Raw genomic sequence first — 72089 nt, 5'->3', positions numbered from 1 at the left:
AGGTGGTAGCATAAAAAGACATACAGAGTTAAGGGCCATGTGTTGGTGAAAGGAGAAGAAGACACCTTAGGTTGTGCTGATGCAAAGATTGCGTTGATGGTGTAAGGAAGAGACACTTGGTCATGCGGCCAAGTAGGAGGTGTCGGCCATGGAGCAATTTTGGACGCCTATAAATAGGACCAAAGGCTTCATTCTTCATATCACAACTCAAAATACATAAAGAAGAGTGAAAAGTTAAGGAAACCTTGCGTTAGAGCAAAATCCATGCGTTGGAGATAGAAGTTCAAAGAGGACACATTGGACAGTGAAGTCTGTAAAGCAACATCAAATTGGGACGAGAAGTTCTCCCAGAATACTCGTGCGTTTGATGTGATTTTAAAGCCATATGAAAGCTAAAAGAGTCTAGTTTTCATGGTGTGGTGCCAGAGAAGAAGCTCTAAGGAATCGGGCCTGGAGAATAAGGAAAAGATAGAAGGGTCGAGCTATCGAGTAAGCTAGGCCAGTCTTAATATTTTGATGATTCTGGCCAAACCACGAGAAGTTATGAGCTGAGATTTTGAGATAACATTCCGGAGACATTATAGAACATGTTTACAGAAGAAAGTATCTTAAAATAAGGTCTGGAACTATGAGTAATCTAAGCTGATATTTGAATCTGGAATTTAGGATTCAAAAGGGAAACCAAGGAAACCTAAGGAACTTCGGAAAGGAAAGTTCCTAACCAACCAAGGTGAGTGGTTATTGTGTGTTGTATTATTGATATAATTACTATATATAGGTAAATATATAGAGAGGATAATGTTAAATTGGCATGATCAGGGATATATGTTTATATGATTACTATGCTTGTTAAGATATTGTTTGTATGTTTGTGTTGGAAACTGGAATTATACCTAGGATATATAGTTAGCATGCTTGAAAAGGTACTTGGCGGAAAAATATAGTCGGCTTTGGTCGGCGGAAAATTATAGTCGGTGACGACTGGCGGGAAATATAGTCAAGTTACCTAAGCATAGCTAGCGGGAAAAATAGTCGATGTGCACATTGGCGGGATAATAGGGTACAAGGAAAGTTTCCATAGGAATTGTTGATACATTGCTTGAGTATACGTGTGAAAATACTAGAAAAAATGTACGATCATGCCAGGAGTAACCAATGATAAAGCTGAGGATGTTTTATTATGTGATAACCAACGATCAAGCTGGGGTTGTTTAGTTTAACCAGCATTTAAGCTGGGGATAATCCAGCGGTCTGGCTGGAAAATAATAATGAACTTGTGGTAATGTTCTTGTTGACTATGTATTTCTTTCCCAAAAAAATATATTTCTATTGACAAAGTTATTTATTTATCTAAAGGCACCACTCACTGGGCTTTATAGCTCATGTTTTCCATGTTTTATGTTTTACCCCCCCAGGAAGCGGAAAGTGAGGAGTTCCAGGGTGCTGCTAAGGTCAAGGTCTGCCACGTGCCACAGTTACACCCCCAGAAGGTTTTACGAGTGTTGTTGTAAACTTTGTTGTTAAGTCTAACGTTATATCATTCTATAATATAAAATGGGCCTACTTAATCAATCCGCTGTTTATGAATTTGTTCATTGATATCAGAATTATTTCCGCAAGAGTTTTTAGGCAGTAAGTGTCAACGAAATGGTTGATAACTGCTGTCATGCCCTTTCCCAGGCTCGGAGGATGGTCTGGGGTGAGGTTTGACAGATTACACTTACAAGAAATGTTAAGTGAGTTTAACAATTTTTGGACCAAACGATGGTGACCGATAGTTACAGTAATAAAGAGTTGTTCTATCTATTGGTTGAGACTGTCTCATTTCAATGAATAGGCACCTGATCATCCTAAAGTAGCTTTTGTCTTATCTCACTGAAGCATCATTGCAAAATAGATGTCACTTAGGGTACATTACAAAATTGATTGGTTTTTCTAAGTGGTTTAATGCAAATATACTCGCCGCGAACAAACTAACGGGCGATAATTTCACAACTTGGAAAAATACAATCAACACTATCTTAATCATCGATGACTTCCACTTTTTTTTTTTCTAATGGAGGACTATCCTCCTATTCTAGCTCCAAATGCTACTCGAAATGTTCGAGAAGCATACGAGCGATGGACACAGGCAAACGAGAAGGCTCGAGCATACATCTTGGCAAGCCTTTCTGAAGTCTTGGCCAAGAAGCATGAGTCCATGCTCACAGCCTGTGAGATCATGGAGTCTCTGAAGGGAATCTTCGGACAACCGTCCACACAGCTCAAGCACGACACTATCAAATACATCTTTAATGCTCATATGCAACAAAGGGCATCTGTTAGAGAACATATTCTTAACATGATGGTCCACTTCAACATGGTGGAGATGAATGAGTCAGTCATCAATGAAGCCAATCAGGTTAGCTTCATCTTGGGAACTTTACCTGAAAGTTTCCTACTGTTCCGTGGCAATGTTGTTATGAACATAATTGACTACAACCTGACCACCTTGCTCAATGAGCTATAGACCTTACAGTCCTTGATGAAAACCAGGGAACAGAAGGGTGAGGAAAATGTTGCTTCATCCTCTAAGAAGTTTTTCAGAGGTTCGACCTCACAAAGTTTATGCCCTCTTTTTCCAGCACCAAAAAGTGGAAGAAGAAGAAAGGTGGAAACAGGAAAGCTAACCCACTAGCTACTGCCTAGAAGGGCAAGAAGGCAAGGTTGCAAATGGAGTCTATTTTCATTGCAACCAGAAGGGACATTGGAAGAGGAATTGTCCGATATACTTGGCAGAAAAGAAGAAGGTCAAGCAAGATAAATTTGATTTGCTTGTTTTGGAAACCTGTTTAGTGGAGAATGATGATTCAGCCTAGATAATTGATTTGGGCGCCACTAACCATGTTTGTTCTTCATTTCAGAGAATTAGTTTCTGGTGGCAACTAGAATCTGGGGAGATGATGATGCGAGTTAAAACTGGGCATGTCGTCTTAACTGTGGCAATGGGGGTACTCCAACTAACTTTACAGAATAAATATATTTTACTTGAAAATGTATATGTTGTTCCTGGTTTTAAGATGAACTAAATTTCTGTAAAGTGTTTGTTAGAACAATATTATTGTATTCAATTCTCTATAAATAAAGTGTTTATTTTAAAGAATGGTATTAATATTTGTTATGCTAAGTTGGAAAACAATCTTTATATGCTAAGACCGTTAGCAACTAAAGTCCTTCTTAACACTAAAATGTTTAAAATTGTGGTAACTCAAAACAAAAGACTAGAATTTCTCCTAAAAAAAAGGCCCAACTTTGGCATCTGAGATTAGGACACATCAATCTCAATAGGGTTGAGAGATTGGTAAAGAATGGACTTCTAAGCGAGTTAGAAGAAAAATCTTTACCTATGTGTGAGTCATGTCTTGAAGGAAAAATGACTAAAAGATCTTTTACTAGAAAAGGTCATAGGGCCAAAAAACCCTTAGAGCTAGTACATTCATACTTCTATGGTTCGATGAATGTAAAAACAAGAGGAAGGTTTGAATATTTCATCATCTTTACTAATGCTTATTCAAGGTATGGGTATGTTTATTTAATGCAACATAATTCTGAATCATTTGAAAAGTTCAAAGAGTTCAAGGCCGAAGTTGAAAATGCATTAAATAAAACAATCAAGACATTTTGATTTTATCGAGGTGGAGAGTTTTTGGATCTTACATTCATGAACTATTTGATAGAACATGGAATAATATCCCAACTCTCAGCATCTGGTACACCTCAGCAGAATGATGTATCAGAAAGGAGAAATCGAACTTTGTTGGATATGGATCGGTATATGATGAGTTACACTTACTTACCTGATTCGTTTTGGGGTTTTGTAGCACATACTGCAATGTATTTTTTGAACTGTGTTCCATCCAAGAGTGTTAGGAGAACACCTTTGGAGTTATGGAATGGTCATAAAGCTAGTTTATATCATTTCAGAATCTGGGGTTGCCCAACACATATACTTGAAGAAAATCCTAAGAAATTGGAACCTTGTTCAAAATTGGGCCTATTTGTAAGCTACCCCAAAGAAATGAAAGGTGGATACTTCTTTGACCCTAAGGAAAATAAAGTGTTTGTATCGACAAACGCTACTTTTCTAGAAGAAGACCACATAAGGGAGCACAAACCCTGTAGTAAAATAGTGTTGAATGAAATTTCCAAAGAAACTACTAAAACTTAACAAGAGTTATCAAAGAATCCAACACCTCAACAAGAGTTGTTGAAGTTGGATCATCTAGTAGGTCAAATCCACCTCAAGTGTTGGGAGAACCTTGATGTAGTGGGAAAGTTGCAAACCCACCTGTTCGTTATATGGGTTTAACAAAAATCCTGGCTATGGTAGCTGACGGAGATGTTGAAGATCCATTGTCTTACAAGAAGGCAATGGAGGATGTTGACAAAGATGAGTAGATCAAAGCTATGGATCTCGAAATGGAGTCGATGTACTTCAATTCAATTTGGGATCTTGTAGATTAACCTGATAGGGTTAAACCTATAGGTTATAAATGGATCTAAGAGAGAAAACGGGGTGCTGATGGGAAGGTGCAAACCTTCAAGGCTAGACTTGTGTCAAAGGGTTATACCCAAGTTGAGGGAGTCGACTATGAGGAGACTTTCTCATCTATTGTCATGTTAAATTATATTCGGATCCTCCAGTCCATTGTCTCATATTATGACTATGAGATTTGGAAAATGGACATTAAAACTGTTTTTCTGAATGGCAATCTTGAGTAGATCATTTATATGCAGCAACCTGAGGGATTCATAACTCAAGGTCAAGAACAAAATATTTGCAGGCTTAATCAGTCCATTTATGGACTAAAACAAGCTTCTCGATCTTGGAATATAAGATTTGATATTGCGAACAAATCTTATGGCTTTGATCAGAATGTTGATGAGCCTTGTGTATACAAGAAAATCATCAACAGTTCAGTAGCTTTTCTAGTGTTGTATATAGATGATATCCTACTCATTAGGAATGATATAGGTCCACTGACTGAAGTTAAAAACTGACTAGCGACCCAATTCCAAATGAAAGATTTAGGATAGACTCATTTTTTTCTATGAATTCAGATCTTTAGAGATAAAAAGAACAAAACACTAGCTCTGTCTCAAGCATCATACATTGAGAAGATGCTTGTCAAGTATTTGATGCAGAACTTCAAGAGAGGTTTACTACCTTTCAGTCATGGAGTAATATTGTCTAAGGAATAGTGTCCTAAGACACCTCAAGAAGTTCAAGAAATGAGACAGATCCCTTATGTATCGGTTGTTGGCAGCCTAATGTATGTGATGTTATGTACTCGACCTTACATCTGCTATGCGGTGGGGATAGTAGATATCAATCTAATCCAAAATATGATTACTGGACCATCATTAAGAATATCCTCAAGTATCTTCGGAGAATGAGGGACTACATGCTCGTGTATGGTTCTAAGGATTTGATCCTTACAGGATACACAGACTCTGATTTTTCAGATTGATAAGGATTCTAGGAAATCCACATTAGGATCAGTGTTCACTCTTAACAGAGAGGCAATAGTCTAGAGGAGCACTAAGTAGGGGTGCATGGTTGACTGCACCATAGAGGCAAAGTATGTAGTGGCTTGTGAAGCTTCAGGAAGCTGTATGACTCAGGAAATTTCTGACTGATCTAAAAGTGGTTCTAGACATGTCAAAGCCCATCACCCTTTATTGTGATAATGGTGGTGCTGTAGAAAATTCTTGAGAGCCTAGGAGTCAAAAGCGCGAGAAGCACATAGAGCGGAAGTATCATCTCATCCGAGAGATTGTGCATTGAGAGGACATGATCATTATGCAAATAGCTTTAGAGCACAACGTTGCTAATCCGTTTACAAAGGTTCTTACGACTAAGGTGTTTGAGGGTTATCTGCAGAGTATAGGTCTATAGGACAGGCCGCGTTTAGATTAGGGCAAGTGAGAGATTTGTACTAAGGGTCTTTTGGCCTAGTTTATTGTCTGTGTACTTTGTATATTAGTTTGACTTTTATATTGTACACCCTACTAGCTTTAGGTCAAGTGGGAGATTGTTGGGGTTAATGTCCTAAATATCGTAGGGTTCTATAGTTTATAATTTTCATTTAGTTGCATTAATCCACAAACCAATAAACTAACATCTAAGATTATCTTGTAGCTTAAACATGTATGTAGAGACATACGAGTGGATCATGTTTTAAGTGATATCCGAAATGGTCTATAGTAGATGGATAAGGTTGGATACCTTATCCTGGTGACACTACGAGTATGACCCACTTTGTAGATATTACAATTGTTGTAAAGTGCTACAAACGATCTCATCCTGATCATTCATGTGGAGACATGTGAGCGGAGACATTCTATACAAAGGAGTTTGTATAAGACCAAACCACGAAATGTTTAGTCTTATTATATAACACCATTCATAATAGAGACTTACATTTCACCAGGATGACCATAGGTGACATAATCTTAATCTTGAGTAAGTTGTGAACTCCTGCCTATGAAGGCAGTCCTCTGATTTGTATGGGGGTGAGTGGTTAGATCGCCGACTCAACAAGCCTACCATTTTGGGGATTCTCTGATTGGAGAGCTGGGAACACAACTACACAAGAAGAAATTCACTTCTTCGCCAACATCGGGGGTAAGTAGATAGATTACTCCCTTAAGGATTGATTCCGAGGCTTGAACAATGTGAAGTCATACCCTCTCTTGGCCCGATAGAGGTTTGGTCATAGTTGAACTATGATTTATTGTTCATTAGAGGGTTCAGTGGTACTTAGGAGTTAGATGTAACTATAGGGGCAAAACGATAATTTTGGCTTAGTTGTACTTACGAACAATTTGTGAAGGATCAACGTACTGTTGATTGGTTATATCCAATGGACACAGAAATATATCTATAGTACGAAGAGTACAACTGTCAATCTTTAGTAGAATGCTCGACAGTTAACAGATGGTGAATAATTTAATTAAAGAAGTTTAATTAATTATTCACGTACCACTAGAGCTTCAAGCTACAAATCCATGAGGTCCTCTCTGTAGCTCAACAAGAACTAATGGTAATCAATTTTTGGATTAATTTGAATTGTTCAAATTAATTGAGGAAATTAATTATATGTGATATAATTAATTTAATCTAATTATATATGGTACGATTACTATAATATATTTGATACATTATAATATAAAGTTTTTTTTGGAGGAAATAAATATTTGAATATGATTAAAATATTCATTATGTGAATTGGATTCATATAATTAAATTTAATATAAATGAAATTTATACTAAATATCGTTGTTGATAGAATTAAATTATAGGTTATATTGTATTGGATACAATATTAAACTATAGGTTATATGTTATATTTGATATAACATATATTTTAATATATATTATATGATAAATTGGTTATCATATAAATATATATTAAAATTTAATTAACATTAATTTATTATTTAAAAAAAAACAATTTCCTTTTTTCTCTAAAAAACATGATAGTGGAGTGTGGGTTATCTTCATTCTCTCATTCTGTTTTTTTTTACATAGAAATACAACACAGAGAAAATATAGAATTATTCTGAGATCTTTGAACACATCCTCCTCTTCTCTTCTCTCAAATCCCTCTTCCAAACTAGGTAGAGCCCACTTCTCATGGATTCTCATCCAGAGAATACAAAGGAATTCTAATGGTGGTGTCTACCATCGATTCGAGAAATCTTTCAATTGAAGATTGGTCTTCAAAGTAAAGGTTTTCGAAACCCAATTTTTTATTCTGTAAATTTTCTTTTGAGCATGCTAAAATTAATTCTTATAAGCATAATGTTTGTTTGTTATAAAATTTAAACATTCTGTAAATTTTGGGTTTGGGTTCGATCTCGTTTTTTCGCTCAAGGACCTTCAAGGGTTCCTTTAAAAGGTTCAGTAGTTTCACTGAAAAGCTCATTCAATACTATTTTACTGCATGGTTTGTGCTCCCTTATGTGGTCCTCTTCTAAGAATGTAGCATTTGTCGATACAAACACTTTATTATCTTTTTTTATTGTAGAAGTAACTGATGAGTGGAAAATGGAGTAAATAAATATGCGTTCATCGTTCGTTCTCCATGCATCGCTGGTCATGCATTGGACTAAGGGATATGCAATATGTGTTCTCCATTAAGGGCTATGCGCTACTTCTACTCCTAACTAAACAGATTAAGCAGTGGAAGTATGACTATGAGAGTTAGAGACATGGAAACTGTTAACGCGTAATAAGATGAATGGGAAAATAGATAAAATGGCGGGGATGAATTCACCGCATCAATAAGCTTGATCTCAAGGGTAACCCCAGCTAGCGCAAGCTATACGATTATGCTATACACACTTGACAAAGACGCATACGATGCATACGTGATAGTGTCGATAGAACTTATGTCTACGTCTCTATTCTTGCTCACGTGCTCAAGGTGACCGCATACCACCGTATCCTACTTTTGGACTCATGCGATGTGACCGCATACTTTTTTATCCTATCTATAGGGTGCATACGTTGTGTAATAGCAAACAAAGCTTATTCCTAAGCCTCTATTCTTGCTTATGTGAACCAATCTGACTCTCCCAAGCCTAGATTTCGTTTTTAGACTACTTTCACAAGTATGCCTAAATGATGAATGATGCGCTCATAAGACAAGGTAATCACATAAAGCATGGTTGACACAAAATTATTCCTATCCCTAGGAACACTGCTTACTTTTCTTAGTGAGTTCAACTACTTCCCTCTCGGGCAGTTAGTCGCTATTGATTCTGCTCATAGACAAGCATTGTGATCGCTCATGGACAATCATTGCTACAGCCTCATACTAACCAAAGAGGATTTTCTCACAACACTCGCGCAACGCACACCTCTCGTTGGTTTGCTACATGCTTAATATGTCTATGCCACATGATTAAGTATGTAATACTCTAGCAATCTTACTTAGTTGTTGCAATGAAAGTAAAGGGTGATAAGAAGAGGTAAATGAAGATGGAATCAAAGGAAGTAGAGAAACGCATTGATCACAAAATGTATTAATCTCTTAAGCCACAATGTAATAAAATACAGAGATAGAAGAGATATGGAGGGCCAGATGGGCAATGTCTTGCTTCCATCAGATGTGTGTCAAGGCTGTCGGTGTTGCCATGGATGGATAGTGGAGTAGTCTCTCTCGACATCTATCTCCAGTGGAGCTCCGGTCGTCACTCAGAATGGTTGAAGGAATGAAGAACTCTCAAGAATATCTTCTCACGCTTTCGTCTGGATCATAAGGATCTACCCTAAGGAAGAAGCTCGGATCATTTGCAGTTGGCTCTAAGGCTTCTATTTATAGAGCTCGATCACCGACAACATTAATGGTCCTTCTCTGAATTTCTGTTGCTAATGACGTGATGGACCTGCTTTGAATCTCTGCTACTAACGGCGTGGTGGGTGAAATGTCAACATCACCTTTTGATACTTCCAAGGTATGCGTTCATGCTTGGTTCCCGAAGTATCATCGTATTCCACCACCCTTGCGTTCTTCCCTCTATTACGGTTATTACTCTATAGCCACAACCTCTATGCGATGGACACATGCGGTTAATGGCCGCAACATCCATGCGTCGAACGTATGCGATCGCTTGTGCGATGGTGAGATTCACTGTATGTGATCGATTGGATGCAAAATAACGCATAATAGTGGGTTAGCCAAGATTTTCATTGTTGTTCGACGCAAGCTCACTTTCTCATGAATTCTTAGTATAATCACCGCATATTCTTCTTATCAGCCCTCATAATTCTAAATAAAAAGCCTATAATAACATACATTTCTGCCCGTCATCAGATTTCAATGATGGAATGCATGCCTTTATTTCTCATTGCATGTACTAGATCAACTTAATTTCATGACGATCAACTCATGAAACATTTCAAGAAGTTAGTGGTCCACCAGCTTTCTTTCAAAATGATTTTTACGAAACTTTCTAAGAGCGTCGCATGAGTCATTTCAGTCTATCAACAATAAGGACATTGTTGCATATAAATTTGGGGGTGCCAGTATTTATTTTCAACCTTGCTACTTTTAGACATTTGAAAAAAAAATCCTAATGTTGAGATCGGATCCTTCTCATAGTTGGATGTCCACATGACACCCATGGGGGCAAGCCAAAATGAAGGTAGGAATCGTGATCAACACATAAATCAAGTGATCGCAACTCCACCGCAAAATAAAATGGGCATGAGTTTAGACTAAGAAAGAGCACCTTGCTCATAGTTGGATGTCTGCATGACAGCTGTGAGGTTAAGCCAAAATGAAGGCTAGGCACTTGGATCAACGCAAGATCACAAAAAGAATATCTAAACTGCGCTAGGATAAAAATCATTTGGAAACACCCAGGGTGGAAAAAGTTTTGAAATAAATCATGCAATATCCTGGAAACAAGTAAAGAATTTTTTAAGGTTAAGCTTGCGGTCCCTAAATATTAGAAATATTTTAGGAAGAGACCAGGATAGAAATTAAGAAGATTTTGGTTCATAAAATTTGAATGATGCACCTTGAGAAATCTAGGTAGGAAAAAGGCGGTTGATTCTCTAAAGAAAATCTTTAGTTTATGCTTGAGGACAAGCATTATTTTAAATTTGAGGGTGTGATAACGGGTAAAAATGCACGTTATTACAGGGCAAATAAGTAAAACAATGAGGAAATGTAATGACGGGTAGAAATGCACTTTATTACAGCGCAAATAAGTAAAACAATGAGAGAATGCAATGGTAAAAATATATAAAATCATGTTCAAAAGTAGTAAACTGAGAATATTGTGATCGCATGCGCCCATCGCATAAAAGTAGCTAAATTACTTATTTTGTGCAGGAAAAATGCATTGGCACAAGTGAAATTGCGATCCAAGGGATTCGGCGTCCACGCGCATTGCAAGATTGCGACCACAAAGTCATGCGATCGTATGCGCTCGCGAGAAGTTGCTCAAAAAGGTGGTCGTATAAAGACGACACAATAAGGTGAAAGCATAATCATGATGGAACGGAAAGCTGATGATGGTCGAATCCGAATTTAGTTGACAAGCCATTAATGACACACTATAGTAAGTACACTCAACTTTTTGGTGACCATTAGTCGGCGCATCAGACAAGAGATTTAATGACCGCCCATCATTGCAATCATTAGAGAGAAAAGCTTCTTCACCTTGAGCTCTATAAATACCGAAGGCCACCATCGTTAAAGAAGTTCGTCGTTAACAAGTTAGATCATATACAAAATATATAGCCATTAGTCTGTAGTTATTCTTATACTTAAAAGACGGAGACGAGCGAAGAGAAGAAGACACCGAGAGATCATTTCTGGATAGCTCGAAAGACTGCTGGGAAGCGCTATAAAAAGAGAGAGGGCCGACACTTGTGAAAGCAAGGATATTCTTCTAGGCAAAGTTGGAGTGAAAAGATAGTGTAAAAGCCACCGGAAGCAAGACATTGCTACCAGGCTTCTTATCCCTACTTCCCGTTGTTGTTTTGTATTCTGCACTTTATTTATAGAAAATGGAATTCTCATCTCAACATCTGTTCAATCTCTCCATATTTCGCATGAATAGCTAATTTTTCGAATGAGTGGAGAAGTACTTAGAAAGCATGACCTAAGATCTTCACTTTATGCGATCATCTTGTCTTATGCATGCGTCATTCACCCTTTAGAGATACTTGAGAGAGTAGTCTAAAGAAAGAATCTAGACTTGAGAGAGTCAAATTAGAATCTAGTCTTGAGAGATCAGATTAGAACCACATAAGCAAGAGATAGAAACTTAGACATAATTTTTGTTTGCTGTTACGCATCGCATGCACCCTAGAAATAGGATATGATAGTATGCGGTCACCTTGTGTATGTGTGCATCATTCATCATCGCATAGACAAGAATAGAGGCTTAGACATAAGTCCAATCGACATTATCATATACATCACATGCGTCCTAAAAATAGAAACTATGGCATTTGTATAGAGAGATGACATATTGTTGTGTGTGTGTAGCATGATCACATAACTTGAACGCAATCTTAGGAAGTGTTAACTAAATCGCTTCTCAACCCATTCATTGCATACTCATTGTAATTCTTAATTTCATCAACTCTTTACTCGAACCCGTCGCATAGGATTTATACTCAAACAAAACACCAACCAACTTATTTGTTTTTGTCACCACAAAGGAATCAATTTTACAGTTGATAGTAACTCAGTAGTCCCTGTTCGAACCTGGACTTACCAGGAAACCTAATGAGATTTATACTTGGGTTTTACTAGGAAAACTTGCATATGCAACGCATAACTCATCATCGTAAACATACACCATAATCGCATCACATTTACAATGCATCAAGTTTTTGGCGCTGTTGCCGGGGACTACGGCAGTACATATTGCGCTAACAGTAACTTTTTTATTTTCTTTGCAGCTTTCGACCTCTATGCACTGCCACTTCTTTGGTTAGGGAAGAAGCAGGTGTCGTATGAGGGAAGAACACGTTCCTGAGCCCAACTACGACCCAAAGATTGAAAGAATGTTCCGAAGAAGACAGAGAGACAACCGCCGACAACAATAAGAGAGAAATCTTAGAATGGAGGAACAACCGGAAGAAAGAGTAGCAAACATGAACAACATCATGGCAAACCCCATTCTCCTGGAGAACGACCACAATAGACCCATCCGAGACTATGCATCGTCCAACCTTTATGATTTCTCCTGAGGAATCATGAGGCCCGCTTTGGATGGATCAAGGTTTGAGATAAAGCCGATTATGTTGCAGATGATTCAGACAGCCGGATAGTTTGATGGAAGGCGTGGCGAGGATCCGCACGCCCATCTTTGGAGTTTCATTGAAATCTGCAACACTTTTATGTTCCCAAACATCTCAGTTGAAGAAGTTCGACTAACGTTGTTCCCATTTTCATTATGCGATCAGGCAAGAAAATGGGCATATTCTCTCAAACCAGGGGAGATAACGTCTTGGGAATAAGTGGCAGAAAGGTTCATGTGATTACAACCACAAAGTCAATTTACTTATTTTGTGCAGGAAAAACGCGTTGGCACAAGTGAAATTGCAGTTCAAGGGATTCGGCGTCCACGCGCACTGCAAGATTACGACCACAAAGTCATGCGATCGTATGCGCTCGTGTGAAGTTGCTCAAGAATGTGGCCGCATAAAAACGGTGCATTAAGGTGAAAGCATAATAAATCATGATGGGACGGAAAGCTGATGACGGTCAAATTCGAATTTAGTTGACAAGTCGTTAACGACATACTGTAGCAAGTACACTCAACTTTTCGGTGTTCATTAATCGACGTATCAAAGCAGGAGATTTAATGACCGCCCATCATTACAATCATTAGAGAGAAAAGCTTTTTCACCTTGAGCTCTATAAATACCAAAGGGCCACCATCGTTAAAGAAGTTCGCCATTAACAAGTTAGATCATATACAAAATAGATAGCCATTAGTCTGTAGTTATTCTTATACTTAGAAGACGAGGACGAGCGAAGAGAAGAAGACGCCAAGAGATCATTCCTGGATAGCTCGAAAGATTGCCGGAAAGCACTATAAAAGTAGAGAGGGCTGACACTTGCGAAAGGAAGGATATTCTTCTGGGCAGAGCTGGAGTGAAAAGACAGTGTAAAAGTCACGGGAAGCAAGACATTGCTACCGGGCTTCTTATCCCTACTTTCCATTGTTGTTTTGTATTTTGCACTTTATTTATAGAAAATGGAATTCTCATCTCAACATCTGTTCAATGTCTCCACATTTCGCATGAGTAGCTAATTTTCCGAATGGGTTGAGAAGTACTTAGCTGGTATGGCCTAAGATCTTCACTTTATTTGATCATCTTTCCTTTTGTATGCATCATTCACCCTTTAGAGATACTTGAGAGAGTAGTCTAAAGAAAGAATCTAGACATGAGAGAGTCAGATTAGAACTGCATAAGCAAGATATAGAAACTTAGACATATGTTCTGTTTGCTGTTATGCATCGCATGCACCTTAAAAATAGGATGTGATAGTATGCGATCACCTTGTGTATGTGTGCATCATTCATCATCGCATAGACAAGAATAGAGGCTTAGACATAAGTCCAATCGACATTATTGTATACATCGCATGCGTCCTAGAAATAGGAACTATGGCATTTGTATTGAGAGATGACATGTTGTTATGTGTGTGTAGCATGATCGCATAACTTGAATGCAATCTTAGGAAGTGTTAGCTAAATCTCTTCTCAATCCGTTCATCGCATACTCATTGTAATTATCGATTTCATCAACTCTTTCCTTGAACCCGTCGCATAGGATTTATACTCAAACAAAACACCAACCAACTTATTTGTTTTTATCACCGAAAAGGAATCAATTTTACTGTCACATAGTAACTCAGTAGTCCATGTGTTCGACCCTGGACTTACCAGGAAACCTAGTGATATTTATACTTGGGTTTTACTAGGAAAACTTGCATGTGCAACGCATAACTCATCACTGCAAACATACACCATAATCACATCACATTTACAACGCATCAGAATGCGACGGTAAAAATACACAAAATCATGTCCAAAATTGTTAAACTGAGAAAATTGCGATCGCATGCGCCCATCGCATAAAAGTAGCTAATTTACTTATTTTGTGCAGGAAAAATGCGTTGGCACAAGTTAAATTGCGATCCAAGGAATTAGGCGTCCACACACATTGAAAGATTGCGATCACAAAGTCATGCGATCGTATGCGCTTGTAGAAGTTGCTCAAGAAGGTGGTCGCATAAAGATGGCGCATCAAGGTGAAAGCATAATAAATCATGATGGGATGGAAAGCTGATGACGGTCGAATCCGAATTTAGTTGATAATCCGTTAACGACACACTGTAGCAAGTACACTCAACTTTCGGTGACCATTAATCGGCGCATCATAGTAGAAGATTTAATGACCACCCATCATTGCAATCATTAGAAAGAAAAGCTTCTTCACCTTGAGCTCTATAAATATCGGAGGCCACCATTGTAAAAGGGTAAAAAAAAAAAGTTCGCGATATATAAAATGGAGATCATATAGAAGATAGATAGTCATTAGTCTGTTCATACTTATACTTAGAAGACGGAGGCGAGCCAAGATAGACGCCGAGAAATCATTCCCAGGGAGCTCGAAAGACTACCAGGAAGCACTATAAAAGGAGAAAGGGTCAACACTTGTGAAAGCAAGGATATTCATCTGGGCAGAGCTGGAGTGAAAAGATAGTGTAAAAAGCCATGGAAAGAAAGATATTGCTACTGGGTTTCTTATCCCTACTTTCCATTGTTGTTTTGTATTTTGCACTTTATTTATAGAAAATAGAATTCTCATTTCAATATCTATTCGATCTCTCCATAATTCACATGAGTAGCTAAATTTTCGAATGGGTTGAGAAGCACTTAGCTAACATGACCTAAGATTCACACTTTATGTGATCATCTTATCTTTTGTATGCGTCATTCATCCTTTAGAGATACTTGAGAGAGTAGTCTAAAGAAAGAATCTAGACTTGAGAGAGTCAGATTAGAATCTAGGCTTGAGAGAGTTAGATTAGAACTGCATAAGTAAGAGATAGAAACTTAGACATAAGTTCTGTTTGCTATTATGCATCGTATGCACCCTAGAAATAGAATATGATAGTATGCGGTCACCTTATGTATGTGTGCATTATTCATCATCGCATAGACAAGAATAGAGGCTTAGACATAAGTCCTATCGACGTTATCGTATACATCGCATGGTCCTAGAAATAGGAACTATGGCATTTGCATTGAGAGATGACATGTTATTGTGTGTGTATAGCATGATCGCATAACGTGAACGTAATCTTAGGAAGTGTGTTAAATCCCTTCTCATCCCGTTCATCGCATATTCATTGTAATTCTCGATTTCATCAATTTCTTACTTGAATCCGTCGCATAGGAAATATACTTAAACAAAACACCAACCAACTTATTTATTTTTGCCACCGCAAAGGAATCAAATTTATTGTCGCATAGTAACTCAGTAGTCCATGTGTTCGACCCTGGACTTACCAGGAAACCTAGTAAGATTTATACTTGGATCTTATTAGGAAAACATGCATGTGCAACGCATAACAAATCACCGCAATTTCATACCATTATTGCATCACATTTACAACGCATCAGTTAACAATGCTCAATAATTCAGCTATAATCCCAAGGTAGGAGGTGTTCCATAAACCATCAACTTAAACACCTCCAGCCTTAGATAGAATTATATACCGGTTGAGTTTGTAACCAAAGTTTTACAAGATAACGATATATTTTAACTATTAAAACAAGTTGTTATTTGTTAATCCTAAGTGAGCATATTGCTTATCTTGGTTATAGATTTTAAATGGCTAATACATTTTATAAAATTGTAGACATGTTATAACATACATCAAGCATTTCATATTTCAATATAACAATTATATTAAAAACATGAAACTCTATTGCATGCATACTATATATTATAACATGTTATAACATACTTTCAATCATGATACATGCTTTCTATAGTGGGATTTTAAATCTACATGACATACTTTATGCACATACAATATTTAATTTAATTAAACATACATTCATAATGCATAAATAATTAAACACAATGATGAAATCAAAATGAGGTTTGTCCCTCTTACGTCTGCTTGCTACTCCCGCTTTCTCTTCCACATATGACTAGTTTTGGCATCCTAAACAAGCAAACAAGATAATTATTACATTAATAAATTAAAAACAGCTTCACAAAGCCTCTAAACTGCTTGAACCGAATCGAATCGAACCAAACCCGAACTCCTGAACTAGACCTCTAAGGCTTCAAAAATGGTTGAACCGGTCAAAAAAAAGTTGAACTGGACCTCCAAAGGTTGAACCGGTTAAACCGATTTAGTTGAATCGTTGGTCGTTTGGTGCGCGTGCGAATTAGGCTGGGATGAATAGCGTCAACGCTTCATCCTATCGTTGCAACGCCATGGGATTTGTTCTTAAAATCTGAGCTGGCTGAAGAACAATGTTGCAACGCTATGAGGGTAGTGTCACAATGTTGTCTCACAGAAGCTTCAAAAACTGAATTTTGCAGCTGAGCTTGCTCCGAATTTCCTTCAACTACAACCTAATTGTAACTCTAATGACTCTAATAATTTTGCAGACTCTTAAACACATATTAAGGCCCATAAACAAAGAGCCAGTTACAACAATTACTTGTAAATTGAACAGAAATTAAGATGCCAAAGCCATAGAAAAAACCATTTCATGCAATTCATGAAAAACACCCACCATGCACAAATTAACATAAATTGAGTGTTTAAAATATGCTCTGATACTAATTGGTGGAGTTGAAAATCAACAAACGGAAGCTATTATGGATTTAAGCACTCGAACTACATTAATTTTAAAGGAAAAACATGCATGTTTTAGCAAAAACAGAAGTATGGTTTATGGGAATACAACATTTGTAGTTTTCACAAAATTACTCAATTCTTCTCCAATTTCTTCTCCAATCTCAGTAGTAGACCACTACCAAAGTCTTCTCTACTATCCTCAGGCCTTATATTGAAGTGTGGACTTCAAATTGAAGAGAATTTGGAGTTTTTTTTTTTAGAGTTTGAAGAGGGAAGAATTTTATGGATTTGAAACTTCATAATTATGGTGCATAAAGAACAATCTGATCTTCAACCCTCATTATAAAGCTTCAATCTATGTAGACTGGATTGAATTTGATGTTGCCACTTCAAATTCCAATTAACTTGGTGGCATGAGGTAGATTATAAAGTGGGAAATCTCATATTTTTTTCACGTTGAGTTTTAACTCAATTTAAAATTTTTGCAATTGGTTTAATTGAAAAACTTAATATGAAAAAACTAAATATCAAATTCAATTTTAAATTAGATAAGTTTTATAATTTTGAATTTCTCAAATTCAAAATCCAATTAATCAATTTAATGATTTTGAATATAAATTCAAAACTGAAATTAGATAATTAATTAAACTAATTTAATTAAATATTAAATATTAAATTAATATAACACCTCATCTAATATTTAAATCATATTAAAATATTATCAACTCTCTAAAATCGAAATGTTTTTGGATTTAAAACTTCATAATTATGGATGCATAAAGAACAATCTGATCTTCAACCCTCATTATAAAGCTTCAATCTATATAGACTAGATTGAATTTGATGTTGCCACTTCAAATTCCAATTAACTTGGTGGCATGAGGTGGATTTCAAAGTGGGAAATCCCATATTTTTTCACTTTGAATTTTAACTCAATTAAAAATTTTTGCAATTGGTTTAATTGAAAAACTTAATATTAAAAAACTGAATATCAAATTCAATTTTAAATTAGATAAGTTTTATAATTTTGAATTTGAGAAATTCAAAATCCAATTAATCAATTTAATGATTTTGAATATATCAAATATAATAATCCAAACCCTAAATTGAACTTGAATATTCCAAATTCTCTTAACACGCTATTCTAAGGTTTAATCCTTTTACGAGCTAGTAAAGGGACCTAATGAACCTATAGATCATGGGCTCTAACAATTTGAGATTAATTGGCTAAACTCTTTAAACCGAATTAATTACTATTCGTTAACTACTGAGACATACCACTATAACTCAATAGTTGCACTTTCCTCATTATACATATATTTCTGTCCACTTATTTTAACCATAATTAGTAAGTTGATCCTTTATAGGTCGTTCATATCTATAGCTAGGTCAAAATTACAATTTTACCCCTGTAATACATCTTGCTTCTTAAGTCTCTCCACTAAACCTTAATGAACAATTGGTTTATAGTCCTATCAATAAACCATATCCCTCTCTGTCATGAGAGGGTGGGGCCCATTTATTCAAGACCAGGAATCAGTATTTAAGGGAACAATCTATCTACTAACCCTAAGATGGGTAGGAGTGAATTTCTTCATGCTGGACTATGTCCCCAACTATCTATCCAGTCTTACCCCTAAAATGGGAGACTTATTGAGCGGTGATGTTGGACCACTCTCACCTATGCAAATTAAAGGATAATCCCGAATAAACATGAGTTCATAATTAGCTCAGGATTAAGATCAAGTTACAGGGTCATCGAATTGAAATAGTCAGTTTTAACAGTAAATAGTCGTTATAAAGAAAAGTGACTATTTTGTGGTCTAGTCTTATGCAAACAGTTTTTGCATAGGATGCCCCTACTCGCATGTCTCTACATGAACGATTCTGGGATCACATCGTTTGTATCCAGATACTGTTGGGGTTGATACCCTAAATCTCGTAGGGTTCTATAGTTTGTAAACCTTGTATGAAAAAACTCTTATGTGATTTATAATATATGATATTTTATTCACTTTGTCTATAAAATATGTGATATTTTAGTTGCATTAACCACAAACCAATAAACTAATATCCAAGGTTATTGTTGTAACTTGAACATGTATGTGGAGACATACAGGTGGATCATGTTTAAGTGATAACCTAATGGTCTATAGTATATGGATAAGGTTGGGTACCTTATCCTAGTGATACGAATATGGCCCGCTTTATAGGTGTTACAGATGTTGTAAAGTGCTACAAATGATCTGATCCTGATCATTCACGTATTAGACATGCGAGCAGGAATATTTTATACAAAGAAGTTTGTATAAGACTGGACCACGAAATGTTTAGTTTCATTATATAAGCCCATTCATGATAGGACCATAGGTAACATGACCTTAATCCTGAGTGAGTTGTGAACTCCTGCTTATGAGGGCAGTTCTTAGATTTTTATGGGTGAGAGTGGCCAGATCGTCGACTCAACAAGCCTACCATTTTGGGATTCATCTGATTGGGAAGCTGGGAACTTAGCTTCATAAGATGAAATTCGCTCTTCTCTAAAGCAGGGGTAAGTGGATAAATTGCTCCTTTAAGGGCTGATTCTAGGTCTTGAACAATGTGGCGCCACACCCTTTCCTGGTCTGAGAGGGGTTTAGTCATTGTAGGACTATGATCTATTGTTCATTAGAGGGATCAGTGGTACTTAAGGAATTAGATGTAACTATAGGGGAATAATTACCCAGCTGTACTTACAATCAATTTGTGAAGGGTCATTGTACTGTTGATTGGTTATATCCAATGGACACAGAAATATATCTATAATGGGAAGAGTGCAGCTATCGGTCTTTAGTGAGTGCCTGACAGTTAATGGATGGTGGATAATGTAATTAAAGAGTTTAATTAATTGTTCACGTACCGTTAGAGCTTCAAGCTCTAGGTCCATAAGGTCCCCTTGGTAGCTCAAAAGAATTTAGTTAAGAATCAGTTTTTGGGTTAATTTGAATTGTTCAAATTAATAAGAGGGAATTTAATTATATATGATATAATTAAATTGATTCAATTATATATGATATAATTGTTATAATATATTTGATACGTTATAGCTTAGTTGGAGGAAATAAATATTTGAATGAGATTCAAATAGTTGTTAATTTTAATATAAATATGATTTATATTAAATGTCATAAAATAGAGAAAAAGTACTATAGTTTATATTGTATATGATACAATATTAAAACTATAGATTATAAATATAATATGATAAGTTGGTTATCATATTTATTTATATTATTTTATTATTTTGAATAATAAATCCTATTTTTTCTCTAACCGCCTTAGTAGGTAGTTAATTGATTTTTTTATGGAAAATGAAATTAAAAAAAATTAGTTTCTTTTCTTCCGGATAGAATCTACATAAGTGAGAATCTATACGATAGAGATGATTCCCTAAATGATTGAGAACTTTCCTATACGATAGAAGTGTTTTGTCTTCCTCAATCTTCTTCCTCCTCTAAACTCAAAATTTCTCCTTACCAAACTAGTCAAAGCCCACCACTCTTGAGTTCTCACCTTGAGAATAATTGAGGACTCTCTGTGGTTGTATTTTCATACTTTTGATTTGAGATTTCTTGAAGAGGGTCTTCAAGTTTGTTGTTGTTTGTTGAGTTCGTGACAGTTTGAGTGTTTTACGAGAGAATGTTCTTCAAATGTATAATCTCTTGAACTCTATTTCTTGTTAAAAGCATGTTGTAATTCTACTTAGAATGCATAATCTATATGTTTACTGTAAATTCATGTTTTCAATCTAAATGGAATTTGGACGATCCACTTCTACTCATGGATCTCTTTAAATCGAGAACCTTCATATACAAAGAGGGTTGCATCCATAGTGTCCCAGGATAAGGTACCCAATCTTATCAATATACTTACAAACTGTTTTGACTATATACTAAAACTTGATTCTCTTTTATATCTCTAAATAAAGTTTTAAGCCATGGGTTAGTTTATTGGATTTATAAAAGAATGCAATTCAATAACATCTTTATTGATAGAAATTTCAATAATAACTTTTTTGTTAATAGAATAAGTTTAATTTTTACAAACTACGAGTTTTTAGGAGGATCATCATTATTTTTATTTTAATTTAGTTTTGAACATGATATATAGGGTTTAATTCAAATTTCTCGTCTTTTATCAACGAAATTAGCCTAAAAAAACAATTGGAGCATCACTTTGTAGAATTTAAGAACTTTTACTTGTCTTTAAATCCCTAATATACACCCAGGCTTTTCTTAAAAAGAAGGATCAAAGCACCACTAATTAATGATTCCACCCTTGGATTATGAATTTTTCGTCTAAAATTTATAAATATTGATAGAGTAGCTCGACGATTGAAAGATGGATAGCTTTTGAATATGTTTTTTCCATTTTCAAAATGCAACATAAAATACAATTTTTCAATAATTAAATTAAGGGGCGACTGAACAAATGTATTTTAAAAATATCTAAACTCAATTTATATTCCAAAAATGACTAAATGTAAAATATTGAATTAAATTACTTGATAATTAACAAAAAAAAAATGGACAAATATGCCCTTACTGCTCATCAATCCATTAAACAATATTTATATACATAAACAAGGAAAGTTTTCACAAACAGAAAAAATGTCAAACTACTTACTGTTATAGCAAAAAAGACATTGATAGACTTCTATCCGCATCTATCAATGATAAATTTCTATCCATTTTTATCACCGATTGATAATTATAGATTTCTATATGTTTTTATAAAAAAATATTAAAATTTTGTTATTTTGTGTAAATAGTTTTCCATATTTCTCTATTTCTAAAATCTTCTACATACAAAATCTACATACTAAATTATCGACTCAATTAAAAAAAATGAAACAACTAATTCTCGTCTAGATTTATGGGAAACTATAACAAATCAAAAAACACAAAATCTATATAACTAGTTTTTTTTTTTATAAAAAAATCATATTGAATCCAAAATACATTATTAAATCTAGTGCGTCGCGCTAAAAATGAAAATATTTAAAATTGATTTTATTTTCAAAATTGATAATGCAAAATAGACAATAATTTATATCTGGTAAATATTTTTTTCAAAATTAAACCAACACTCCTTTCACCTTTAAATTTCTTACTTTCTTATGTACATTTTACCCATATTTTTTATGGTTCTACTAATCGGCCATTGTCATACTTTGAAAACTAACTCTTAGCTCCGACAACCACTTTCGACAACCAACTCTAGGCTCCGATGATCAACTCTAAACTCCAACGACCAACTCCGATGACAAATATAGCAACGAAATTTGGGCTCCGACAACCTTTGCATGACCAACTTCGACAATTAATTCTGGGCTCCAGCAACCACCTTCGATGACCTAACTCCGACGACCAATTTTAGGCTCGGACAACAAACTTCGATGACCGACTTCGACAACCACCTTTGTAGGCTTGAACAACCACCTCCGACTACAAACTCCAATGAAAATTACCTTCGATGACCACCTTTGAGGGAGCAATTCCAACAACTAATCTGAGGCTTCGACAACTACCTCCGATGACAAACTTTAGTAACCAACTCTTATACAAACTTTAGTAACCAACTCTTATACTACTTTCATGCAACTAACTTCGGGCTTCAACAGCCACCACAGACTTAAAAAACCTACATCAGATACCCAAACATATGAACTTAACTCTGCACCCCAAACACATACATATGAACTCAGATTAAATAACTATGCACCCCAAATACAAATTATGAACTCTACAGATATATGAATTTTATAAACATATAAACTCCAAATATCCTATCTCAACTCAGTGTCCCAAACACCCATAAATTTAAAATGTTCATCCCGAAAAACCCAAAAAGAAATCCCATCAAATCGGTTTTTAAAACCATAAAAAAATTTTAAAAATTAAAAAAGTTAATTTTCTTTTTTCTTTTTTTTTTAAAAAAAAAAAAAAAAAAAGGTGGATGCATATTCGAGTATAGCGTAATTGGAGAGCAAAATTGGAAGAAAAGAAATCGACTACGCACCTATCGAAACATATAGACAATTTTTTGAAAAATCGTAAAAATAGATATTTTTCAAAACCAGTTCCTAACCATTAACCAATGTATCCATCGCATAATGTTGATGAGGGAGCATCTCTGCCGTGCCCACCTGATTAGATAATTGGGGCCTCCAAATAAATGGGCTCGGACAGTTTCACGTAGAACACACTTGCACAACCAACCCAGCTCAAAAGGTTCCTTGCAAAAGCCCAATATTGAACTAAAAAAGGGCTTTTGTGGATCCAATGCCCGGGCTCTTCATCAAATCAGTCTCCGTGTCCGAAGACTCCGAACAATGTTAATCAATCGTAACTACCCATCTCCACTGACATATGACATCCGATTAAACCTCCGAAGCGGCTGAAGATGGTTCTAGTTTCTTTTTCTCCAAGCAATTCAAACCCACGACCAAAAGGCCTCTAAATCTCTCCACCTTGATCACAGATATTCTCTCCCAGCATAGTCTATATTCCCTCAGCTCGCCAAAATGATGGTGAATCCACAGGAGAGCTTGCCTTCGGCCAAGACCATTCTATCGGCGGTGGCATCACTCACCGCCTCCGCGGTGCTCCTCCGAACCTTCTACAACGAACTAATTCCCGATGCGGTTCGAGACTATTTCTTCGCACGGCTCCATGACTTCTCAACCCGTTTCTCCTCCCAACTCATCATCGTTATCGAAGAACTTGATGGGCTTACCGCCAACCAAATGTTTGACGCTGCTAATGTTTACTTGGGCACAAAGCTCTCTTCATCCTCGGGAAGGATTAAGGTCCACAAGCCAGAAAAACAGAAGGAATTAGCCGTGACCATTGATAGGAATCAAGAACTTATTGACATATTCGAAGGTGTCGATTTCAAGTGGGTTTTGGTTTCTTCGCGTATTGAAAAACCAATTTCAAGTAAGAACCGCGACGGTAATGTGCTTGAGCGCTCAGATGTTAGACACTTCGAGCTAAGCTTTCACAAGAAACACAGGGACATGGCACTAAGATTCTATCTTCTACATATTCTACGAGAAGCAAATGCCATTAGAGATGAGAAGAAAGCCGTGAAGCTCCATACAATAGATTATAGTGGGACTGATTATTGGGGTTCAATCGACCTCAATCATCCAGCCACGTTTGACACTATAGCCATGAACCCTGAAACTAAGAAGACATTGATCGACGATCTCAATAAGTTTATTGAGAGGAAAGAATATTATAAAAGAGTAGGAAAGGCTTGGAAACGTGGGTATTTGTTATATGGACCACCAGGAACAGGGAAATCAAGCTTGGTTGCAGCCATGGCTAACTATCTGAAGTTTGACATTTATGATATGGATCTGAGGGAAGTCCAATGCAATTCAGATTTAAGAAGGCTATTGATTGGCACTGGAAGTCGTTCAATATTAGTAATTGAGGACATTGATTGTTCTATTGAGCTGCAAGACAGGAGTTCAGATTCAGAAAATCAAACCAAGTTTGCTGAGGATGAAAAGGTAGTAGGTCCCTGACCGACAAGAAACTAAATTTTTTTCCCATCTAAAGCTTGATGACATATTGAGGATGATACTTATCAAATTGTTTGTTGTAATCAGATTACTCTGTCTGGATTATTGAACTTCATTGATGGCCTATGGTCGAGCTGTGGAGACGAGCGGATAGTGGTATTAACCACGAACCACCTGGAGCGGCTAGATCCGGCATTGTTGAGACCTGGGCGTACGGATTTGCTCCTGCATATGTCTTATTGCGACCTTAGTGGTTTCAAGATATTAGCATATAATTACCTATTAATTCAGGAACATCCCCTCTTTGAAGAAATTGAAGAACTATTAGATAAAGTTGAGGCAACGCCTGCTGAATTAGCTGGTGAGCTAATGAAGAGTGACAACGTTACAAGTTCACTTCAAGGCCTCATTCAATTCCTCCATGGCAAGCAAGAGAAAACTCGACTGCCAGACCTCAGAACAGACTCAGGAAAAGCTTAGATTTGCTGCTACTGTTACCTCCCCTTGAAGTCAACTAGAAATTTTACTCAATTTTCGAATTAAGAGCATTATCTATGCTTTCATATCTTGTCGTCGAACTGAATTATTTTTCCTGTACAGATGCAATCGGAGTTTGTATTTGTAGCATGGAAAATGCTACATGCATCTCAGGAATCGATTTTTCTATACACACTAGATCATTAATGGAGGTTTCGCAGGTTTTTCTCTTAAACAAAGAAAGCTACTATAAGAAGCCACATCTGTCTACTAGCCTAATATAGTTGATAAGAGAGAGCACCGGTAATCTAGATGCGCTTGTGGCTCCGTCGAATTCCTCCTTTTCTACTAATGGAAATTGTAGAACATCTCCACATAATCCATTATAGGTCAACCAGTTTTAATCTGCATCAGTCCTTTTCTCTCGTTTTGCTCATTTAAATTACAGTATTCTCTTCTGACTGGAGATTATTTTGATGATATATCCTAGCAGTAATTTCTCAAGTTCAAGCAACAACGAAGTTCGATTATAGAATTAACAAGACGAAGGTTTACAATATGATCGACTTCATGGAAGTACAGAATCTTCGTAATCAAGAACACGGACATGATTGGAACTTGTAACGTTGACATTTTATATGCAGATACAACAGAAGAAAGGAAAAACAGAATCATACTTACTTCGGTGTTGAAGCTGACCCGTTCAAGTTGATATTAAAGGAAATTGTCCTCAGATCAAACTCGTCCATTCTGATCAAACAAGAACCATTAACTTTATGTCCTACGCTTCAAGAAACAACCATCAGAAAAAGAATCATAGAGACCTTTTGCCACATTCTTCTCAGATAAACCTCTTAATCCAAAAAGAGATGCGAAGCACATTAACTGTCCAACATATTCCTGAAAACGTGTATCCTTAGCACTTGTTAAACCTGATTAACAATTTATAATTGTCTAGAATTTAACACATAGTTTCAGCAATAGCTTAAAGCATATAATTTACTACTAATCAGAAATATCAGCATCAACATGCATAATAGTTTCTGAAACCAAGCTTATATACAACATCTAGTCAACACGAACTCTACCCTATTCTCCCTACAATGACATAAAAACTAAATAACAAAACATGATGAGCCACCTAGACTTCCAGTCTATGTGGATCTGATTGAGAATTACTAGGCCTTAGGACAACCACGGCTACTTGGGGAGGAAAACATTTTAAAAGAGTGAATTGGGTTTTGGAAATGGAACCGAAATCATAAAAATATATCATATTAAAAAAAATCCTGAAATAAACTCATCAGCATCTTTCTGAAAAACTCCACTACTCCACTGTCTGAACATGTGGGAGAACCCTTTTGCGCAATCCCTAATAACCTTAGTTGAGAGAAAACGATTTTGCTCGATCTCATCAACGTTGATAACATCGTCATATGTGCACGCAAAGCTGAATTGGGTCCTAACCACCTTACCATACCTTTAGTGCCAAGGATCCCTAACATCACTGAAATTTGGGTATCTTACTATACCTTCAATACCAACATCGGAGTAAGGTTTGTTGTACAAGGCACAAATATTTAAACATTTGAAAACATATACAGAATATGCATTAGAAATTATCAACCTTCATGATTTCACATCGCTCAGTGCCCTGCAAAACATGGAGTATGTTTATAAAATTTCCTTGATAAATTTTCATCCCACAGTACAACATAACATGGGCTTAGTATAAAACACATGTTGAACTCATAAATAACTTCATCATTTAAAAACATGGATAATGCGATCAACCTTCATTTTTAAGGCATGCGTTGAAGAAAATCATAATATAAAACTCTATATGAACTACCAAAGCATTGGAATTCATTTATAAAACTCGCATTAGAAAACATTTATTAAAATTAAAACTTGTTACTCACCGGCTTAAGCTACTCAACCAAGGGGTTTGTTTGCCTCTCCTTTTTGCATGTGCCCTAAAAAGGAAAGTTCCCTTGGTCAACATAATTAGCTCATTTTTTAGTTTAATGCATAAATTAACTTCACTGCATACTAATAGTTCATTGTATCATAACTAAGTTCGATGCATCGAAACCATCTTCACCGCATCGGCTATCCTTAGCCATCTTACCTTATAACTTGGCTAATAATTAGGAATCCTTCCTCAAGGTTTTTCGAATAAGCGCTAAAACACCTTCTTAGCCTATGCGATGAACGCCTACTATGTGACGTACTCCAAGCGCCTTTGTTGTAAACTAACTATGTTGTATGCATCAACGCATAACATCACTGGATTAGTTGCTTGGTTGTCCTTTGTATTCAGTTGTCTGCTTATTCATCCATAACATATTCCAAATTCAATCTTCCAGAGTTCTTAACTTTAATTCCAATATTCATAAAGACTAAAATCCCTTTAAGTAAATTGCTCAAAAACATCTTAGCTTTTACTTACCTTAGATTTGAGCATTATTTCCTCTGGAATTTATCGGGGATTCCTCAAATTCTCCTTTAGTTTGCCGAGAATTCTTCAACCTTTAGAATCTTCAGATGGCAGGAACACTTCCTCACTTAGGCGTTAGAAAACATTTGACAAAACAGCCTCCTTCTTTGCTAAGTCCATTTACACTTGGGCTTGCATGAAGAGTTTGCTTAATTAATTTCCATCGGACATGTTTATCCTTCCATTGACGCCTACAAGACTACCACTTGCTTACTCACTCTCAACTTAACTTCATTGCATGGATTTGCAGCCACTTATTCCTTCTCTCTTCAACGCATAATCTTCTATCGCATAGTTCAATAGAACTAGCTGCATGGTGCCTCATAGCTCCAAGCATGTAGTCCTCTACTTCCTCTGAGCATTAACTTCCTTCTATTTCACCCGAGACTCAATATTCCACACTTAACATATTTTCTTGCCCTTTCTGGCATTGGTATTCTCAACTTTCGATGTACCGACTATGTTCACAACCTAGACGCACATACTCGTAACACTTAGAAAATTTTCCTTCTCTCACATTTTAGACACATGATTTAATTAAATATACTTAGCTTACTTTTTCCATTAATGTTAAAACACACCTTAAACACTTAATTAGGAGAACTTAAACTTAATTAACTAGTAAAAACAAGTTCAACGATTTACACCTTTCATGTACAGAAAGTGAGGTTGAAAACTATATGTCAAGATCGGTTTTTTTTGCACATCAAGATCAGGTTACACCTTTCACGTACAGAAATTGAGATCAAGAACTATATACCAAGATTGGGTTTTTTACACCAGTATCGGGTTTTTTTTTTTGCACATTGGTAGAGACTAATTTTATCTTTCGCATTACAATCGTGCGGGTTGATTAGTTATCGATATTTATACTCAAGGGAGTCAAGCACACAGTTTTTGTTGGTCCTCTATATGGGATTCCATCTCTTCAAAATTTTCAGTTCTCAGTTGGTAGTACTATGAATATCAATGATCCTACCTGGGGAAGAAAACATTTTTAAAAAGTGAGCTAGGAAGCATGGTGGATGACTATTTTAAATAAAACATACTTTAAATCATAAATAACATAAACTTACTTATCAAGGAAACAGTTATACAATTATAATTAAGGTTTTGGAAATGGAACCGAAATCACAAAAATATATCATATAAAAAAATCATGAAATAAACTCATTAGCATCTTTCTGAAAAAAAATCACTACTCCACTGCCTGAACATGTGGGGGAGCCCTTTTGCGCAATCCCTAATAACCTTAATTGAGAAAGAGGGCTTTTTCTCGATCTCATCAACCTCAATAACATCGTCATATGTGCACGCAAAGCTGAATTGGGTCCTGACTACCTTACCATACCTTCAGTGTCAAGGATCTCTAACATCACTGAAATCTGGGTACCTTATCATACCTTCGGTACCAACATTGGAGTAGGGTTTGTATAAGGCACAAACATTTAGACATTTGAGAACATATACAGAATATGCATTTGAAATGATCAAACTTCATGATTTCACATCGCATAGTGCCTTGCAAAATATGGAGTATGCTTATAAAATTTCCTTGATAAATTTTTATCATGCGGTACAACATAACATGGGCTTACTGTAAAACGTATGCTAGACTCATAAATAACTTCATCATTTAAAAACATGGATCATACGATCAACATTCATTTTTAAGGCATGCATTGAAGAAAATCATAATATAAAATTTCATATGAACTGTCTATGCGTTGAAATTCATTTATAAAACTCACATTAGAAAACATTTATTAAAATTAAAACTTGTTACTCACTGCCTTGAGCTACTTATCCAAGGGGTTTGTATGCCTCTCCTATTTGCATTTACCCTGAAAAGAAAAGGTCCCTTGGTCAACATAATTAGCTCCTCTTTTAGCTTAATGCATAACTTAACTTCACTGCATACTAATAATTCATTGCATCATAACTAAGTTCGACGCATCGAAACCATCTTCATCGCATCGGCTATCATTAGCCATCTTACCTTATAACTTGGCTTATAATTGGGAATCCTTCCTTAAGGTTTTTCGAATAAGCGCTAAAACACCTTCTTAGCCTATGTGATGAATGTCTACTATGCGATGTACTCCAAGCGCCTTTGTTGTAAACTGACTATGTTGTATGCATCAATGCATAACATCACTGGATTAGTTGCTTGCTTGTTCTTCGTATGCAGTTGCCTGCTTATTCATCCATAACATATTCCAAATTCAATCTTCCAGAGTTCTTAACTTTAATTCCAGCATTCATAGAAACTAAACTCCCTTTAAGGAAATTGCTAAAACACAACTTAGCTTTTACTTACCTTAGAATTTGAGCATTATTTCCTTTGGAATTGATCAGGGATTCTTCAAATTCTCCTTTAGTTTGCCGAGAATTCTTCAACATTCAAAATCTTCACATGGCAGCAACACTTCCTCACTTAAGGTTTAGAAAACATTTGACAAAACAGTCTCCTTCTTTCCTAAGCCTATTTACACTTGGCCTTGCATGAAGAGTTTGCTTAATTAATTTCCACCTAACATGTATGTTGCATAATTCAATAGAATTGGCCACATGCGCCTCTTCACACTAAACATATTTTCTTGCCCTTTCCGACTTGCCATTGTTATTCTCAACTTTCTATGCGTCGACTATGTTTACAACCTAGATGCATATACTCGTAACACTTAGAAAATTTTCCTTCTTTCACATTTTAGACATGTGATTTAATTAAACATGCTTAGTGACCTTTATCATTAATGTTAAAACACACCTTAAACACTTAATTAGGAGAACTTGAACTTAATTAATTAGTAAAATAAGTTCAGCGATTTTTTTGCACATCAGGATTGGGTTTTTTTGCACATTGGTAGAGACTAATTTTATCTTTCGCGTTGTGATCGTGCAGGTCGATTAATTGTCGATATTTATACTCAGGGGAGCCAAGCACACAGTTCTTGTTGGTCATCTATATGGATTAGATTCCATCTCTTCAAAATTTGCATTTCTTAGTTGGTAGTATTATGAATATCATATTTCTCTGTTTTATTTCTCTCATGTTAATTTTTATTTCAGCAATGTAACCATAGTATGAGAAATAATGTCTTCATAGAATCAAAATGAAGCTTACCAACATATATAGACGGTTTTTCTAAAAAAAAAAAAATATATATATTATTTTTAGGCGTACTTGTTAAATTATAGAACACATTATAATATCAACTTTTTGTAAGAATAAGCAAGTTGTTAACTTAATTGCAAGTTGCAAATAAATAATTAATTTACTCCCAATTAAATTACGAAGTTAGCTCTTATATAATTGTTAAGAACATATTTAAAGTACGAACAATGTAAACATCAAGTATATAATAACCTTGAGGTAAAATCTCAGAAATTTGATCCCTCATCCCACACACTATCTACATTTAAACTTATAAATACGTTAGTAAATTTAAATCAGTAGTCTAATCTGTTCATCAGTTAAAAAATAAATAAAATAAACAAGCATAAGAATAAAATCAATAAACGATTATTATCGTCTTATTTTTTTAAAGCAGATCAATATGCAAATGTCCAAATTCAATACCCAGAGACCAGAATATACAGCTTTCATCCCTTGGATCGTTACTTCATTTATAATTCTTTTATTCCTTTTTGTTAATTCGAGTATAATTTGATAAACAAGCCATCACCATTTCAAAATGATTCCCCACCCAACAATGATTAGACTAAAAAGATCTTTTAATATACAATATATACCATCTATACTAAATGTAAGTCAGCGAGTAAAAGGAAAATGGGACTCTTGGCGATTGTCACTGCTATAAATAAGCAATGTAGTTCATTCAGAACTTCATCATTGTGATTGTGAAGCATCAAAGCAATTGGTTATGTCATGCATTTCACCAACACATCCAAGGACCCGAAACCAAGTTCTATCTACACATATATATAGATATGTATATTCACAGAGTTGCTAAATACATAATGCAAGTAGAAGAGGCAAGAGGCAACATAGTTCACCCACGCAAACCGACCTCGGCCACGAACAATTCCGTTCTATGTACAGGTATGCTATCTTCAGGAGTAACTGAAACAGCAAGTATTTTTCAGTCTCTATTCCCTTGTTTCCACCAAAAGAAAAAGTGGGACAGAAACATTGAATATAGAAAGTGTAACATATGCCATCAACATCTCAGCTAATACAGGATAATAAATGAGCTTCCCTACCTCTTGTTATGCCAAATTCCTCCTAGCCCTTAGGAGATTGAGTTTGTCCCTCCATTGAGCTGAAATACCAGACAATCCATGAGAACCAAATGCATATTGCTCAACTCAAAAACTGAATAAACTCCCATCTCAATGGGGCTTATTTTTGTCCTAAAACAGCACTTGTCTAAACAGAGGGAGGATTCCTACGATACACTATTTGAATTATCCAAAACAGAAGGCATTTTGTTTGTGATTGGAAAAGTATAACAACGAGGCCATCCCATATAAAGCAATTAATTATTTTTGGTATTCTGATTTCACATATTTGATGTTGTCTTCACATTAACACCAACATCCGTACCAAATCAAGGAAATGAAATTGATTTAGAACATTCATAAATGAACATAAGTATGATGATCATGCCATAACATATATATATATATTATTGAGAAACAGACTTACCAGCATCTCTATAGCGCTCCTCAACAGCAGCAATCAGCATATTCCTTATGAGATTGAACTCTTTGGCTTCAACACAAGGCTGACCACTAGGCCTGAAAACGAAAGAATTCAATTGAACCATTTTCTCTAGTCAAATGAAGCAGAGTCTCAAATTTCTGTTGACAGAATATAAGGGGCCATTAGTCTGTCCACAGCAATTTGTGAATGGAGAACTTTTCTCCGCACAGTTAAAATCTTGAGATCAATTTCTAAGCCCCATCTACAAAGGTTGAACAAACTCAAACTATAAAGCTTAGTGCTTCAGTTTGGTAACGTTTTCGGATCCTACATAGATAGGACACTAACACTGACAGTTAAATTATAGTAAAATATTGTTTACATATATGCAGATATAAACAGAAAATGGTCTATTTGAATGAGAACTATCAATATTCTTCATTTAAGTATAAACAAGTGCCAACATTTTATTTTGAGTTTCTGACAACAAACCATTTGAGAACTGTATGCCCTGGTAGCAGTTCCATTACAAACCTTTGATATAACATATTTCATCAATTTATGTGTTATTAGCCACTTCAACTTCTTCTACTGTTACATATTGTATCCGTTCTATCAAATTCTATCTTAAATGGATGTATCATAGTTTAAAATACTAGATTAGTAATGTGGAAAATGCTGAAGTCCACAGAAAATCCTCAACCTCTATATATCCTCTGTTCTAATTAGGAACAAGGCATTGCCTTGTCTATGTGTATAATAAACTTACAGCTTGTCCATGTTTCTTAGCAATTAATTTCTACAAAAGAAAATGAGACTGCAAAAATATTTTATTACCTATCCAGTTCGGTGAATAATAAGCCATCCGTAGCAGGGGCCTGGGCTGACAGCTTCCCACTTTCAACAACTCTCATACCATCACTGTATGCAAGATACTTGTTCACTTGAATTGGGACCTGCATCAATTGCAAGAAGTGACATGATTCAGCAATCATAGCACATAATCATGCCCAATATTTGAAAAAACATCTAAATAGAACTCATACAAATGAAAAGAGACATTCTGTGACCAATAGTAAATGAGCAAATTACTCAAAAGCCCAAATGACAAAGTATTTATGTAGTTGCAGGCAATTCAGTGCCACATACTGACTGAAATATTTCAGCAATTCTTTATTTATGTAGTTGCAGGCAATTCAGTGCCACATACTGACTGAAATATTTCAGCAATTCTTTCAGCAACTTAAAGAAGCACTTGACCCGAGTCTCTATTCTCAACCAAGAAAAGGCATGCAAGAAACTGTTTAACTTACCTTGCATCGGACTGCAATGTTTATAGCATCTGAAGGTCGGAGATCAAAGCTGAGGCAGTCAGTGTCACAACCAATCTGAAACACACACAATTTTACTCTATTATACTTACCTAAGAAAGGGGTAAAGAATCCAGAGGGAGAAATTTATACGTGCCTTTGAGAGGTATAACTGAGCAAAATATGCCTCATGCACTCTCTTGGTAACCCTTACAAGTTTGACCTGAATTGGTCAATAAAATCTTCGTGATTAACATTAGAAAGAGGCCACATCCCACTTAAAAACATATACTATAGCTATACTGCAGAGTAAACTCAGAAGACAAGGTGGGAAAACAGAAAAATGGAGCAAAGCATACTTCATAACCCATCTTGTCGATCATCTCTTTTACCACTTGATACATTGTTGGTCTGGCCTGGAAACAAATAGTAATAACTGTTAAAATTTCAAATTCCGAAAAAAATATATCCAATTTCAAAAGAAGATAAAGAAAACATACAATTGGAACATTGCGCACAGCAGCCATAAGCAGCACGCTCGGCATTTCCACTGCAAAAGATGGAACGTTGACAGTGGCCATATAGAAAAGAGAATCAAATTTGTACAATAACATTAAGCTCATGTTTGAAACTATCATTCACTAATACATACACACGATTATGGGAAGAAGAAGACCAGTCCCATCTTCCATCTTCAACACAATTGCAGGATGTGGAGCATAATCAGGCAGATGCCCGCCGTGAGGGTTGTTGTGAACACACCTTAAGTGCCTACCATCCCTCATTTTAATTACGAAACCATCGGCACCACTTTTCACCTCAACTATACAGCACAAACAAACCAAACGGCATTTCCATTATTTAATTCACCATCTAACTACAAATTAACATACATTAGAATTAAATTCCCAATATATAGACATTCTATTCGTTAAAATAAAACGCTAATCATGGGATTTAAGCCATCAGCTTAGCATACCAGCCTCAACCACGCTCGATTCAACATATTCTTCATCCTTCTCGTTGAAGTTCTCGGCTGTACTTCCGTTGTCGTCAGATGATGAACTGAAGCTGCAACGCAATGTCTTGCATTTTCTAGCACAACCTTTGAGAGAAATAGCTGGTAACTTAGCATTCAAACCGTTGAGCCCGGTAAATCCCCATAATTCACCTCTTCGAGAACTAAAAGCCATTAAAGAACGATTGATTGGCAACGAACAAAACCCTGCTTGCTTCGCACGAAAAGTAGGGCAAACAACTGGTCCTTGCAACGACCCCATATCGCGTCCTTCAGTTCACCCAAATGAAAATGATCAGATAAAACTAATATACATAATCCCCAATCTTGACCAAAAAAACACAAAAATTACAACAACTACTAAATTTGCTTAAGGAATTGGCGATTCGAACGCATATAATTAGTGAACGCTGCAAACTTAAAGTCTTCACTTAAAGGAAATTGAAATTTGAAGTAAGCAAATTCAGGCGATGAAAATTAAACAGTGCTAAGAGTCATCAGTTTAAATAAATTAAAAAATCAGTACCCTGGCGACGAGATTTCCACGGAAAACAAAGAAAAAAGAGTAGATAAACGATTCATAGAGTCGGATTCAACGTTTTCCATTACCTATCAGGGTTATCTATCATTATCGTCAGTGGGAAATAAAGTGGGTCTTGATCATCAGTCTTAACACTCGGAAGTGTTTGAAGATCCATTACCTTTTATAGATACGAAAATCAGGCCGTATCACGACCAAAACTCGTAACAGGAGTCTCCGAATAGTAGGCTAAAAATCGGCGATCACAGCTTGATCCGGTAAAACAATTTCCGCCAGATTCTCGATCGCGGAATTCTAGAACCCAAAATCTGAATTCAACAACGGAATCAATGGCTAAATTTAAGCTCACAAATTATCAACGACAGAGATCAAAGAAGAAAATTGACGGAAAATCAAAAGACAGAACTGGGAAAGAAAAGACCGACAAGATGAACGGATAAGGAGAAACGGTAGACGGGGAAGAAGATAAATGGAGTCTGCAAAGGAGTGTGAATGAAGACTTTTGCTCATAGCACACGCCATTGCTTAATTATTCATTCACTCATATGTACTCTAAATTACCATTCTGGCCCTCGGACCATTAAGAAAGATTAAAGAAAAAGACGGAGTTGGAAAATTACAAACATATTTATTAATTATTTAGTGTGGAAGAGAGGGTAATTGATGTCTTTTACCTTCTTTAAATATTCTTTTGATTGCTGTACTTCATTATCATTATTGTACTGTTGACATGTTCATTAGGAACATTAGTGTACTTTCCATATGTTGATTTCATTACTAAACTTTTTTCTTTGAAGTTATTTATTTTGATCTCTTCTTAATTTTTATTAAAGAGTTTTAATCACATAATTCAATTGTGGTTAAAACAAAAAGGAGATCAAGTTTAAAATATAACTTGATCCCTCTTATTTAGAGATTTATTTTTTTCATTTTTCATTTTTATGTTTAAATAAATTATTGAAATACATCTGTATTGTTAACTTAAAAAAAAAAAAAAAAAAAAGTTCTTATTAACCATTTCCAATAACTTTTTAAAAAATTCAAGACAGAATTCAAGACAGAGAATTCAAATATTTGACCATTACAAGTTTTATATCATTTAAGTTGTATTTTTTTACGTCATTTTTTTTTTATATAAATTTACAAATGTATTCACATCTTGTACTGTTTTAAATAAAAACTAGGGAAAATCTTAATTCATATCCCTAAAAAGTTTTGTATCAATTGAGACCCTAAACTAATATTTGAATCAATTTAAATATTGTTTTTATAAGTGTAATAATTTACACCATTTATTACGTTACGTTTGAAAAAACCTCGTGTGAAACTTATAGTTGTATCAATTAAACTCCTAAATCTTTACAAATGAATCAATTTAGATTATTGGTCAAAAATTCATTTTAGAATCATCTATGCATGAACTAAAATCGTCCATACTGACATTTGAAAAAAGTCTACACACATATATTGATGGTTTTCAAAGATAATCATAACGTATCGTCTAAAATGATTGATTTTTAAAAATTTAGTAGTTTTAATCAATTGAAATTCTAAGTTTCAAATGATTAGGTAAAAATTCAGAGTTTGAATTGCTATATTTATTAGTTCAGAGTTTAAATTAATACAACTAAAAATTGAGAAATATAGAGTGATATTTATTCAAATTATTATATTATTTTATTGTCTTTTTTTAAAAAAAAAAAATTGCTGAACTAGATTTTTCAGTCAAAAATATTTTTAAAAAGAGGAATTGATTTTTTTTTTTAAAAAAAAACACATAACTAAAATAGAAGGAGCCTGCTTGTGTTTCCTTTTTCCTTTTTATTTTCTTGAGAAATACCCGAATAATCCATTATATATTTTTTAAGGAAAAATATCCGGAGTGCAGGCGAAAATGGGGAATAAGCCAAATAAATTTTATAACTGTTGGAGGGTGTTTGTGACCTTTTCGAAGGAAAGCAAAGCAATGGATAAAATTGGGTCTGCGGAATCTTCACCCTGTATTCTGGCTTACGTCATAAATAAAATATTCTCAACCGTCGACGGCGGCGGGCCAGATCAAAGGGTCCGCTCACTGCCACGTGTATCACAATCGTCCTGAAACGTTCTTGGATAAGGCTACCCCTCCGGCTCAAAAAAAATATCAGTTTTCTATTTCAGTTTCCCTATAAAATATCTATTCTCAAAAGACTTCGGCGGTGACAGCTCAGTGGATGTGACATTAATATTTGACTGTTTCATTAAATCTTTCTATCATAATACTAATTTCGAAACTTTAATTTGATTACATGAGGGTCCTTTGGTTCATAATTCTATAGATACTAAGAATAATGAATGTTTGAGAATTAGGATACCAGTAAATAATATATTTGAGGGTTATCGACAATTTTGTTTGATTTTGCGTGGAATATACTATCACAATTTTATGAAAAAAAATTAATTTATTTTTAATTTATAAAATTAAGCCTGCCACTATTATTCAAATCTAATAGATTAATTAAGTAAACAATAAATATAGTTCAATATATTAATAAAATGAATTAATTAAGAATCATGAATATTTTTAATCATAAATAGTTGAAAATAGAGTAATTTATAATTAAAATTAACTAATTAATATACTTAATAAATATCATATTAATTATAATCTAATACTTAACTATTCCTTCCATATTAATAATTTAAATTTTAATTAAATAATAAATAATATATTATATAAAAATGAAAAAATAAGATTAAAATATGGTATATTAACAAATAATATTAATAAAGAATACTAAAACAGTTTTACAAATACAATAGGTTAACAATGAATGAAGTAATAAAATTAATCACAATAAATAATGAACTGATTATAAATAATCAATAATGATTATGAAATGATCTAATTAAAATTATTCTCAATAAATAATTATTTGATAATAAAAAGAAAATAAGTAATCTATTACTATTATTAAAAAATAAATTTTGTACTAACTATGTTTTACTAATCATAGTTTAGTAATTAAACATATTTAAGATATTGTTAGCTAATTATTTAATAATTTATGTAAATATGTAATTACATTCATTTAATAAATTTTTATCGTAAAAATAAATTAAGTAAATATTCTGATAGATTATTATTGATTTATTATATCAAATATTTATTTATATTAAATTTGTTAAATTAACAGTAAATAATTAATTAACAAACAAAATATATTTAATATGTAATTATATATAAAATTAAAAAAAAGGAGGAAAAATGGAAAACCAACATATTTGAAAAGAAAAACTCGTCTATGGGAAAGATGATGCTTTGTAATAGCTTATTACCATGTAAAGTATTGAAAACTATGAAACAAATATAAGTTTTGGATATCTGTTTCAATTCCCTCCAAAAAAAACTCTCCAACCAAGTTACCCCAATGGGTGTGGAGAGTATTGTTATTCTAGTCAAATTCATTCAAATGGTTTGGCTATGTAACATGGGAGGTTGGTTCGAGTTTTTCATTTTCTGTCTATTTGTAGCGATTTAATTCTCAAACCAGTTTGAACCCAACCGTTTACATTTCTCAATCAACATTTTCTTTTGCTACTTATATTTGTTATTAAATTTTAGAAAAGAGCGTTGGCGTGCATAGTTGAATTGAGTTGTAATTATTATTTGAGGAGTGAAATTATATGTGGAGTTAAATTAGGGTGCAGAGTTTGGTCAAGTTGGAATGTCTAGGTTTAGAATGCTGAGTTGAATTGAGTTGGGAAGATGCATGATCTATTACTGAAGGGGTAGGAGAAGATTTGGAAAAAAAATGGGAGGAAAAAAATGGTTTGAAACAATGAAGACGGTATGAATACAGAGTAACAGAAGGAAAAAAAATAACAGAAACGCAAAAATACAAACCCAACTCAACGAGGAACCACAAAAGAAAATTGAAAAGACAAAAAAAAAAAAAAAAATACATGTATTGCATCCATATATTACTGATAAACTCAACTTAGGGGGCTAAACCTACTTGAAAAAAAGCCTAACATGCAAGCACTACAAAAAATTTAGCTTTTGATGTCGGTTGGAAAAAACTAAAAACGGATGTACAATATCAATTTCTTAAAAAAAAAAAAAAACGAATTTTTTTATGTCGTTTAAACCTGACATTGTAGGCGTGCCTATAATGTCGGTTTAAAACCGACATTGTAGGTGACCCTCTCTTTTGAATCCCAAATAATTTTTTAATCTTATTTTTTTTGTTTCCCTTCCTTCCAATTTTTATTTCCCTCTCAAAAGAAAAGAAAATCCCTAGCCCACCTTTATCTTTTCTCTGTCTCTCTTCCTCCTTCCCCACATCCTTCGCGAATTGCATCAGCCCGTCCAAACTCCCGCTCTTTTACGTGTTGTTGATGCCCGACCAGCACACTCATGACCTGCAGCGACCGGCGATGGTACAGCAACCACCATCGAGCGATGGTGATGACACTTCTCTGGCAACGCTAGGGCGACAGGCAAGCAATAACTGGTGACCATCTTCACGTATGACACACCTGCAGCATTGATTCAACCACACCACTTCAGAAAACTAGCGGCGACAACCTAATGTACAGCTTAGGTACGTTCCTGTCATCGTTTAGCAACATTCCACAACCTTTGGTTGCGCTTTCCCCTTACGGCTTTGTTCGGTGATCTTATTCTTTCAAAGGTCAACAAGCTTCTATACATTTATTTACAATTGGTATTTGCTAGTGCAGATGGTCAACATAATGAGGTCTTAAGTGTGGTCAGGATAGACTGCATACATTTATTTTTTGTAATTTTCACATCTCCTACTCCATCTTCCAATTGTATGTCAAGTGAACTCTTATGCACTCATATTTTGGTTGGTTTGAAACCTATGATATTAATTGTACTGACAATATATTTGCTTTAGGATTTTGATCCATCAGATATTTATCACATTGCTAGGATTGAAATGGACAACACTGTAAAAATTTGGTTAATGAAAGATAGTGAAGGGGGAGATCGAATCTCACAGCAGAAGCATTTTGTTAGAACATCTTGCATTCCACAAATTGATTTTACATTAAACAAAATCATTATACAAAAACATAAGATATAGACATGTAAAATTAGCATGCATTAGTGAAAAGATTAGAATGATTCTTACCTTTGTAGATTTCCAAGTGCCACAAACAATCCTCTCCTAGTTCAACCGAACGGATCTCCAACGATTTTGATCACGAACATCTTGAACAATCTCGAATACTACCACGAGAGTAATCTCGTTATTCTCTGGGATTCCAATAGAGGGATAGGTGGTATCTAACTATTGGGAGAGGGAGAGGAGAAAAGAGTTTTAGAGAGTAGAGAGGATTCCTTTAGAGAAAATCATGCACAATAACACTAGGGTGTTGTGTATTGTTAGTCTTTCTCTTTGGTAAGAATGTGTGTCTCACAGTATTCCCAAAGGGCCATAAGAAGATCTTTATATAGAGAAGAGACAAGTCTTTTTTTTAATATTTTAATTTTCTATAATTAATTAAATAATACTTATTTAATTAATTGGCCCAATTAAATAACACTTATTTAATTTTAATTTGCACAATAATTAAATAACTATTTATACATTAAATCCAATTTAATGTGTATATTTAATTATCATATACATCCCATGTATATGTGCAAAACTTCTCTATTAATTAATTCTTTATGAATCTAATTCACTTCAATTAATTAATTGGAATCTTATTCAAATATTACTTTCCAATTTAATTATAAATCATACCCATAATTAATTATATATTAACCACATTAATATATAGGTTCCTCAAATTAATGTAAGTAATTCAAATTATCCCTAAGTATCCTCTAGTGAGCTAATGAGGAGACCTGATGGACCTATAGATCAGAAGCTCCAACGATATGAGATTAATTGGCTAAACTCATTAACCAAATTAATCAATATTTGTTAATTGTGCGTATAGTCCACTAAAGACCCACAATTGCACTTTTCTCACTACAGATATTTTTCTATGTCCACGGATATAGACCAATACCAGCAAGTTAGTCCTTCACGAGTAATCTAACTTCAATTAGGTCAAATTACTGTTTTACCTTTTGGTTACCACTGACTTATTAAGTACCAGTGCTCCTCTAATGAACAATCTGTTTATGGTCCAACTAATAAACAGAAACCTTTCTCGGGCCAATGAGAAGGTAGGGCTCTTTGTTCAAGTCTCAAAGACACCATTTAAGGAAACACTCATCAACTTACCCTTAAGACGGGAAAGAATGAATTCTATCATGTATTATTATGTTCCCAACTCGCCACTCAGTTTTGTCCCCAAAATGGCATGCATATTGGGTTGGCGATTTGGCCACCCTCACCCATACAAATCAAAGGACAATCCCTCATTAACATGAGTTCATAATATACTTAGGATTAGGACTAAGTCGCCTAGGTCATCCTATTGAAATAGAAACCTAACTAGTGAACGGTGTTAAATCTAGTGGTTACTATTTCGCAGTTTAGTCTTATGCAAATTAATTGCATAGAATACCCTCACTTGTGTGTCACCTACACGAACGTATTGGATCATTACGTTTGTATCAAATACAAAGTAGGTCGTATCCATAGTGTTAACAGGATAAGGTACCCAACCTTATTCCTACACTATAGACCCTTTAGGCTATATCTTGAACATTGACCCTATATATCTCCATATATAGTTCAAGACTCATAAGACAACCTTGGATGCTAGTTTATTGGATTTAGGGTTCTTAAGACAAAATAGACAATAATACAAACAATAACATTTATTGATTTAACATCTATAACTTTTTATTGATGACAGTCAATTAATAACATTTACTATTTATGAGTTTTAGGGCATAAAACCTAAAAAATTTTCACTTGAACTAAAACTCTAGTCAATGGATTGTACACAATCCAAAAAGTGAGATAATGCTAAATACAATAAACTAGGGCATTCATATACCCATTACACATCTCCCACTTGCCCGTACATGTCTCGTAGACCTAGATTCTCTAGATGACCCTCGAACACTTTAGCAAGAGAGCCTTTGTAAATGGATCAACAATGTTGTGCTCTGAGGCAATCTTTGTGACGATCACATCTCCCCATTGCACAATCTTCCGTATCAGGTGATAGTTCCTCTCAATATGCTTTCCTCTTTTGTGACTGCAAGGTTCTTTAGAGTTGGTTATTGCCCCACTATTATCATAGTATAAGGTGATGGGCGAGTCCATTGGAACCACTTCTAAATCACTTAGGGACTTCCTTAGTGAAACTACTTCCTTTGCTGCTTCACAAGTAGCTACATACTCAACTTCCATAGTGAAATCTACAATGCATCCTTGCTTGATACTACGCCATACTACAACTCCCTCGTTCAGGATAAACACTGATCCTAACGTGGATTTCCTAGAATCCTTGCCAGTTTGGAAATTAGAGTCTGTATATCCTATAAGGATCAAATCCTTAGCTTCATACACTACCTTCTAGTCTTTCGTTCTCCTAAGATACTTGAAGATGTTCTTAATCGTTGTCCAGTGGTCTAACCATGCATTGGACTGGTACCTACTAATAATTCCCACTGCATAACCAATGTCTGGCCTAGTGTAGAGCATGACATATATTAAGCTGCCTACAGCTGAGGTATATGGAATACGTCTCATATCCTCAATTTCTTGAGGTGTCTTAGAACACTGTTCCTTAGACAAATGAACCCCGTGCCTGAAAGTTAACAAACCATTCTTAGAGTTCTGCATCGAATATCGAGTCAATATTTTGTCGATATAAGTTGTTTGAGATAGAGCTAGCGTTCTGTTCTTACGATCCTTGATGATTTGAATCCCAAGTACATACTGTGCATCTCTCCAATCTTTCATTTGGAATTGGGCTGCCATCCATTCCTTAATGTTAGTAAGGTACCCTACATCATTCCAAATGAGTAGGATATCGTCAACATAAAATATTATAAAAGCTACTTTATCATTAATGATTTTCTTGTAGATACAAGTTCATCAACGTTTTGATCAAAACCAAAAGATTTGATTGTTGTATCAAATCTAATGTTCCAAGATCTGGATGCATGTTTCGACCCATAAATGGATCGATTCGAGGTTGATGCCCTAAATCTCATAGGGTGTTGTAGTTTGTAAACACATGTATGAACATGATGGAACATGAAGCATACGCAGTGGAAAAAGGATCTAATTACACTCTAATTACTTTTAATTTAAAGGAAAAAACATGCAATTTGAAGGAAAAAAACAGTAATTAAAAATTACCTTTAAAGCTCCCGAAAACCGTTTTTCCTCGCTGAATCTCGACCTGAACTCTTCTGGACCACCACTAGAATTGACCTACTATCCTCTGGACTCAGAACCAAATTGTGGGACCCGGTGGATGAAGAAACCGAGAGAGAGAAAGAGATGGAAAAAGATGGAGATTTTTTGGGTTGGGTTTTTAATTTTTTCAGCCCAATTTTGAGAAACTAAAAATTGCAAAAAATGGCAAAAATCTTTAATCCAAATTCAAAAGCCCAATTTATAGAAAAAAAGCGATGCAACATTTGCATGAAACAAATCCATAAAAACCCAACACCTATATCCACTATCTTAGTGGGCTTAATGTATCCACTATAAGCCAACACCTAGCCCACTATTTTGTTAGTGGAATTATCCAACAAAAGTTTGGATTTTCCTACTAACTTTAGTCAAAGGGCAAAATAGTCATTTGGTCAAAGTCAAACTTTGACCAAAAAGTCAACATTTTGACTTTTTATGATTTTTTCCGTGTTGACTAATTTTGACCTACCGAGCACAAATCCCCATTCACTTTCTTGAAATTCAAATCACATTTGAATATAAGGTTGGTCAAAGTTTGACTTTTCAAAGTCAAAAGTCAACTCTTTGATTTTTACATTTTTGACCATTTCCATTATTTCCGAGCTTTCGAATATGAACGTATTCATATTCTTGATATTTAAATCATATTTAAATATTAAAGTTGTATCTCTAAACTAAAAAATCGACCACTATATCACATATACTTGTCGGTTTCTTTCTCTTCACCTAATTCGAACAATTCGAATTATTCTATCATACTGTTCTAAGTTTATTCCATATGAGCTAGTAAGGGAACCTAATGGACCTATAAATCATGGGCTCCAACGATCCGAGATTAGCTGGCTAAATTCTTTAGATGGAGCTAATCAACATTCATTAACTCACGGGTCATTCCACTATAGTCCCGTAGTTGCACTCCCCTCACTATAGGTATATTTGTGTCCATATGATATAACCATGATTAGTAAGCTAATCCTTCACAGGTTGTTCGTAATCTCGACTGGGTCATAAAAACTGTTTTACCCCCGAGACTACATCTTATTCCTTAAGTTCCACTTATCCTCTAATGAACAATTGGTTTAAGGTCCAACCTATAAACCGAATCCCTCTCGGGCCAAGGAGAGGGTGGGGCCCCTTGTTCAAGACCTGGATTCAGTACTAAAGGGAACAACCTATCTACTATCCCTATAACGGGTAGGAGTGAATTCCGTCTTGCACCCTATGTTCTCAGCTATCCACCCGATCTTACCCTTAAAATGGGAGGCTTATTGGGCCCTCACTTATGTAGATCTAAGGATAATTCTGAGTGAACAGGAGTTCATAGTTAGCTCAGGATTAAGATTAAGTTACCTAGGTCATCAATTAACAAAATAGTCAGTTTTATAAATAAAACGACATTTAGAACGTAAAAAGTGACTATTTAATGGTTCAGTCTTATGAAAACTCATTGCATAGGATACCCTCACTCACATATCTCTATATGAATGATTCAGGATAACATCATTTGTACTAACTTCAAAGTGGGCCACATCCATAGTGTCTCCAGAATAAGGCGCCCAATCTTATTCATATACTATAGACCATTTTGGCTATATATTTGAACTTGATCCATATTTATGTCACTACATAAAGTTCAAACTACATTAAATAGCCTCAGAACCTTAGTTTATTGGATTAAAGATTACAATTTTATTAACAACTTTATCAAAAAACAAAACAGAATATGTTTATTAATTTACAAACTACGAGTTTTAGGACATAAAATTCAACAAACTCCCACTTGGACTAAAACTCCTAGTGGAGTATCACAATGTTGAATTTAAGTGAGAAACATATGAGTACAATAAACATATGAATACAATAAACTAGGGAATATACCCAAAAGTTCTCTCACTTGTCCTAGTTTACAAACTTCGTAGACCTAGACTCTGTAGGTGACCTTCAAACACTTTAGCCGTGAGGGCCTTTGTAAAAGAATCAACAATGTTTTGCTCAGAAGATATCTGGGTCACTACAACGTCTCTACGATGTACAATCTCCCGGATCATATGGTATTTTCGCTCAATATGCTTTTCGCGCTTGTGGTTTCTTGGTTCTCTCTAATTTGCAACTGCACCACTATTATCACAATATAGGGTGATAGACAGATGCATATTTGGAACGACTTCCAAATCTGTCAAGAATTTCCTCAACCATACTGCTTTCTTTGCTGCTTCACATATGTCTACGTATTCAACTTTCATTGTGGAGTCTGCAATACAGTTTTGCTTCACACTTCTCCACACTACTGCTCCTAGTTCAGAATGAACACTAATCCCGATGTAGATTTTCTTACATCTTTATCGGTTTGAAAATCAGAGTCAATGTATCCATTAATGATCAAATCCTTAGTGCCATACACGAGCATGTAGTTCCTCATTCTCCTAAGATACTTGAGGATATTCTTAACGGCAGTCCAATGATCGTATCCAAGATTGGACTGATACCTACTGACTATCCCTATTGCGTATCATATGTTAGGTCTAGTACATAACATTGCACACATCAGTCTCCCTACTGCGGAAGCATAGGGAATGCGTCTCATATCCTCAACCTCTTGAGGTGTCTTAGAACATTGATCCTTTGACAAATGAATTCCATATATGTAAGGTAACAGACCTCTTTTGGAATTCTACATCTTATAGCTAGACAACATTTTGTCTCTATAAAATGCTTGAGACATGGCTGGTGTTCTGTTCTTGCGGTTCCAAATAATATGAATCCCGAGAACATACTGTGCATTTTCTAAATATTTCATTTGGAACTGCATTGCTAGCCATTTCTTGATGTCAATTAGGTAACCTACTTTATTCCCAATGAGTAGAATATCATCAACATATAAAACTAAGAACGCTATAGTAGAATTGACGATCTTCTTGTAAACACAAGGCTCGTCAACATTCTGTTCAAAGCCATAAGATTTGATCGTAGTATCAAACCTTATATTCCAGGATCTAGAATCTTGTTTCAACCCATAAATGGATTTTTAAAGCTTAAAAACCTTTTGTTCTTGACCACGTGCAATAAACCCCTCTGGTTGAGCCATATAGACACTCTCTTCAAGATCGCCGTTTAGAAAGGCTGTCTTGACATCCATTTGCCAAATTTCATAATCATAAAAGGTGGTAAGGGATAAGAGTATTCTTATCGACTTTAACATGGCAACGAGAGAGAAAGTTTCTTCATAGTCCACTCCCTCTCTCTGGGTATAACCCTTTGCCACAAGTAGAGCCTTAAAAGTCCGTACTTTACCGACTTGGTCTCGTTTTCTCTTGTAGATCCATTTACAATCAATTGGTTTTATATCATTTGGTTGATCTACAAGTTTCCGAACAGAATTGAAGTACATAGACTCCATTTCGAGGTCCATGGCTTTGACCCACTGATAATGGTCCACATCTTTCATCGCCTGTTTATAGGTCGATGAATCCTCTATGCCGTCATCAGGTATGACGACTTATGTTTCTATTAAACCCAAGTAACAGTCAGGCTGATGAACAACCCTCCCACTACGTCGAGGTATTCTCAACTCTTGAGAATGATGTGACTGACCAGATGTACTAGTTTTATCTACTACTTTAGTAGATGAACCTCTATCTGTAGTGTCTTTTGAAATTTCTTTCAACACTATTTTACTGCTTTGTTGATGATTTCTAATCTGGTCTTCCTCTAGGAATGTGGCATTTGTTGATACAAATACCTTGTTTTCTTGAGGATGATAAAACAGACCACCCCTTGTTTCCTTTGGATAACCTACAAATAGGCATAACTTTGAACGATGTTCCAATTTCTTGGGATTTTGTACCAACACATGTGCTGGGCAACCCCAAATTCTAAAGTGACATAAACTACTTTTACGCTCTTTCCATAGTTCATAAGGTGTTTCTGAAACAGTTTTAGAGGGAACATTGTTCAAAATATGGACAGCAGATTCAAGTGCATATCCCCAAAAGGAATCAGGCAATTGAGCACTACTCATCATAGAGCGAACCATATCTAATAAGGTTCAGTTTCTTCTTTCTGATACACCGTTCTGCTGAGGCGTACTAGGTGCAGAGATTTGTGGCTGGATCCCGTTTTCTATCAAATAGTCTTGGAATTGTATATTCTCCACCTCGATCTGATCGAAGTGTCTTTATTGTTTTACCTAATTCATTCTCAACTTCAGCCTTATATTCCTTGAACTTTTCAAAAGAATCAGATTTGTGATGCATTAGGTAAATATGACTATACCTTGAATAATCATCAATAAAACTGATGAAATATTCATACCCACCTCAAGCTTTGACATTCATCGGTCCATAAAGGTCCGAATGTACGAGCTCTAAGGGCATTATGGCTCTGAGACCTTTCCCAATAAAAGATCACTTAGTCATTTTTCCCTCAAGACGAGACTCACATGGAGGTAAAGAATTGTCTTCTAACTGATTTAGGAGTGCATTCTTAACCAATCTCCCATTCCTTTTAAGATTTATGTGGCCAAGTCTTAAGTGTCATAGCTTGGCATTAGAAGAAACTTTTTGTCTTTTATTTTGAGTTTCGACTGTTCTAAACATCTCAGTATTTAAAACAAATTTTGCTTTAGTTGGTCTTAATTTATATAAGTTGTTTTCAAGTAGAGCAGAAAAAATTTGAATATCTTTTTGAAAATGAACGCTTCATTAACTTCGAAAGATATTTTATACATTTGTTCCAATATACATGTGATAGATATTAAATTCCGTCTCATTTTAGGAGCATACAAAACATCTTTAAGTATGATATATCTATCGTTGAAAAACAGCTTCAAGTCTCCCACTGCTTCGGCCGAGATAACCTCTCTTGTTCCAACCTTGAGGGTGATCTCACCTTCTTCATGCTTTTTCCAGGAACTAGTTTCCTAAAAAAAGAAGCAAATATGATTAGTAGCTCCTGAATCCAATATCCAGGTTGAGATATCATACTCCACTAAACATGTTTCAGCAACTAGTAAATCATATTTACCTTGTGCTTCTTTCGAGGCAGGGGCCTGAGGAACTTCCTCAATTAAGACAAATCTCAGGTCATCTATTACTAGTGTTGAATTCATATTTGTTTTCCATGTTGAGTAGTTGTCACCGTTAAGTTTTTCAGAAGCTAATAGTTGAACTAAAGAGCTAGTCATGCTGAATGGAAAAATATATCCTTTTTAGTAAAAAAAACATTAATCTTTTAAATCCAATAAAGTTTATCAAAAAAACTAATAATGTACCCTTCATTATTATATTTTGCAATGATATTTCAATGGTTTAGAATAACCTCCACCGAGGGGTGATCGAGTATTCCTCCATTGAACCAAGACTATCTTGACTGGACACTATCACCAGAATAACTCTTATCCCTATAGTAACTCAGTTATCGATACTTTGGTCAAGAATTTACTAACACTTAGTAATTCTCGTAAGTGTGACCCTCCATTTTCAGACCTCAAAGATCGGAATCATTATGCTCCCAAAGTTGGAAAGACAAGAATGAAAACGGACCTGAGAGACCCTATCAATTTCTAGAGTTCGCGGAGTTCCGAATCCTATAATACAACCATCCGATTGGTAAGGTCGCTCCAGGGCGCGCATTATAGGAATCTCACGGTGCGAACTAATGGAAGAGACCGTAGGATGTGTTGACACGCTTCCTTCTCCCACTTACAACCATCCGATTACTATTCATCTTGGTATTGACCCGTGCAAACACTCTCCGAATGGAGTTCGCTCCCAGGGCGGCCCAAAGCCAAGCATGAATCTCATGGTGTGAACTCTTAGGGACACTAGAGCTAAAAGTACATTACTTCTCTCCAGCTGAAGTGTTCTAAACGGTTAGGGTATAAAATACTTAGCGATACATTTCGGCTAACTAAACATATCCTAAGTCTAGGTGATTCATCCGAGTATAACTTTTATACTGGATTTTTAACCTACGATGTCTAGGTGATAAACAAATTTTATTACCTCACACTGCTCACGCATGCTCATAAAACTAGTTTAACCTAAATCAGATGCTGGTTCGATCTTCAAGTAGTAGGTGTTCCGTGAACTGTCAACTTAAAAACCTTCAACCTTAGTCATCTTATCTGACTTTTTGCCAAGATCTTGTCGGGTGAGTTTTCTTGTAACTTCGGTTTTACAAGAGATCAACCTATTTTCTATGAAAATTGGGATTGCTTGATGGTTATCCTTAAGTGAGCATGCATCTTAACTTTGTTATAGATTTTAGAAGTCTAAGTTATTTTATAATAATTATAAAATAAATTATAACAATTATAACCCTAGAGAATTCATCTATAACATGCTTCCTTCAAACAAAGATGCTTTAATATAACACTTATATTAAAACTAAGCATGCATAGTATATATTTTATAACACTTATAAGATATAACAAATGCATGTCACATGCTTTTCCTATGGTGAGGTTTTAAAACCATATCACATACTATATGCACACATAATCAAACAACATTATACATCACATGCATAATAGGTAAATAACACTAAAGTGGACCGATTTTGACATTAAAAACAAACAAATAACTAATTTATTACAAAAAAACAGCAACCATCTTCCATACTCGATGGTTTTTTGTGAAAAACTCAATGCACGATGCCATACTCGATGAGAAACTCGATGGTATTTTGTGAAATACTCGATGGTACTCGATGCTCATACTCGATGGTGCTTTTTGAAATACTCGATGCTCATACTCGATGGTATTTTGTGAAATACTTGATGCACGATGCCATATTCGATGGTACTCGATGCTCATACTCGATGGTATTTTGTTAAATACTCAATGCACGATGCCATACTTGATAGTACTCGATGCTCATACTCAATGGTATTTTGTAAAATACTCGATGCATGATGCCATACTCGATGTTACTCGATGGCATACTCGATGATATTTAGTGAAATACTCAATGCACGATGGCATACTCGATGCTTGATGGTCCTCGATATTTTTGCTCGATTCAGCACAGTTTTGAGCATTAGAGGTTCGGTTCGAGAGGTTCAGGTCCGGTTCAAGGCAGTTCGAGCGATCCAAAAGTGTTTTGGAGGCGATTTTTGTCGACTTTTGTAATAATTAGGCATTTGTGATAACTTGTAGAAATACAAGTTATTTATACTGCCTTATCTAGATATTGCGGCCAAAAGAGAATAAATATGCGCCAATTGTATGAAAATTAGCTTCGAAATACAATAATTATAAATTATCGTAATTACACCCACTAACATCTTTAAGATGGAAGAAAAAGAGATTTTACTCTGTTTTGCAGGAAACCGAGTCACCGCTTGCGCTCAAGGCTCAATAAGAACTGATCAATGCATCTCTGTCACAATGCGCCCATCAATCAATAATGAAGAGACAATTAACGCAATGACGGCGCAATGCGACAGTCGATCCAGAGTTGACTTTCAACCGCATGCGATAATAAAAACAATACCGCATGCGAACGCATGATCGAAAGATGCAGCTGAGCAACGCAAAAGCGGAGGATTGTGACACTTGTACAACTAACAATTGTGCAAAATTGACAGCCTGATTGCATAACAGAAGGAATAATATCCCTCCATCTTTGGAATTTCCATAACAACAAGTGGGGACCACAAGGCCAGAGTCAAAGATCTTCACCTATATATACCCTATAGATTTCAGAGAAAAAATATGCTACTGGATACGGGGCTAATTGCTGCCAAAGTGTTGAGAGGAAAGGCTGAGCTGAGTGCTTAACTTAGGAAATCCGGGAAGAAGACGAGACAAGGCCGAGAGGTGAGTCTCAGTTCTATTCTGCCAAATACTCGACGAGAAGCTCTGTGTTGAGAACCCTACTACCGGTTGAGCAAGCCTGAGAGGGAAGCTCATCCATCCATCAGATCCATCCAATCCGGCAAGCAGATCTCCACCCGAATTGGTGCCAAGACGTTGGCACTTGCTTGTATTTGTTCTATCTCTTTTCATCATTGTCTTTCACCTTCTTTATCTCTTCATTCACACCATGTATCAAACGCTTAATAGATATATTAAATGTTTCGATTGCTTTCATATCCCATTTTCTGTCTACTTCCATTCCTCCGTTAATCACTTTCTCCATGATGTCTTCCTAATCCCCTCGTAGTTAATATGAATTAAACGAGTACTTAACTTGTGTTAAAGAGATAAATGCATTTAGCTAAGGCATGCTAGACGGCATCTTCACCTGTGAGAGCAGAAGTGAAGATGCCATTCTGATCTATCGAGAGAAAGTTAGAAGAATGTGTTAACTAAAGCAAGTAGTACTTCCAGACATGGAAGTAACCTTGCGTTCATTACATTCTTCTCTATTTCACCATAGACATGTGGGAGTGCGGCCGATCACTGAAAGGTGTACGCCAAGAGAAAAGTAGAACCGTACTTATAGCTTCAATGCAATTAAGAAACTTGCGCTGTTTATATTAGTTATCTTTCTCTTTCTGTGTTGTACATAAGACTTGCCGCCACATTCTTTGTTCTTCGTATAACCTTCACAGCCAGCCTGGACCTCAGCATCTTGTATCATGAAGCCTGTATCTTGTATCATCTAGCTTAGGTTTACTGTACTTATTTTATTATCGCATTTTTTTTGCCGCTTTCCTTTACTTTACGCCAAATTTATATACTTGTACAAAACACTCTTTAAAGATTGAAACACTTGGTCACATATATCACAAACATACCACAATAACCTCAAACAATCCCTGTGTTCGATCTCGAATTATACCGAGAAACTTGCGATGGAATTACAGTTGGTTCCAACGTAAGGAAACTTGTGACAACGTATGGCATACTACAAGAACATTCATAATTAACGCATTTCTAGATGTAGTATCGCATCATTTCGAGCATAGCATAACATATCTTTTTAGCATCAATCCTAGCGTTCATCAACACTTTGCTTGCTTGAAAATGCCAAAACTAAAACCATATTAATTTGTGTTTAATTATTTATGCATGTGATGTATGTTATAATTAAATAAATCAAGTATGTGCATAAAGTATGCCATGTAGATTTAAAATCCCACCATAGAAAGCATGTTACATGCATTGAAGGTATGTTATAAAGTGTTATAATATATAGTATGCATGTATAGGGTTTCAAAGATTTTAATATAAATGTTATATTAAATGTTGAATGCCTTTGATGTATGTTATTGATGCTTAGCATGTCTATAATTTTATAAGTTATTATAAAATTGGGTTAGACATTTAAAATCCATAACAAAGATAAGTTGCATGCTCGCGTGGGTTAACCACTTATTTTAATAGTTAAAATAGGTCAAAATCTTGTAAATTATGGTTATAAACTCAACCGGTTTATAATCATGTCTAAGGCTGGGGGTATTTAAGTTGACAGTCCACGTAACACCTTCATACCTGGGGATTATGGTGGAATAATTGAGCGTTGTTAACCAGTTTTATGAGCAATACATGAGAGGTGTGAGGTTTTAAAACTGGTTTATCACTTAGACATCGTAGGTTAGATCCAAATATAAAAATTGTACTTGGAAAAACACCTAGTCTTAGGTTGTTTATTTAGCCAGAACAAACTTGAGTAAAAATATACCCAAACAAATATTAAGACACTTCAGTTGGAGTTTAATAGCATATATGACATGTTATTAGAACACTTCACTGGGAATTTATTAGAATGCTTCAGTGAAAGATTAATAACGTATACGATATGTTATTTTTAGATCTTGCGTCCCTAAGAGTTCACATCGAGATTCATGTTTCACTTCGTGTCGATTATACCTCAACTGCTACATTAAAAAAGTGTTGGCATGAATCAAGATCAGGTGAATAGGGAAAGTTGTTCACAGTAAAATCAAAAGTGATGTTTTGATTTTAAATCTCACATCCTAAGATGTTCACATTGTGAGATCTATGCAACACTCTGTGTCGATTATTCCTCGACTGCTCCATTCGAAAAGTGTGTGCATGGGATCAAGATCAAGGTGAATGAAGGGAAGTTGTTCAATGTAAAATCAAATATACAATATATTGATTTCAACGCTCACGTCCCTAGAAAGTTCACACCGTGAAGTCTATACAACATTTCGTGTCGATTATACCTCGACTGTTCCATTCGGAAAGTGTTTGTATGTGTCAATATCAAGGTGAATGAGGGAAGTAGTTCATAGTAAGTGAGTGAAGGTTATGTGTCAACGTGTCCTATGGTCTCTTCCATTTGTTTGGACCGTGAGTTTCCTATGTTATGCCTGCTTGTCGTCTTTATGTCGTCCTTGCTAGTCATTTAACGATGGCTATTCCCTTGGAGGGTTGTAACATAGGATTCGAAACAACTTAAACTCTAGAAACGGATAGGATTTTTTCTGTCGTTTTCCAACCTTGACTTTCCAATTCGGTAGCATTGTTGGGGCCGACCTTTGAGGTCTGAAAATGGAGGGTTACACTTATGGAATTACTAAAGTGTTAGTAAGTTCTGAAAAAAAACGGTAGCTAAAAAACGGTAGTATTTAGTCAAGAATGTCTTGCTTTAGTGAACGATTATTTGACTGCCTTACTGTAGCACTTATTCTGACTCACTATAGTATCGTTGCAAAAATAATGAAGTTTGGGTACATTATTACTTTGCTAAAACATGATTGGGTTTAAAAGAAAATCATTAATAAAATTTGTTTATATTTTAAGAATGACGAGTTCTTTAATACAATTATTGGCTGCTGATAAACTTACCGAGGGTAACTATGCTACGTGGAAATAAACTTAAATACCATACTGGTGATAGATGACCTAAGATTCGTTTTAACAGAGGAATGTCCTCCCGTTCTTAACTCAAATGCAAACCGAAATGTTCGGGATGCATATGACAAATGGATCAGGGCTAACGAGAAAGCACCTGCCTATATACTTGCCAACATATCTGATGTATTGGCTAGGAAACATGAGAGCGTGAGAACTACCAAAGAGATTATGGAATCTCTTCGTGGGATGTTTAAACAACTATCTTTCTCCTTGAGGCATGATGCAATCAAAAATGTTTACAATTGCCATATGAAAGAAAGAGCCTCTGTTAGAGAACATGTCCTGGACATGATGGTCCATTTCAACGTGGCAGAAGTAAACAGTGCTGTCGTTGATGAGAAGAGTCAAGTTGGTTTTATTCTTGAATCTCTTCCGAAGAGTTTCTTGTAGTTCTGTACGAACGCACTGCTAAATAAAATAAAGTATAACTTGACTACGCTTCTCAATGAGCTATAGGCTTACCAGACCATGATGAGAGCAAAAGAACTAGAACCAGAGGTAAATGTTACTACTGCAGAAAAAAGAGGATCATCCTCTAATAAGCCTGATATTGCTTCTTCTTAAAAAAATATGAGTATTCTAGTAAAGAAGAACAAAGGGAAGGGTCAAATGAACCATGTCTATAGGTTAAATTTAATGTACATTGGATGCACATTAAAACTATAGCTTATGTGAGAGGAAATCATTTAAATATGATTTAAATAATCATTTAATTAAATACGATTTAATTAATAAATTTAGTTTAATTGAATTTTATTTTATTTTATTTAAATTAAATAAATTAACTCCTCATTTTAGGGAAGTTACGAGAAAACATGGGTTCAATCCCACGTTTTTCTCTCCCTCTCTCTAACAAAAGAGTTTTGTATTGCAGAAGAAGAAAGTGGGCTCTCAAACTCTGTGTGTATTTTCTTCTTCTTGAGAAAAGGAAGAAAAAATCGTTCTGTGATATTTCCAAATCCCAAAAGAGAGAATCCCACAATTCTCTATAGCCTCAATTCCGTGCAAGAATAGGGAGGTTTCCAAGTGGTGATGCCCAATCTCAATTCAACAAACAAATTCTACAGAATGGTTTTGTGTTTTGGCTTCCGCCGTGCCTTAGGGTTTTCATCCCTTCAATTGTTATCAATCCAAATCGTATTATCAATTTGGCAATCAAAAATTATTTTAGCATTAGTTTGGTGGGATTTACTACATTATGAATGTTTTCTGCAATATTTGGCCTTAGATCTACAATTTTGATATGATCAATGTAAAGACCCCACTGTTTTTTTTTTTTTTTTGCATTATTATTGTAAATTGTTCCTCTATAAGTCTGGGTCTAGAATTAGGATTTGTTTCGATGAAGATCGAGACTAATTTGGCCAAAAGTCGTAATTTTGCCGACATTTTGCATCCCTACACAATTCTGCAGAGAATTAGGTTTAGCAAAGCGGGTCCTGTTCAATGCGGTTTAGTTGGTGGTCCAATTTGATTTGGTTCGCTTGGTTCGCAGGTTCGTGATTCGGTTCAGTTGGTTTGGTCCGGTTCTAGAGTGGCAGAAGAAATTTTTAAATTAAAATAAGCTAAATTAGTGTAATTTACTACTTTATTTTATCCTAGGGGCCAAAATTGCAGGTTCATTAGCTATTTAAATACTTTGTGGATGTCATTTAAATAAATCTCACCTGAGGTTAAGCATGTTCATGCATTTTTTGTATATTAGAAGTGTTATAATGTATGGTATGAAATACATGGTTTATAATTTCAAGGTTTATTTAATGTATGCGATATGTTAAATATATGAAATTGGAAAAGCATGTTGCATGACAGTAATTAGAAAATATAATTAGTTATATTTATTAATGTATATGAATATGCTTAGTTGATTTTCATAATATTATATAAGTATTATACTTAATTGAAAATCAATATGCATTGAGCATGATACATCCATAACTTAATATAATGGTTATATTAAAGTCATGAAATACATGTAATATGGTTTAATTTTTTAACTAAAATATGATTGTTAATTAATTAAAATCATAGTGAGCATGTTTTAGGACTAATCATTAAAATTTGTAATAGTTATAAAAATTAATGATTAGCAACCATTAACCTATAATAGAGAGTTGTATGCAAACATAGTATCTTAGGAAAAATATATTAATTTTAAATTGTTGAAAATTAATTAGACCTAAGATCACATTTCTAATAAGACTAGAATAATTACTTAGTTTTTTTTTTATTTTTAAAAAATAGTTTAAAATTGACTAAGTAGGACAAATAGGATTAAAGTTATAAGGGAACTCAACTGATAAAGTTCTATCCAGACTGGAGGTAATTAAGTTGAGGTTTATGTAACACCTCTTAACTGAGAACTGGATTGAAACCTGAGTGGAATTAACCGAGGTCCTATTAGCATGCAATGTCACTAGGTAAATAAAATGGTTTAATACACCTAGAATTTTAGTACAAAGATCTTATTATAAGCTTTATAATAGGATAGACTTAGATAGATTCATTAGTCGAAATTTAGCTAAGTATAATAAAATCCTAAAATAATTAGAACATTTTAGTGGGAGAAAATTGGTATATAAGATATATCATTTTTATACTCTCACGTCCCTAAGAGTTCACACCATAAGATCCATGTTTGGCTTCGTGTCGTCATGGGCGTGGCCACCCTTTGAAAAGTATTTGCATGGGTCAATATCAAGGTGAATGAGGGAAATGTTCAGAGTATGTGGGAGAAGGTCACGTGTTAATGTATCCTAACGGTCTCCTTCATTAGATTGCACCGTGGGATTCTTATGATTCGCGTGCGTGTCGTCCTAGAGCAACCATCCTATCGGAGGGCCTGACTATAGGTTTTGGAACAACGTAAACTCGAAAAATGGATAGGATTTCTTAGGTTAATTTTAGACAATTGTCTTTCCTAACGGTAACCTATTGAAGCATGCCTCTGAAATTCGAAAATGAAAGGATCACACTTACATGATGAATTAAACGAGTTAATGAATTCTTGACCAAATTAACGGTAGCTAAGTGCTATAGGAATAAGAGTTATTCTGGAATTAGTTATTAGCTGAGATAGTCTCAATTCAGGGGAAAGATAGCTGATCACATTTCGGTGGCTGTTGTCCTAAACCTCTAAAGTATCCTTGCAAAATCAAATCAACGGTTCATTTAGGGTTATATGATTGACTGGTTTTGCTACACTGATTGGATGTCTTATGTGATGGGTTAAGACAAAGATAACTAAAACGTCGTTTGTCTGTTTTTTTTTCAGCATGTCTTCCTTAATTATCGCTTTAATTAAAAATGAGAAATTAACCAGTGAAAACTATGCAACGTGGAAATCGAACTTCAATACGATTCTTGTTATCGGTGATATGCGATTTGTCTTAATTGAGGAGTGTCCTTAGGTCCCCGATCGAAATGCACCCCTAAATGTTAGGGATACATATGACTATTTGATAAAGGCTAATGAAAAGGCCCGAGTCTATATCTTGGCGACTTTATTGTACTTAACTAGAAGCTTGAGGTCATACTCACTGTTCGTGAGATCGTGAAGTCATTCCAGGTTATGTTTGGGCAGTGTAGATCCGGCACGAGGCCCTCAAATATGTTTATAATGCACGTATGAAGGAAGGACAATCAGTTAGAGAACATGTTCTCGACCTAATGGTCTAGTTCAACATGGCTGAAATGAATGGGGTGGTCATTGACGAGCAAAGTCGGGTGTCTTTTATTCTAGAATCTCTTTCGAAAAGCTTTCTTCAATTCTACATCAATGCGGTTATGAATAAAATCCAGTATACCATAACGACTCTCCTAAATGAGTTGTAGACCTACCAGTCTCTTATGAAAGGTAAGGGACCGTAGAAGAAAAGGAAAATGTTGCCCATTCCAAAAAGTTCCATAAGGGTTCATCCTCAAGAAATAAGTCTATACCCTCATCTTCTGGTCTTAAGAAGGTATAGAAGAAGAAAAGAGGAAAAAGGAAGGCTCCCTCTGCTGAGAAGAGTAAGAGAAAAGCTGCCAAAGCGATCGAAAAGGGTAAGTGCTTCCACTGCAGTGTAGAAGGTCACTAGAAGCGGAACTTCCCAAAGTACCTTGCTGAGAAGAAGAAGGAAAAGGAAGGTAATGTGATTTACTTGTTTTAGAAACATGTTTAGTGAAAAAAGACCACAATCTCTGGATATTTGATTTAAAAGCCACTGATCATGTTTGTTCTTCTTTATAGGGAACTAGTTCCTTCCAGCAGCTTGTTGACGGTGAAATGACGCTCAAGGTTGGAACTAGAGATGTCATTTTAGCTTGTGCAGTGGGAGCTACGAAGTTGTTTTTTGGAAATAGATTTTTATGTTCTTAGAAAGTCTATATATTGTTCCTAAAATGAAAAGGAACTTAGTATCTATTTCTTGCTTAATCGAACATATGTATTCATTATCTTTTACAAGTAATGAAGCATTCATTACAAAAAAACAGGGTATATATTTGTTCGGCTAAACTAGAAAACAACTTATATGTGTTAAGACCATCCAAAACAAAAGCACTTTTAAATAATGAGATGTTTAAGACTACTAATACTCAAACTAAAAGGCAAAGAATTTCTCCAAGTAACAATAATACTTATCTTTGGCACTTAAGATTAGGTTGCATTAATCTCAATAGGATCGGGAGATTGGTAAAGAATGGACTTCTAAGGGAGTTAGAAGATGATTCATTACCTTCATGTGAATCTTGTCTTGAGGGTAAAATGACTAAAATACCTTTTAGTGGAAAAGGTAATAGAGATAAAGACCCTTAGAGCTCATATATTTGGATCTTTATGGTCCAATGAATGTAAAAGCTCGAGGAAGGTACAAATATTTCATCTCTTTTATAGATGATTATTTGAGGTATGGTTACTTATACCTACTGGAACATAAGTCAAAATTTCAAGGAGTATAAGGCAGAAGTTGAAAATCTTTTAGGTAAGACTATTAAAATACTTCGATCTGATCGAGATGAAGAGTACACCTCAACAAAAAGATGTATGAGAAAGGAAAAATAGAACCTTATTAGACATGGTTCATTTTATGATAAGCTATGCTCAATTGCCTAGCTCATTTTGGGAGTATGCAATAGAGACTACAGTTCATATCTTGAACAACATGTTGGGGTTGACGCCCTAAATCTCGTAGGGTCTTGTAGTTTGTAAACACTTGTATGAACAAACACTTTGTGATTTATAATATATGATATTTTATTCACTTCAGTCTATGAAATATGAGATATTTTAGTTGCATTAACCAGTAACTAATAAACTAAGATCCATAGTTACCGTTGTAACTAAACATGTATGTGGAAACATACAAGTGGATCATGTTTTAAGTGGTAAACTAAATGGTCTGTAGTATATGAATAAGGAGGGATACCTTATCCTGGTGACACTACGAGTATGACCTGCTTTGTAGGCGTTACAAATGTTGTAAATTGCTACAAATGATCTGATCATGATCATTCATGTATTAGACATGCAAACGGGGATATTCTATACAAAGGAGTTTATATAAGACCGGACTACGAAATGTCTAATCTCATTATATAATGCCATTCATAATTGAGACTTTCATTTCACTAGGATGATCATAGGTAACATGACCTTAATCCTAAATGATTTGTGAACTCCTGCCTATGAGGGCGATCCATTGATTTGCATGGGTGAGAATGGCCAGATCGCCGATTCAATAAGCCTACCACTTTGGGAGTTCGTCTGATTAGGGAGCTGAGAACTAAGCTACACAAGATGGAATTCATTCCTTCCCTAAAGTAGGGGTAAATAGATAAATTGCTCCCTTAAGGGCTGATTCTGGGGCTTGAACAATATGACACTATACCTTCTCTTGGCCCAAGAAGGATTTAGTCATAGTGGGACTATGATCTATTGTTCATTAGAGGAATCAGTGGTACTTAAGGAGTTAGATGTAACTATAGGGGCAAAACGTTAATTTGGCCCAGCTATACTTATGAGCAATTTGTGAAGGGTCATCGTATTATTGATTGGTTATATCCAATGGACACAGAAATATATCTATAGTGTGAAGAGTGCAACTGTTGGTCTTTAGTGGAGTGTCCGAAAGTAAACGGATGGTGGATAATGTGATTAAAGAGTTTAGTCAGATATTCACGTATAGTTGGAGTTTTAAGCTATAGGTCCATAAGGTCCCCTTGGTAGCTTAATGGATTCAAGTTGAGAATCAGTTTTTGAGTTAGTTTGAAATGTTCAAATTAATAAGATGGAATTTGATTATATATGATATAATTAAATTAATTCAATTATATATGATATAATTGATATGATGTATTTGATACATTATTTGATTGGAGGAATTAATATAAATATGATTTATATGAAATGCCATAAAATAGGAAAAGAACTATGATTTATATGTTGCATATGAAGCAATATTAAAACTATAGGTTATAAATATAATATGATAAGTAAGTTATTGTATTTATTTATAATTTATTAATTATGAGATAATTAAATTTTTTTTTCTCAAATTACCACCCTTAGTGGGTGGTTAGACGATTTTATGGCTAAGTGGGATAAAGAAGAAAAATGATTTTTCTATTCATTACACTGCCCTAAACTCTCGTTGGGTCCTGTAGTTTGTAACATTATATTGAACAAACGCTTGTGACATAATAATATATGATATTTTTCTTCATTATTGTCTATGAAACATTGGCTGTTTTTATTGCTTTACCACAAACCAATAAGCTAAGAACTCTGGTTGTCGTTGTAACTTAAGTATGTATGCGGAGACATACATGTGGATCATGCCTTAAGTGATAACCAAAATGGTCTGTAGTATATGAATATAGGGGGAAGACCTTATCCTAGTGACGCTACGGATGCGACTCGCTTTCTAGAATAGTTACAAGTGTTGTGACTTGCTGCAGATGATCTGATCCTCATCATTCATGTGGAGACATGCGAGCGGGGGCGTCTGATGCTTGATTTTGTGAAGTGGAAATGTGGATGATATGCATTGATGAAATTGCGTTGTGCACTTAAGTTTCCCCAACGGAATCCAAGTGTAAATTCCTCTAAGTTTCCTAGTAAGTCCAAGGTCGAATAGAGGGACTTGTGAAAACAGATTGCGTCGGTAATTTTTGTGAAGAACTTTGCGGTAACCGGATAAATAAATTAGTTGTTGTGTTGATGAAAAATAAATAAATGTGGCAAAATTTGAAAAGAGTTGGTAAACTGAAGATGCGATGAGTATGTGGTGAACGGGTTGAGAAAAGTTTCAGCTAACACTTCCTAGGATGTGTTCATGCTATGTGATCATGCAACATGCATACAACAGTAAACCACCTCTCGGTGCGAATGCCATGGCTTCTAAGGTTAGAACGCATGCGATATATATGCGCTAAGTCTATAGGATCTACACATAAGCCTCTATTCCTATTTATGCGATGATGAAATGACACACACACAAATAAGGCGACCACATAATATCATTCCCATCTCTAGGATGCATGCGATGCAGGTTGACAAACAGAGCTTATCTCTAAGTCCTTATCTCTTGTTTATGCAGTTTTAATCTTGCTCTCTCGAGTCCAGATTCTAACCTAGCTCTCTCGAGTCATTAGGTTCTTTCTTTAGACTCTCTCGAGTAGCTCTAAAAGGTATTTGGCACAACATAAATCAAGAAATCGCAAGAAAGTAACTTCCTAGGTCATGTTAACTTAGTTTTCCCCAACCCATTCGACTAGTTTAGCTACTCATGCATGCGAAGAGAGTGAACAGATGTAGAAATACAACTTCCATTGTATAAATATGAAGACGAAGTACAAAATAACAATGCAAGTATAAAATAAAGAGCCTGGAAGCAATCTCTTGCTGTCCAGGCTTTTACACTGATTTCTACTTGTGCTTAAAAGATAATCTCGCTCTCGCGAGAGTCGGCCCACTCTCTGCTTCTTCGCCCCAAGGTTCTCTCTCGAATTTCCTTGAGCGATCTTCGGCGTCCACTCTTCTCTTGCTCCGCCTTAAAATGAAAGAAAACTAAGAACAAAGACGTATGAACAAAGGAAGGGTGAACTGATCTACTCATCAACCCCTTTTCCGAAGAATTCCCTTGGTATTTATAGAGTGTCCATGGTGAAAGGCGGCTTCTCTCTCATGGTTGTACAGATGGGACGACTTTAATTCCTGACTGATGTGCCAAATAATTGTCATCGAAAAGCTGAATGTACTTTGTGATCGTTATCGGCTGTCAACTTAGTTCGGATTCGACTGTCATCAGCTTTCTGTCCCATCGTGATTGATTAGCCTTTCACCCAGATGCGGCCACCATGTTGCGCTGACCAAGTTGCGGCGATCCTTCTTGGGCGAATGTTTGCGAACACAATCATCGAAAAGCCTTGCAGTGATGTTGCGCTCGACCAATGATTTCCTATGATCGCAATTCTTGCATTGCGTTAACGCATATTCTGCACAAAAATACAAAAATCAACTGTTCTAATGCGTTGAACGCATGCGATCGCAATATTATAAAATTGATACTTAATGGACGCAAATTAACATATTTCATCAACGTAATCCATCATTGTTTAAGAACTTAGCACTATGATAACGTGCATTTTTGCCTGTTATCAGCGTCCTATACAAAGGAGTTTGTATAAAACCGGACCACAAACTGTTATTGTCTCGTTAGATAACGCCATTCATGACAGAGACTTCATTTCACTAGGATGACCATAGGTAACATGATCCCAATCTTGAGTGAGTTGGGAACTTCTGCCTTTGAGGGTGGTCCTTTGATTTGTATGAGTGCGAATCGCCAAATTCCCGACTCAAACCTACCACTTTGGGGATTCGTCTGATTTGGGAGCTGAGAACTCAAGTACACAAGATGAAATTCACTCATTCCCTGAAGCAGAGGTAAGTAGATAGATTGCTCCTTTAAGGGCTAATTCCGGGGTCTGAACCATGTGGCGCCACACACCTTCTTATGGCCTGAGAGTTGTCCACACATAGTAGGACTATGTTGTATTGTTCATTAGAGGGATCAATAGTACTTAAGGAGTTAGATGTAACTATAGGGGCAAAACGATAAATTAGCCCAGCTGTACTTACGAGCATCTACGAAGGGTTAACGTACTGTTTATTGTTTATATCTGATGGACACAGAAATATATCTGTGGTGAGAAGAGTGCAACTGTTGGTCTTTAGTGGAATGTCTAACAGTTAACAGATGATGGATCTCGTGGCTAAAGATTTTAGTCAATTATTCACGTATCGTTGGAGCTTTGAACCACAGGTTCATAAAGCCCCCTTGGTAGCTCAATGGATTCAAGTTGAGAATAAGTTTTTGGGTCATTTTGAAGTGTTCAAATTGACTAGAGGGAGTTCGATTTATATGATATAATTGAACTGGTCAATTATATATGATATGGTTGGCATGATGTATGAGATACATTAATTGGAGGAAAATGATATAAATATGATTTATATCTAGTGGAAGAGAAAAGGAATACAGTTTATATGTTGCATATGATGTGATATTAAACTATAGATTATAAATATAATATGATTATATTTATTTTTTATTGAAACAATTATGAGATAATTGTTGGTTTTTCTCTATACCGCACGAGATAGTGGGAGGTTACAATCAGTTTTCGTAACTAAATGTTAAAATGAAAATAGTTTTCATTTTGAAAAGATATCAGACAATCGTTCCACAATAAGTACACCGCCCATCGTCTAGTAAATGAAAGCCTACATGATAGCTCAAATTTACCTAAACGATCGTGTAGTCTTTTCTAAACGATTGGGCACACAAGCGATTTACCTAAACGATCATCTAAATGATTAGCCCCATTTTTACTAAATGATCATGCACCTTTTGCTAAACGATCAAGCACCCGTCTACGCGATGGACACCAAATTCTCCCACTTGCTTGGTTGTTGTAAACGATCGTTGTTTCCTCCTCCCTTCTACCAAATCAAACAGAGCCCACACCTCCTAGATTCTCACTTCCAGAATACCGAGGTTACTGAGTGGTAGTATCCTACTTGCGGCTTGTTTGTGTTGAAAACCATTTGGTGGTAGACGACAGTGAGATTTGGTGGACGATAGACTGGGCGATCATAGCGACTAAGTGAATTGTCGTTCCTAACGAGAGCGAGAGTTCAGGGGAAGAAAAGTTCTTCAACTATTATGTCTCTCGTTCCTTTGCATTTAAGTTCTGTTCTTAGCATGCCATAATTTGTTGTTAAATGCATAACAAGTATGTTTATTTGTGAATACGGTATTTCTGTCACAATGAATTTGGAACGATAGGAACTCTAGTTCCTTCATACACAACACACGATAACAAGTTATTAGAATTGACTATCGAGTTTCTAAACGATAAGATTGAGTTTACTATACGATATTACTCATATCTAAATGATCGAGCGTCGAGTCTATGCGATAGACCTTCATCTGCTACACGATACAGTCATCGTATACTCGATCATTTACTCCAATCCTTCCCTCATTCCAAAATAAGCCAGAGCCCACAACTCCTGGATTCTCACATCAAGAATACCAAGGTAATGTTGTAGTTGTGACCTTTTGTTCGAGGATCGAGTTGATACTCGGGAGATCAAGTTCCAGTTGCTCATTGCATTCGAGTTTGTTCGAGGGAAATCCGTGAAGAAAGAGTTTTTCAAAGGTATTATCTCTCTTATCCTTTGTATTTAATTTAGAACCATGTTGTAATTTAGTGATTAATGCATAATCTGTTTAGTATGATTATAAATGTTTGAATTCTTTCACAATAGAGTTTAGAACGATCCGCTTCCGCTCAAAGGTCCTCTATAATTAGAGTTCCTTTAAAACATTCCATCGAAGAATGTTTCTAAAACACCTTTCGAGTTATGGAGGGGGGCGTAAACTTAGTTTGCACTACTTCAGGATCTAGGGTTGTCCAGCACATGTGCTAGTGAAAAATCCTAAGAAATTGGAACCTCATTCGCCAATTTATTGTTTACCCTAAGGAAACGAGAGGTGGTCTATTCTTCGATCCACAAGAAAAAAAAGTGTTTGTATCGATATGCTACATTCTTAGAAAAAGATCACACGAGAGATCATAAACCACGAAGCAAATTAGTATTAAATGATGCTGGTCGTTCATCAAGAGTAAATGAAGGAATAGCACTTCAAGTCAGTCTCGTCCTTCTCAATCGTTGAGAGTTCCTCATCGTAGTGGGAGGGTTATAGCACAACCTGACTATTACTTGGGTTTAACTGAAACTCAGGTCGTCATACCAAATGGTGGTGTTGAGGATCCATTGTCTTATAGACAGCTAATGAATGAAGTAGACAAGAACCAATGGGTCAAAGCCATGGACCTTGAAATGGAGTCGATGTACTTCAAGTCAGTATAGGATCTTGTAGATCCACCTAAAGGGGTTAAACCCATAGGGTGTAAATGGATCTACAAGAGAAAGAGATGTTTAGCTGGGAAGGTACATACCTTTAAAGCTAGACATGTAAGAAAGGGTTATACCCAAAGAGAAGGAGTTGACTATGAGGAAACTTTTTCCTTTATTGCTATGCTTAAGTCTATAAGAATTCTCTTATCCATAGCCACATATTATGACAATGAGATATGGCAACTGGATGTCAAGATAGCCTTTCTGAATGACAATCTTAAAAAGAATATTTTTGTCTCAGCCCGATCTTGGAATATTAGGTCTGATGTTGTGATCAAATCTTTTGGTTTTGACCAAAATGTTAATGAGCCTTGTGTGTATAAGAAAATCATCAACGATAAAATAGTTTTCTTAGTATTTATGTGGATAATATCCTACTTATTAGGAATGATGTAGGATACCTTACTGATGTTAAAAAATGGTTAGCAGTCTAATTTCAAATGAAAGATTTGGGAGAGACGTAATATGTTATTGGGATCCAAATCATTAGGGATTGTAAGAACAAAAAATTAGCTATGTATCAAGCGACTTATATCGACAAAATGTTGATTCGATATTCGATGTAGGACTCTAAGAAGGGTTTAATGGCTTTCAGGCATGGAGTTCACTTGTCTAAGAAATAGTGTCCAAACTGATGGAACATAAAGAATGCATACACAGTGAAAGCGATGAAATTGACAACATTCTAATTGCAATAAAAACAAGAATAAGCATGCAAAAGGGATAGAAAATACAACCTTTGAAGACTCCACTGCAAACTTCCTCTCCCGTGCATGAACGACGCCACCAATGGTAAATCCCCGCTATTCTCCAGTTGAAGAACATGGTTGTGGCTTCGTTTTGTTAGTGAAAATAAGGGAGTTTCACTATAGAAAGAAGGAGAGTAAAGAAAAAAGATGTGGAAGATTATAGATCAAAACTTGAGGAAGCATAAGTCTTACAAATTTAAAAAAACAAAGCCTTTTGTAGACAAAACACATGCAAAATCCCATTTTGCATGTCTTCCACCTCAAACTCCACTAGCATGTAATCTCTAGGTGCAAACTTGGGAAATGCCACTTCAAAGTCTACTCAGTTAGTGGGAATATTCAACAATTGAATTATTCCACTAACTAATTTTTATAAAAAAAAAATGAAATACAATTTTCAAATTTTGGAAATTATTTAATTAAAACAATTTCAATTAAATTAAATTACTTAAACAAATTTAATATCACATATTAAATTATCTTTGACACTTAGTTTAGATTAATCACATTAATCATGTTTTAGAAAACACTTTCATGCTAATGATCATGTATACTTTAAAAATAATTAATTAATAAATAAAATATGTAATTGTAAATTATATCTCATATAAAATACAATTTTCTCTGAAACCCGGATTTGAACATTTCAAATTCTTACTTCACCTAGTTCTTCAATTTTGTCCATATTGAGCTAGTAAGGATACCCGATGAACCTACAGATCATGGGCTCCAACAATCCGAGACTAACCGGTCAAACCCTTTAACCTAATTAATCAACATTCGTTAACTAAAAGGACTGTCCACTATAGCCTGTAGGTTCACTCCCCTCACTGTAGATATATTATGTGTCCATTTGATATAAGTTGATCCTTCACAGGTTGTTCGTAACCTCAGCTAGGTCAAATACTAAAATACCCCTAAGTTACATCTTTTCTCCTTAAGTATCACAGTCCCTCTAATGAACAATTGGTTCAGGATCATCATCACTAAATCCATTTCCTTTCAGTCCAACGAAAGGATGGGGCCCTTTGTTCAAGACTCGGGATCAGCCCTTAAGGAACAACCTTTCTGTAATCCCTAAAATGGGTAGGAGCGAATTCCATCTTGCAAATTCTATGTCCCCAACCATCTACCCAATCTTATCCCTGAAATGGGAGGTATATTGAGCAGCGACGTTGGGCTTACCCTCACCTATGTTGATCAAGGGACAATCACGAATAAACAAGAGTTTATAGACAGCTCAGGATTCAGATCAAGTTATCTAGGACATTAAGAAGTGAAATTAATCAATGTTAACAGTAAACGGTGTTAATACGTAACAGTAATTATTTTGACAGTGATTATTTTGTGGTCTATCTTACATAATCTCATCGTGTAGAACACCCCTGCTCACATGTCTCTAAATGAACGAACTGATCACATCGATTATGAGACATTACAACATTTGTAACAATCATAAAACATGTCGTATTCAAGTGTATCTCCAGAAATAGGTACCCAACCTAATTCAAGTACTATAACCAAGGGTTCATAATTTATTGGATTTAGAGTTATTAAACAATCAACAACACTTGACTGAATAAATTTCATATATGGTTACTGTTTACAAAACTACGAGTTTTAGGACATACGACCCAACAAACTCCCACTTGGACTAAAACTCCTAGTGGGTTAGAACAAAGTTGAGTGTTGTGAGAGAAAACTAAATACAATAAACTAGGGAATCTCATACCCACATTTTCTTCCACTTGCCCTATTTATTCTACACGTAGTCCTAAACTCTTTAGGTGACCCTCGAAAATCTTAACCGGGAAAGCCTCTGTGAATGGATCAGCAATATTCTCCTCATTCTTAACAGCAGTCCAATATTCATAATCAAGATTGGAATGATACCTACTGACAATCCTTATTGAAAAGCATATGTCTGGACGAGTACATAGCATTGCATACATCAGACTTCTGACTACTAATGCATAGGGAACCCGTCTCATATCCTCAACTTCTTGATGTGTCTTAGGACATTGTTCCTTTGAAAAATGTATTCCATTCCTAAAACGTAAAATACCTCTTTTGGAATCCTGCATCTTAAACCTAGACAACACCTTATCTATATAAGATGTTTGAGACATCCGACATTATTCCCAATAAGGAGGATATTATTTACATACAAAACTAGTAATGCTACAGTGAAGTTGATGATCTTTTTGTATACATACGGTTCATCAACATTTTGTTCAAAGCCATAAGATTTGATCGCAGTATCAAATCTTATATTCCAAGATCTGAATGCCTGTTCCAATCCATAAATAGATCTGTACAGTTTGCAAACCTTTTGCTCCTGACCCTGTTCAATGAACCCTTCTGGTTGGACCATATAAATACTCTCTTCAAGATCTCCTTTTAGAAAGGCAGCCTTGACAACCATTTACAAAATTTCATAATTATAAAAAGTGGCAATGGACAAGAGTATCCTGATTGATTTGATCATAGCAACAGGTGAGAGGGTTTCTTCATAGTCCATCCCCTCAACCTGGGTATAACCCTTTGCTACTAATCGGGCTTTATAGGTCTGTACCTTCCCTATATGGTCTCTTTTAGGCTTGTAGATCTACTTACATCCGATAAGTCTTACCTCGTCAGGTTTATCTACAAGTTCTCAGACTGAATTAAAGTACATAAACTCTATTTCAAGGTCCATGGCTTTGATCCATTAATCTTGATCAACATCCTCCATTGCCTGTTTATATGTTAATGGTTCTTCTAAGCCATCATCAGGTATGTTGGCTTTGGTTTCAGTTAAACCCATATAGCAGTCAGGCTATCTCACAACCCTCCCACTACGTCAAGGCTCTCTCAACTCTTGACTAGGATGTGATGGACCAAACGTCCTTAATCTATCTACAACTCTTGTTGATGAGAAAGGCTGATCAACAACTTTTGTTGATTTGTTTGTAGCATTATTTGAAATCTCTTCCAATACTAGTTTACTACGGGGTTTACGATCTCGAATGTGGTCTTCCTCTAAGAATGTGGCATTTATCAATACAATTACCTTATCATCCTGAGGATCATAAAACTGACCACTTCCCGTTCTTTTAGGGTAACCTACAAACATACATAATTTTTTAACGATGTTCCAATTTCTTAGGATTTTACACCAACGTTGTCGGGCAACCCTAAATTCGGAAATGACATAAAATAGCTTTACATCTTGCCATAACTCATAAGGTGTTTCTTAAACACTCTTAAAGGGAACGTTATTCAAAATGTAAGTTGCAGTCTCTACTGCATACCTCTAGAATGAGTTAGGAAACCGAGCATAACTCATCATGGACCGAACCATGTCCAACAAGGTTCTATTTCTCTGTTCGGATACAACGTTTTGCTGAGGCTTTCCAGTGTAGAGAGTTGTGGCTGAATCCCGTGTTCTATCATATAGTCCTAAAATTTCAAGTAAAAAAATCCCCACCTCGATCTAATCGAAGTGTCTTAATAGATTTACCTAATTTGTTCTCAATCTTGGTCTTAAATTCCTTGAACTTTTCAAGAGCTTCAGACTTAAAATGAATTAGGTAAATGTAACTATACCTTGAATAGTAATCTATAAAGCTAATGAAATATTCATAACCTCCCCATGCTTTAACACTCATCGGTCCACAAAGGTCCGAATGCACGAGCTCTAAGGTTTCTTTGGCTCAAAGACTTTTTTCAGAAAAAGATCTTTTTATCATTTTTCCTTTGAGACATGACTCACATAGTGGTAAAGAGACATCTTCTAACTAGTTTAGAAGATCACTTTTAGCCAATCTCTCAATCCTATTGAGGTTAATGTGGCCTAGTCTCAAGTGCCAAAGATAGGTACTCTGAGAAAAGCATTGCCTTTTTCTTTGAGTTTAAGATGTTTTAAACATTTCGGTGTTATATACAGCTTCAACTTTAGATGGTTTTAACTTATATAAGTTACTTTTTAGGTTTGTAGAATAGATTTGTATACCTCTTTTTGTCATGAACGCTTCATTAAGACAAAAATTTACTTTGTACAAAATTTCCAACAAACAAGAAACAGATATCACATTTCTTTTACAAAAAGGCACATAAATAACATTTTCTAAATACAGATATCTATTTCCAAAAGTTAACTTAACAGCTCCCACTGCTTTAGCTGAGATGCGCTCCCCTGATCCAACTCGGAGTGTAATCTTATCTTCTTCAAGCTGCTTCAAGGAACTAGTTTCCTGAGAAGAAAAACAAACATGATTAGTGGCCCTTGAATCCAATATCCAGGTAGAATCTTCATTCTCCACTATACATGTTTCAATAACCAGTAAATCTAATTTACCTTGTCTATCTTTTTCAGCTTTCTTCTCGGCAAGATATTTAGGGCAATTTCTTTTCCAATGCCCATTTTCGTTGCAATGGAAACATTTCCCGTTGGCAACTTCTTTTTTTCCTTTCTGTGCAGCTGAAGCCTTCCCCTTCCCAATTTCCTTCTTTTTCTTTTGAATACTTCTATTCTTGGAGAAAGAAACTCCCAGAAGACGATTCTTTCTGGATTTTTTCTTTTAAGGTGGAAGCAACATTTGCTTCTGCCTCTCAACCTTTATTTTTTTTTAATAAAGATTCGAAAATCTGGAGTTCATTGAGAAGAGTCGTCAAGTTATACTCAATATTATTGATCATTACATTCATTTTGAATTGAAAAAAGCTCTTCAGAAGAGACTGCATGATGAATCTAATTTAACTCTTTTCATTCATGATGGCTCTGTTTACTTCTGCAGTATTGAAATGAACCATCATGTTCAAAACATGTTCCCTTACAGAGGTTCCTTCCTTTATTCTCCAGTTGTAAACGAATTTAATTATGTCATGTATGGCATATGTGGACAGTTGTCCAAACAGGCCCTGTAAAAAGTCTACGATCTCTCTTGCGGTAGCTAACCTCTCGTGTTTCTTAGACAGCACACCAGATATACTAGCTAAAATATAAACCCGAGCCTTCTCATTAAATTTGACCATACGCATCCTGAACTATTCGGTTTGCATTGGGATCAGGGGATGGAGGACACTCCTCCGTTAAAACGAATTGAAGATCATCTATTACTACTATTGTTAATATTCGATTCCAAGTTTCGTAATTATCGCCATTAATCTTTTCAGAAGCTAGCAGTTGTATAAGGGATGATGA

At 35.4% G+C, this 72089-nt stretch overlaps 3 protein-coding genes and 1 long non-coding RNA gene across 7 annotated transcripts; 2 read left to right on the top strand and 2 right to left on the bottom strand.

Moving 5' to 3' along the window:
• The first annotated feature begins 23787 nt into the window (after positions 1-23787).
• On the top strand, positions 23788-25678 carry LOC120086625 (AAA-ATPase At3g50940-like). Its single transcript, XM_039043363.2, has 2 exons — positions 23788-24975; positions 25075-25678. Exons 1-2 carry the CDS (start codon positions 23980-23982, stop codon positions 25465-25467), a joined length of 1389 nt encoding a protein of 462 aa, XP_038899291.1. The 5' UTR covers positions 23788-23979; the 3' UTR covers positions 25468-25678.
• A 3129-nt stretch (positions 25679-28807) lies between these two features.
• LOC150034009 (uncharacterized) lies at positions 28808-30095 on the bottom strand. The gene is made up of 3 exons (XR_016531941.1): positions 29964-30095; positions 29755-29808; positions 28808-28943 (listed from the first exon to the last, which is right to left on the bottom strand). It is a non-coding gene; the product is annotated as an uncharacterized LOC150034009 (long non-coding RNA).
• A 1678-nt stretch (positions 30096-31773) lies between these two features.
• Positions 31774-36154, bottom strand: BBD1 (bifunctional nuclease in basal defense response 1). Of its 4 annotated transcripts, none has more exons than XM_039043025.2 (12): positions 35928-36154; positions 35663-35810; positions 34923-35231; positions 34596-34766; positions 34444-34493; positions 34303-34359; positions 34101-34166; positions 33947-34021; positions 33471-33589; positions 32637-32728; positions 32192-32250; positions 31774-32051 (listed from the first exon to the last, which is right to left on the bottom strand). In XM_039043025.2, exons 3-11 carry the CDS (start codon positions 35221-35223, stop codon positions 32198-32200), a joined length of 984 nt encoding a protein of 327 aa, XP_038898953.1. In that variant the 5' UTR covers positions 35224-35231; positions 35663-35810; positions 35928-36154; the 3' UTR covers positions 31774-32051; positions 32192-32197. The 4 variants fall into 4 exon arrangements, with proteins under 4 accessions (XP_038898953.1, XP_090173637.1, XP_090173636.1 ...); XM_090317511.1 differs by having other exon boundaries at positions 31774-32084; positions 35928-36146; XM_090317510.1 differs by having other exon boundaries at positions 35571-35810; positions 35928-36065.
• An 18415-nt stretch (positions 36155-54569) lies between these two features.
• LOC120084835 (uncharacterized) lies at positions 54570-55246 on the top strand. Its single transcript, XM_039040652.1, has 3 exons — positions 54570-54618; positions 54690-55030; positions 55139-55246. Exons 1-3 carry the CDS (start codon positions 54570-54572, stop codon positions 55244-55246), a joined length of 498 nt encoding a protein of 165 aa, XP_038896580.1.
• The last annotated feature ends 16843 nt before the right edge of the window (positions 55247-72089 follow it).

This window comes from Benincasa hispida, chromosome 9 (assembly GCF_027475165.1).
Source record: "Benincasa hispida cultivar pf3 chromosome 9, pf3_genome.v1.1, whole genome shotgun sequence".
Taxonomy (NCBI): domain Eukaryota; kingdom Viridiplantae; phylum Streptophyta; class Magnoliopsida; order Cucurbitales; family Cucurbitaceae; genus Benincasa; species Benincasa hispida.
The sequence above is the reverse complement of the archived record's forward strand: the minus strand, read 5'-3'. Positions and strand labels throughout refer to the sequence as shown.

What these genes read in the sequence shown, in the direction of transcription:
- BBD1 (XM_039043025.2), bottom strand. Translation starts at nt 35,223, where the DNA reads ATGGGGTCGTTGCAAGGACCAGTTGTTTGCCCTACTTTTCGTGCGAAG. An exon ending in TCTTCTTCCCATAATCGTGT is followed by an intron (nt 34,494 to 34,595) that starts GTATGTATTAGT and finishes CATCTTTTGCAG; the next exon opens with TGGAAATGCCGAGCGTGCTG. An exon ending in CTCAGTTATACCTCTCAAAG is followed by an intron (nt 34,022 to 34,100) that starts GCACGTATAAAT and finishes TGTGTGTTTCAG; the next exon opens with ATTGGTTGTGACACTGACTG.
- LOC120086625 (XM_039043363.2), top strand. Translation starts at nt 23,980, where the DNA reads ATGATGGTGAATCCACAGGAGAGCTTGCCTTCGGCCAAGACCATTCTA. An exon ending in AGTTTGCTGAGGATGAAAAG is followed by an intron (nt 24,976 to 25,074) that starts GTAGTAGGTCCC and finishes TGTTGTAATCAG; the next exon opens with ATTACTCTGTCTGGATTATT.
- LOC120084835 (XM_039040652.1), top strand. Translation starts at nt 54,570, where the DNA reads ATGACGAGTTCTTTAATACAATTATTGGCTGCTGATAAACTTACCGAG. An exon ending in TGCTGATAAACTTACCGAGG is followed by an intron (nt 54,619 to 54,689) that starts GTAACTATGCTA and finishes TCGTTTTAACAG; the next exon opens with AGGAATGTCCTCCCGTTCTT. An exon ending in TCGTTGATGAGAAGAGTCAA is followed by an intron (nt 55,031 to 55,138) that starts GTTGGTTTTATT and finishes AATGAGCTATAG; the next exon opens with GCTTACCAGACCATGATGAG.